The 72089-nt window shown below is 38.0% G+C and overlaps 2 protein-coding genes, 1 long non-coding RNA gene and 1 other non-coding gene across 4 annotated transcripts; 3 read left to right on the top strand and 1 right to left on the bottom strand.

The window, feature by feature from the left end:
* Positions 1-18993: 18993 nt before the first annotated feature.
* Positions 18994-32346, bottom strand: LOC112715559 (2-hydroxyisoflavanone dehydratase). Its single transcript, XM_025767329.3, has 2 exons — positions 31261-32346; positions 18994-19291 (listed from the first exon to the last, which is right to left on the bottom strand). Exon 1 carries the CDS (start codon positions 32344-32346, stop codon positions 31282-31284), a length of 1065 nt encoding a protein of 354 aa, XP_025623114.1. The 3' UTR covers positions 18994-19291; positions 31261-31281.
* LOC140175635 (uncharacterized) lies at positions 31151-34771 on the top strand. The gene is made up of 2 exons (XM_072204162.1): positions 31151-32878; positions 33155-34771. Exon 2 carries the CDS (start codon positions 33155-33157, stop codon positions 34769-34771), a length of 1617 nt encoding a protein of 538 aa, XP_072060263.1. The 5' UTR covers positions 31151-32878.
* A 1102-nt stretch (positions 34772-35873) lies between these two features.
* Positions 35874-37557, top strand: LOC140175484 (uncharacterized). Its single transcript, XR_011866298.1, has 4 exons — positions 35874-36182; positions 36285-36724; positions 36838-36897; positions 36988-37557. It is a non-coding gene; the product is annotated as an uncharacterized lncRNA (long non-coding RNA).
* Positions 37558-58305: 20748 nt separating this feature from the next.
* LOC112719535 (small nucleolar RNA R71) lies at positions 58306-58413 on the top strand. Its single transcript, XR_003161834.1, has one exon. It is a non-coding gene; the product is annotated as a small nucleolar RNA R71 (small nucleolar RNA).
* Positions 58414-72089: the final 13676 nt, after the last annotated feature.

Raw genomic sequence — 72089 nt, forward strand, 5'->3', positions numbered from 1 at the left:
GGTTCTGAGCAAAAATCTGATCCAGAGACTGAAAAGGACTGCAGATGCTGTTGGATTCTGACCTCCCTGCACTCGAAGTGGATTTTCTGGAGCTACAGAAGCCCAATTGGCGCGCTCTCAACGGCATTGGAAAGTAGACATCCAGGGCTTTCCAGCAATATATAATAGTCCATACTTTGTCCAAGATTTGATGGCCCAAACCCGCGTTGCAATCCGGCCTCAGAAATTCCAGCGTTAAACGCCGGAACAGGAATAAAAGTTGGAGTTAAACGCCCAAACTGGCATGAGAACTGGCGTTTAACTCCAGAAAAGGTCTCTACACGAATTTCCTTCATTGCTCAGCCCAAGCACACACCAAGTGGGCCCGGAAGTGGATTTTTCTGTCATTTACTCATTTCTGTAAACCTTAGGATACTAGTTTACTACTTATAGGACCTTTTGACATTGTAATCAGTACCGAATGCGACCTTATGACATTGTACACGTTTTCCACAGTATGAGTCTCTAAACCCCATGGTTGGGGGTGAGGAGCTCTGCTGTGTCTTGATGGATTAATGCAATTACTACTGTTTCTTATTCAATCATGCTTGCTTCCATTCTAAGATGATACTTGTTCTTAATCCGGATGAATGTGATGATCCGTGACAATCATCATCATTCTCAACCATGAACGTGTGATTGACAACCACCTCCGTTCTACCTTAGATTAAGTAGTTATCTCTTGGGTTCTTTAATCGGAATCTTCGTGGTATAGGCAGGACCTGATGGCAGCATTCAAGAGAATCCGGAAGGTCTAAACCTTGTCTGTGGTATTCTGAGTAGGATTCAATGATTGAATGGTTGTGATGTGCTTCAAACCTGTAACCTACTGGGCGTTGGTGACAGACGCAAAAGAATCACTGGATTCTATTCCAGTAGGGGAGGGAACTATACCGGTGATTGGCCGCACTGTGACAGAGTGCCTGGGCATTAGCTTTCACTGCGAGGATGGGAGGTAGCTGCTGACAACAGTGAGACCCTACACGAGCTTGCCATGGAAGGAGACTTGCGTGACTGAAGAAGAAGACGGAAGGAAAGCAGAGATTCAGAAGATGGAGCATCTCCAAACCTCAACCTATTCTCCATTACTGCAAAACAAGTAACCATTTCATGTTCTTTTGCTTTTCACAATCAATCCTGATAATTTCTGATATCCTGACTAAGATTTACAAGATAACCATAGCTTGCTTCAAGCCGACAATCTCCGTGGGATCGACCCTTGCTCACGCAAGGTATTACTTGGACGACCCAGTGCACTTGCTGGTTAGTTGTGCGGGATTGCAAAAAGTGTTATTGCAATTTCGTGCACCAAGTTTTTGGCGCCGTTGCCGGGGATTGTTCGAGTTTGGACAACTGACGGTTTATTTTGTTGCTTAGATTAGGACTTTTTGTTTTTGTTGGTTTAGAGTCTTTTTAGTTGAGTCTAGTTTTATATTCTAAGTTTGGTGTCATTTGCATGCTTTTGTTTTTCTTTTAAATTTTCGATTTTTTTCTTGCATGTTCTTAGTCCCTTTTTGATTCATAAAAGTTCTAAGTTTGGTGTCCTCTTTGTGTTTTTCTCTTTAAAATTTTCGAAAAAAATAGTGTTTGATTTTCTAAAATTTTAAGTTTGGTGTCATTTTGTGTTTTTCTCTTTCCTCCTTTTAAAAATCAAATCTTTTTCATAAAAACTTTTCAATCATATCTTTTTAATTGCTGTTTTCAAAATCTTTTTAATTACTTGATTGATTTAGTTCTCAATTTGCTTTGATCTTATTTTCTCTCTAATTTTCGAAATTCTCTTTTAATTTCCTTTTGATTTTCAAATTTTTATTTTATTTTCCTTTTTGTTTTATTTTATTTTCGGTTAATTCAAAAAAAAAACACAAAATTTATCTCTTTGCAATTATCATCATTTCCCTTTTGTCCATGATGGACTTAAGTGGAATTAATCAGTCCAGAAGGACTCTGGGGTCCTATGCCAACCCCAGTACAGCTGCATATGGGAGTAGCATCTGTATACCTCCCATCAAGGCAAGCAGCTTTGAGCTAAACCCTCAACTCATTATCATAGTGCAGCAAAATTGCCAGTATTCCGGTCTTCCAGAGGAAGAACCTACTGAGTTTCTGGCACAGTTCTTACAAATTGCTGACACAGTACATGATAAAGAGGTAGATCAGGATGTCTACAGACTGTTACTGTTTCCATTTGCTGTAAAAGATCAAGCAAAAAGGTGGTTGAACAACCAACCTACAGCAAGCATAAAGACATGGAAACAGTTATCAGACAAATTCCTGAATCACTTTTACCCTCCAAAAAGGATGACACAGCTAAGGCTGGACATCCAAGGCTTTAAACAAGAGGATAATGAATCCCTTTATAATGCCTGGGAGAGGTATAGAGGTATGCTTAGAAAATGCCCCTCTGAAATGTTTTCAGAGTGGGTACAGTTAGACATTTTCTACTATGGGCTTACAGAAAAAGCTCAGATGTCTTTAGACCACTCAGCTGGTGGATCTATACACATGAGGAAGACAATTGAAGAAGCTCAAGAGCTTATAGACACTGTTGCTAGAAACCAATATTTATACTCTAGCAATGAGTTCTCTCCAAAAGAGGAGGTCATGACAGTAGTCACTGACCCTAGTCCTCAAGAACAGATAACAGAGCTTAATCAACAATTGCTCCTGATAACAGAACAGTTAGCAGATTTTAAAGAGATGCTCAATGAAACTAAAGTTGCTAACAAGAGCATAGAACTGCAGTTAAATCAAGCAAAACAGCAATTATCCAAACAGATAACAGAGGAATGTCAAGCAGTTCAATTGAGGAGTGGGAAGACCCTGAATAACACTGCTCAGAAGAGTAAAAAGCCAAACAAGGAACAATTGACAGAGGACAACCAAACCACTGTGCAAAATCCCTCTGAGGATAGTAAGAGCCCAGAGAGGAATATTGTTGGCGTTCAAACGCCAGAAAGGGAAGGAAAGCTGGCGTTAAACGCCCATTCCTTGCCCAGTTCTGGCGTTCAAACGCAAGAAAGGGGAGAGAAGTTGGCGTTTAACGCCCAAACTTCACCCATTCCTGGCGTTCAAACGCCAAGGGAGACTCAGACACCTGAGAGTGCTGACAGTAATCCCTCTAACAAGGCTTCTTCAACCACTTCTGTAAGGAATAAACCTGCAGCATCTAAGGTTGAAGAATATAAAGCCAAGATGCCTTATCCTCAAAAACTCCGCCAAGCGGAACAGGATAAGCAATTTGCCCGCTTTGCAGACTATCTAAGGACTCTTGAAATAAAGATTCCGTTTGCAGAGGCACTTGAGCAAATACCTTCTTATGCTAAGTTCATGAAAGAGATCTTAAGTCATAAGAAGGATTGGAGAGAAACTGAAAAAGTGTTTCTCACTGAAGAATGCAGTGCAGTCATATTAAAAAGCTTACCAGAAAAGCTTCAAGATCCAGGAAGCTTTATCATACCATGCACATTAGAAGGTGCTTGCACTAAGACAGCTCTATGTGATCTTGGAGCAAGCATCAATCTAATACATGCATCCACTATCAGAAAGCTTGGGTTGACTGGAGAAGTCAAACCAACCCGGATATGCCTCCAACTTGCTGATGGCTCCATTAAATACCCATCAGGCATAATTGAGGACATGATTGTCAAGGTTGGGCCATTTGCCTTTCCCACTGACTTTGTAGTGCTGGAAATGGAGGAGCACAAGAGTGCAACTCTCATTCTAGGAAGACCCTTCCTAGCAACTGGACGAACTCTCATTGATGTACAAAAAGGGGAAGTAACCTTGAGGGTCAATGAGGATGAGTTCAAGTTGAATGCTGTGAAAGCTATGCAGCATTCAGACACACCAATTGACTGCATGGGCGCTGACATCATTGACTCTCTGGTAGAAGAGATCAATATGGCTGAGAGCCTAGAATCAGAGCTTGAGGACATTTTCAAGGATGCCCAACCTGATCAAGAAGAACTAGAGGAGGCAAAGGAATTTTCGAAAATTCCTCAGGAGGAGGACAAGCCTCCCAAGCCTGAACTCAAACCATTACCATCATCCTTGAAATATGCATTTCTGGGAGAGGGTGACACTTTTCCAGTAATTATAAGCTCTGCTTTAAATTCACAGGAAGAGGAAGCACTGATTCAAGTGCTAAGGACACACAAGACAGCTCTTGGGTGGTCCATAAGTGATCTTAAGGGTATTAGCCCAGCTAGATGCATGCACAAGATCCTATTGGAGGATAATGCCAAACCAGTGGTCCAACCACAGAGAAGGCTAAATCCTGCCATGAAGGAGGTGGTGCAGAAAGAGGTCACTAAATTACTAGAGGCTGGGATAATTTATCCTATTTCTGATAGCCCCTGGGTGAGCCCTGTCCAAGTTGTTCCCAAAAAGGGAGGCATGACAGTGGTTCATAATGAAAAAAATGAACTGGTTCCTACTAGGACAGTCACAGGGTGGCGCATGTGTATTGACTACAAAAGGCTCAATACAGCCACCAGAAAGGATCATTTCCCTTTACCATTCATAGACCAAATGCTAGAAAGACTAGCTGGTCATGATTATTACTGCTTTTTGGATGGCTATTCAGGCTACAACCAAATTGCAGTAGACCCTCAGGACCAAGAGAAAACAGCATTCACCTGCCCTTCAGGCGTGTTTGCCTACAGAAGAATGCCTTTTGGTCTGTGCAATGCACCTGCAACCTTTCAGAGGTGCATGCTCTCTATCTTCTCAGATATGGTAGAGAAATTTCTGGAAGTCTTCATGGATGACTTTTCAGTATATGGAGACTCATTCAGCTCCTGTCTTAACCATCTATCACTTGTCCTGAAAAGATGCCAAGAGACTAACCTAGTTTTAAACTGGGAGAAATGTCACTTTATGGTGACTGAAGGAATTGTCCTTGGGCACAAAATTTCAAGCAAGGGAATAGAGGTGGATAGGGCAAAGGTAGAGGTAATTGAAAAATTACCACCACCTGCCAATGTTAAGGCAATCAGAAGCTTTCTGGGGCATGCAGGATTTTACAGAAGGTTTATCAAGGATTTTTCGAAAATTGCCAAACCTCTGAGTAATCTGCTAGCTGCTGACACTCCATTTATCTTTGATAATGAGTGTCTGCAGGCATTTGAGACCCTGAAAGCTAAGTTGGTCACAGCACCAGTTATCTCTGCACCAGATTGGGCATTACCATTTGAATTAATGTGTGATGCCAGTGATCATGCCATTGGTGCAGTGTTGGGACAAAGGCATAATAAACTTCTGCACGTCATTTATTATGCTAGTCGTGTTCTAAATGATGCACAGAAGAATTACACTACCACAGAAAAAGAATTACTTGCAGTGGTGTATGCCATTGACAAGTTTAGATCCTACCTAGTAGGATCCAAAGTGATTGTGTACACTGACCATGCTGCTCTTAAATACTTACTCACAAAGCAGGATTCAAAACCCAGGCTTATCAGATGGGTGTTGCTTCTGCAAGAGTTTGATATAGAAATAAGAGACAGAAAAGGGACAGAGAATCAAGTAGCTGATCATCTGTCCAGAATAGAGCCAGTAGTTGGGGCGTCCCTCCCTTCTACTGAGATTTCTGAGACTTTCCCAGATGAGCAACTATTTGCCATTCAGGAAGCTCCATGGTTTGCAGACATTGCAAACTATAAAGCTGTGAGGTTCATACCCAAAGAGTACGGTTACATGCAGAGAAAGAAATTAATTTCAGATGCCAAGTAATATCTCTGGGATGAACCATATCTCTTTAAGAGATGTGCTGACGGAGTGATCCGCAGGTGTGTACCCAGAGAAGAAGCACAGAGGATCCTATGGCACTGCCATGGATCACAGTATGGAGGACATTTTGGAAGTGAGCGAACAGCCACTAAAGTCCTCCAATGTGGCTTCTACTGGCCTACTCTCTATAAAGATTCCCGAGAGTTTGTGCGTAACTGTGACAGTTGCCAAAGAGCTGGTAACCTGCCTCATGGATATGCCATGCCTCAACAAGGGATATTAGAGATAGAGCTGTTTGATGTATGGGGAATTGACTTCATGGGGCCATTCCCACCATCATACTCAAACACTTACATTCTGGTAGCAGTGGATTATGTATCTAAGTGGGTAGAAGCAATTGCTACACCCACCAATGATACTAAGACCGTACTGAAATTCCTCCAGAAGAACATTTTCAGCAGATTTGGCGTTCCCAGAGTGCTAATTAGTGATGGGGGAACTCATTTCTGCAATAAACAGCTACACCTTGCTATGGTCAGATATGGAATTAGCCACAAAGTGGCAACTCCGTATCATCCACAGACAAATGGGCAAGCAGAAGTCTCTAACAGAGAGCTAAAAAGAATCCTAGAACGGACTGTAATGTCCCGAAGAAAGGATTGGGCAAAGAGCTTGGATGATGCTCTGTGGGCATACAGAACAGCATTCAAGACTCCTATAGGTACCTCTCCATACCAATTGGTGTATGGGAAGGCCTGTCATTTGCCTGTGGAACTGGAACATAAAGCCTACTGGGCAACCAGATTCCTAAACATGGATGCACAGTTAGCTGGTGAGAAAAGACTGCTCCAGCTAAATGAGCTAGAAGAGTTCAGACTCAATGCCTTTGAAAATGCAAAAATTTATAAGGAAAAGGCAAAGAAGTGGCATGACAAGAAATTGTCAACCAGAGTCTTTGAGCCAGGACAAAAGGTTCTGCTCTTCAACTCTAGGCTCAAACTGTTTCCAGGAAAACTCAAATCCCGTTGGAGGGGTCCATATGTGATTACAGGAGTGTCACCATATGGATATGTTGAGCTTCAGGATATTGATTCTGATAAGAAGTTCATTGTTAATGGACAGAGAATCAAGCATTATCTTGAAGGGAATTTTGAGCAGGAATGCTCAGAACTGAGACTTGAGTGATTCTCAGTGAAAGTCCAGCTAAAGACAGTAAAGAAGCGCTTGCTGGGAGGAAACCCAGTCATTAGTAGGTTGTATGATTAGTTCTTACAGAGGCAAATATCAAAAATGAAGGAATTCACAGAGTTACAGAAGGATTCAGCTCAAAGAGCAGAGAAAATGAGCTTACTGGCGAAAAAACGCCAGTAAGGGGCATTTTGGGCGTTAAACGCCAGAATGGATACCATTCTGGGCGTTTAACGCCAGGAATGGTGCCATTTTGGGCGTTAAACGCCAGAATGGGCACCATTCTGGGCGTTTAACGCCAGGTGTGCAGCATCACTGGGCGTTCAGAAAAACGCCCAGTGAGGAAGGCTTTCTGGCGTTTAACGCCAGCCAGGGTACCTGGCTGGGCGTTAAACGCCCAAAAGGGGTGCCAAGTGGGCGTTAAACGCCAGAATGGGTGCCATTCTGGGCGTTTAACGCCAGAAAGGTGGGGGGGACCACACTTTTGTTTTCAACTCAATTTTTTTTCAAACTATCCTCTTTTTACCCATACTCTTCTACATAAATGCACTTCAACCTTTCATCATTCACTTTCAAATCTTCACAAATCAAAACCACTCTTCAAATCTATTTCAAAATAATCCCAAATCTTCTTCAAAAACTCACCCTTTTCTCAAATTCTTTCCATATCTTTTCAAATTTCCTTTCAAATCTCTCTTTTGTTTTCGAATTTCTCCTCCCCCCACTCTATAAATGCACGTTTCTCACCCCTCCTTCCTCACACCATTCGAATTTCCTCTTCCTCTCTCTCTCTTCTCTTCTTTCTTTTCTTTTTGCTTGAGGACAAGCAAAACCTCTAAGTTTGGTGTGCTTTTCCATGATCACTAAGCCAAGATTTATCAAGATCATGGCTCCCAAGGGAAAACAAACCAACTCAAGAGGAAAGAAAGAGACTAATCCAAAGAATCTTTGGAATCAAGAGAAGTTCTTAACCAAAGAACATGAAGACCATTATCACAAAATAATGGGTCTGAGGTCAGTGATCCCGGAAGTTAAATTTGATCTGAAAGAAGATGAATATCCGGAGATCCAAGAGCAAATTCGAAACAGAGGTTGGGAAGTTCTGACCAATCCTGAGACAAAGGTTGGAAGGAACATGGTTCAGGAATTCTACTCTAATCTGTGGCTGACAGATAAGCAGAGAATGACTGGAACTGCTTACCATACCTACAGAACCATGGTCAGAGGGAAAGTTATGTACTTTCATCTGGACAAAATAAGAGAAATCTTCAAACTACCTCAACTACAAGATGATCCCGACTCCTTCAATAGGAGGATGGTGAGAGTAGATAAAGGGTTGGATCAAGTTCTAGAGGACATTTGCCTCCCTGGGACTAAGTGGATAACCAATTCAAAGGGTGTCCCAAACCAACTCAAGAGGGGAGACCTCAAGCCAATTGCAAGAGGTTGGCTAGACTTTATTGGGCGTTCCATATTGCCCACTAGCAACCGTTCTGAGGTCACCATCAAGAGAGCAGTGATGATTCATTGCATTATGCTTGGAAAAGAAGTGGAGGTTCATCATGTGATTGCTTGTGAGATCTACACAATTGCAAATAAGAAAGTGCAAGGCCATTGATATAGTCAATATGGCCGAATGCAGAGAGGGAGGAAAGGACGAAAATCCTAGTGAGGAAGACCTTTTGGGACGTCCTCTGAGCAAGAAGGAGTCCCTTATTGAGGACCTAAAGGAATCTGAGGCTCATATAAAGACCATAGAGATTCTATTAAATCTCCATCTGCCATTCATGAGATCTGAAGATTATTCTTCCTCTGAAGAGGATGAAGATGTAACTGGAGAGCAAGTTGCTCAATATCTAGGAGCCATCACGAAGCTGGATGCCAAGTTATTTGGTAATGAGACTTGGGAAGGTGAACCTCCCTTGCTCATTAGTGAACTTGATACATGGGTTCAGCAAACTTTACCTCAAAAGAAACAAGATCCTGGGAAATTCTTAATACCCTGTACCATAGGCACCATGACCTTTGAAAAAGCTCTGTGTGACCTAGAGTCAGGCATAAATCTTATACCACTCTCTGTAATGGAGAAGCTGGGGATCATTGAGGTACAGCCTACCTTATTCGCATTACAATTGGTAGACAAGTCAGTAAGACAAGTGATGAGCGGATAATTTGTATACTTTTTGGCATTGTTTTTGGTATGTTTTTGATATGATCTAGTTAGTTTTTAGTATATTTTTATTAGTTTTTAGTTAAAATTCACTTTTCTGGACTTTACTATGAGTTTGTGTGTTTTTCTGTGATTTCAGGTATTTTCTGACTGAAATTGAAGGTTCTGAGCAAAAATCTGATCCAGAGACTGAAAAGGACTGCAGATGCTGTTGGATTCTGACCTCCCTGCACTCGAAGTGGATTTTCTGGAGCTACAGAAGCCCAATTGGCGCGCTCTCAACGGCATTGGAAAGTAGACATCCAGGGCTTTCCAGCAATATATAATAGTCCATACTTTGTCCAAGATTTGATGGCCCAAACCCGCGTTGCAATCCGGCCTCAGAAATTCCAGCGTTAAACGCCGGAACAGGAATAAAAGTTGGAGTTAAACGCCCAAACTGGCATGAGAACTGGCGTTTAACTCCAGAAAAGGTCTCTACACGAATTTCCTTCATTGCTCAGCCCAAGCACACACCAAGTGGGCCCGGAAGTGGATTTTTCTGTCATTTACTCATTTCTGTAAACCTTAGGATACTAGTTTACTACTTATAGGACCTTTTGACATTGTAATCAGTACCGAATGCGACCTTATGACATTGTACACGTTTTCCACAGTATGAGTCTCTAAACCCCATGGTTGGGGGTGAGGAGCTCTGCTGTGTCTTGATGGATTAATGCAATTACTACTGTTTCTTATTCAATCATGCTTGCTTCCATTCTAAGATGATACTTGTTCTTAATCCGGATGAATGTGATGATCCGTGACAATCATCATCATTCTCAACCATGAACGTGTGATTGACAACCACCTCCGTTCTACCTTATATTAAGTAGTTATCTCTTGGGTTCTTTAATCGGAATCTTTGTGGTATAGGCAGGACCTGATGGCAGCATTCAAGAGAATCCGGAAGGTCTAAACCTTGTCTGTGGTATTCTGAGTAGGATTCAATGATTGAATGGTTGTGATGTGCTTCAAACCTGTAACCTACTGGGCGTTGGTGACAGACGCAAAAGAATCACTGGATTCTATTCCAGTAGGGGAGGGAACCATACCGGTGATTGGCCGCACTGTGACAGAGTGCCTGGGCATTAGCTTTCACTGCGAGGATGGGAGGTAGCTGCTGACAACAGTGAGACCCTACACGAGCTTGCCATGGAAGGAGACTTGCGTGACTGAAGAAGAAGACGGAAGGAAAGCAGAGATTCAGAAGATGGAGCATCTCCAAACCTCAACCTATTCTCCATTACTGCAAAACAAGTAACCATTTCATGTTCTTTTGCTTTTCACAATCAATCCTGATAATTTCTGATATCCTGACTAAGATTTACAAGATAACCATAGCTTGCTTCAAGCCGACAATCTCCGTGGGATCGACCCTTGCTCACGCAAGGTATTACTTGGACGACCCAGTGCACTTGCTGGTTAGTTGTGCGGGATTGCAAAAAGTGTTATTGCAATTTCGTGCACCAACAAGCTTATGGATTAGTAGAGGACGTGTTGGTAAAGGTTAAAGGCCTTTACATCCCTGCTGATTTCATAATCTTAGATACTAGGAAGGAGGACGATGAATGCATCATCCTTGGAAGACCTTTCCTAGCCACAGCAGAAGCTGTGATAGATGTTAACAAAGGAGAATTAGTTCTTCAATTGAATGGGGACTACCTTGTGTTTAAGGCACACGACTATCCTTCTGTAATAAGGGAGAGTAAGCATGCAGAGCTTCTCTCAGTACAGAGTCAAATAGAGCCCCCATAACCAAACTCTAAGTTTGGTGTTGGGAGGCCACAACCAAACTCTAAGTTTGGTGTTGAATCCCCACAACCAAACTCTAAGTTTGGTGTTGGGAGTCTACAACATTGACCTGATCACCTGTGAGGCTCCATGAGAGCCCAATGTCAAGCTATTGACATTAAAGAAGCGCTTATTGGGAGGCAACCCAATTTTTATTTATCTAATTTTATTTTATTTTCATTGTTCTTTTATGTTTTATTAGGTTCATGATCATGTGGAGTCACGAAAAAAAATATTAAAATTAAAAACAGAATCAAAAATAGCAGAAGAAAAATCACACCCTAGAGGAAGGACCTACTGGCGTTTAAACGCCAGTAAGGAGCATCAGGCTGGCGTTCAACGCCAGAACAGAGCATGGAGCTGGCGCTGAATGCCAGAAACAAGCATGGAACTGGCGTTCAACGCCAGAAACATGCTGCAGTTGGGCGTTGAACGCCCAGAACATGCATCACCTCGACGTTTAAACGCCAGAATTGCATGCAAAGGCATTGTACATGCCTAATTGGTGCAGGGATGTAAAACCTTGACACCTCAGGATCTGTGGACCCCACAGGATCATCTCAAGATCTGTGGACCTCACAGAATCCCCACCTACCTCACCCTCTTTCTCTCCATTCACGGTCATCCCTTCTGTTTTTCACCACTCACATCCATCCATCTCTTCCCCACCCAAACCCACCCTACATAGCCGAATACACATCTCTCTCCCTCTCCTCCATATCTTCTTCTTCTTCTTCTTCTTTTATTCTTTCTTCTTTTGCTTGAGGGCGAGCAACATTCTAAGTTTGGTGTGGTAAAAGCATAGCTTTTTGCTTTTCCATAACCATTGATGGCACCTAAGGCCAGAGAAACCTCAAAAAAAAGAGAAGAAGAAAAAGGGAAGACAATTGCTTCCACCTCTGAGTCATGGGAGATGGAGAGATTCATCTCAAAGGTCTATAGCTCAATGGTAGAACATTTGACTGCAAATCAAGAGATCCCTGAGATACCTCAGGGGATACATTTTCCTCCACACAATTATTAGGAGCAACTAAAGGGTAGGAGCACCAAAATCACTAGGGATCATGCAACAGAAGCAAGGAAGAGACATAGAGAAGCTCAAAGAGCACCATTGGTTCTTCAAGAGGAGGACGCCACCCTCACTAAGGTGGACTCATTCCTTAATCTCCTTGTTCTTATCTCTGTTTTTCGATTTTTATGCTATATGTGTGTTTATGTTTTGTGTCTCTACCTCATTATCATTAGTATTCAGTAACTATGTCTTAAGGCTATAAATAATTCCATACATCCTTCACCTCTCTTAAATGAAAAATGTTTCTAATTCAAAAGAACAAGAAGTACATGAATTTCAAAATTATCCTTGAATTTGGTTTAATTACATTGATGTGGTGACAATACTTTTTATTTTCTGAATGAATGCTTAAACAGTGCATATATTTTATCTTGTTGTTTATGAATGTTAAAGTTGTTGGCTCTTGAAAGAATGATGAACAAAGAGAAATGTTATTGATGATCTGAAAAATCATGAAATTGATTCTTGAAGTAAGAAAAAGCAGTGAAAAACTAAAGCTTGCAGAAAAAAAAAAAGAAGAGAAAGAAAAAGAAAAAGCAAGTAGAAAAAGCCAATAGCCCTTAAAACCAAAAGGCAAGGGTAAAAAGGATCCAAGGCTTTGAGCATCAGTGGAAAGGAGGGCCCAAGGAAATAAAATCATGGCCTAAGCGGCTAAATCAAGTTGTCCCTAACCATGTACTTGTGGCATGCAGGTCCAAGTGAGAAGCTTGAGACTGAGTGGTTAAAGTCGTAATCTAAAGCAAAAAGAGTGTGCTTAAGAGCTCTAGACACCTCTAACTGGGAACTCTAGCAAAGCTGAGTCACAATCTGAAAAGGTTCACCCAGTCATGTGTCTGTGGCATTTATGTATCCGGTGGTAATACTGGAAAACAAAATGCTTAGGGCCACGGCCAATACTCATAAAAGTAGCTGTGTTCAAGAATCAACAAACATAACTAGGAGAATAAATAACACTATCTGAAATTCTAAGTTCCTATAGAAACCAATCATTCTAAACTTCAAAGGAAAAAGTGAGATGCCAAAACTGTTCAGAAGCAAAAAGCTACAAGTCCCGCTCATCTAATTAGAATTAATATTCACTGATGTTTTGGGATTTATAGTATATTCTCTTCTTTTTATCCTAATTAATTTTCAGTTGCTTAGGGACAAGCAACAATTTAAGTTTGGTGTTGTGATGAGCGGATAATTTATACGCTTTTTGGCATTGTTTTTAGGTAGTTTTTAGTATGATCTAGTTACTTTTAGGGATGTTTTCATTATTTTTTATGCTAAGTTCACATTTCTTGACTTTACTATGAGTTTGTGTGTTTTTCTGTGATTTTAGGTATTTTCTGGCTGAAATTGAGGGACCTGAGCAAAACTCTGATAGGAGGCTGACAAAGGACTGCTGATGGTGTTGGAATCTGACCTCCCTGCACTCAAAATGGCTTTTCTGGAGCTACTGAACTCTAAATGGCGCGCTCTGAATGGCGTTGGAAAGTAGACATCCAGAGCTTTCCAGAAATATATAATAGTCCATATTTTGTTTGTAATTAGACGACGTAAACTAGCGCTCAACGCCAGTTCCATGCTGCATTCTGGAGTCAAACGCCAGAAACACGTCACGAACCAGAGTTGAACGCCCAAAACACGTTACAACTTGGGGTTCAACTCCAAGAGAAGCCTCAGCTCGTGGATAGATCAAGCTCAGCCCAAGCACACTCCAAGTGGGCCCCGGAAGTGGATTTATACATCAATTACTTACTTTTGTAAATCCTAGTAGCTAGTTTAGTATAAATATGACATTTTACTATTGTACTAGTTGTCTTTTGATCACATTACATCTTTGGTCTCAGTTTCATTTTATTATTCATCTTAGGAGACTATTGATCACGTTTGGGGGCTGGCCATTCGGCCATGCCTGAACCTTCATCACTTATGTATTTTCAACAGTGGAGTTTCTACACACCATAGATTAAGGGTGTGGAGCTCTGCTGTACCTCAAGTTTCAATGCAATTACTACTATTTTCTATTCAATTCCGCTTGTTCTTATTCTAAGATATTCGTTGCACTTCAACATGATGAATGTGATGATTCGTGACACTCATCATCATTCTCACCTTTGAACGCGTGACTGACAACCACTTCCGTTCTACCTTAGACCGGGCGCATATCTCTTGGATTCCTTAATCAGAATCTTCGTGGTATAAGCTAGATTGATGGCGGCATTCATGAGAATTCGGAAAGTCTAAACCTTGTCTGTGGTATTCCGAGTAGGATTCAGGGATTGAATGACTGTGACGAGCTTCAAACTCGCGATTGTTGGGCGTGATGACAAACGCAAAAGAATCAAGGGATTCTATTCCAACATGATCGAGAACCGACAGATGATTATTCGTGCTGTGATAGAGCATTTGGACCTTTTTCACTGAGAGGATGGGATGTAGCCATTGACAACGGTGATGCCCTACATACAGCTTGCCATGGAAAGGAATAAGAAGGATTGAAGGAAGGCAGTAGGAAATTCGAGATCCAACATGGACAAGCATCTCCAGACATTTATCTGAAATTCCATTCATTGAATTACATGAGTAACTCTGTCTTTATTTTCTGCTTTATTTACTATTTGAGGACGAGCAAAACTCTTAAGTTTGGTGTTGCAAAAGCCTTGCTTTGTGACTTCTACCACTCTTATGTATAGAAGAAGAGGATGGAGCAAACCAGAAAGCATGCACACGAGCCTATGCAGCATCCTTAACAAAGACAAAGGAGTGACATTAAAGATATCAGGCACTACAGGGATCCTCAAGGAGGAGCACTAGCCACCATCATTCAGGTGCATTCGTTCTCTTTTACTACTTTTCTGTTATTTTTCTGTTTTCTTTCTATTTATTTATATGTTCTCTTGTTCTAGTTGCATGATCATTTGCATTGATGTCTTAAAGTTGTAAAATGCTCCATATATCTCTCACCTTGCTTAAATAACAAATTTTATTGAAAAGAATTGAGAGATGCATGAATTTCAAATTTAAGATTAGTTTAATTATGTTGATGTGGTGTCATTTTCTTTTTCTTTCTGAATGCATGATTAAACAATGCATATTTGAAGTTGGAATTTTAGAATGTTGGATCTTGAAAGAATAAGGAAAAAGGAAAAATATTATTGATAATCTGAAAAATCTAAAAATTGATTCTTGAAGCAAGAAAAAGTAGCAAAAAAAAAGAAAATGCATGTTGCAAAAGAAAAAAATGATTATCCATGCGAAAAAAATAAAAAATGGTGAAAAGGAAAAAGAAAAAATGAAAAGTAGAAAAATCCATTACTGCCCAAAAATGTAAGAAAAGGAGGGCAGATTGAAAAAGCCATTAACCCATTAAACCAAAAGGCAAGGGTAAAAGGGCCCAAAACTTTGAGCATCAGTGGTTAGGAAGGCCCAAAGGAATAAAATCCTGGCCTAAGCGGCTTAAACAAAGTTGTCCCTAACCATGTGCTTGTGGCGTGAAGGTGTCAAGTGAAAAGCTTGAGACTGAGCGGTTAAAGTCGTGGTCCAAAGCAAAAAGAGTGTTCTTAAGAACTCTGTACATCTCTATCTAGAGACTCTAGCAAAGCTGAGTCATAATCTGAAAAGGTTTACCCAGTTAAAGTGTCTTTGGCATGAATATATCCGGTGGTAATACTGGAAAACAGAGTGCTTAGGGTCACGGCCAAGACTCTGAAAGTTGTGTTCAAGAATCAAAATAAGCTTAACTAGGAGATTCAATAATATCATCTGGATTCTAAATTCCTAAGGATGCCAACATCTCTGAGTTTCAATGGATAGTGAGATGCCAAAACTATTCAGAAGCAAAAGGCTACTAACTCCGGCTCATCTAATTGTAACTAAGCTTCATTTGAAACTTAGAAATTTATTGTATCTTAATTTTCTTTTTATCCTACTGTGTTTTTAGTTGCTTGGGGACAACCAACGGTTTAAGTTTGGTGTTGTGATGAGCGGATATTTTATACACTTTTTGGCATCACTTTCATATAGTTTTTATTAGTTTTTATTTAGTTTTTATTGAGTTTTTATAGGTTTTAGTGTTAAATTCACATTTTTGGATTCTACTATGAGTTTTTGTGTTTTTGTACAATTTCAGGTATTTTCTAGTTGAAATTGAGGAGCTGGAGCAGAAGTCTGATTTAGAGACAGAGAAAGCACTGCAGATGCTGTCCATATTTGACCTACCTACATTCGGAAGAGATTTTCTGGAGCTACAGAAGTCTTAATGGAGCGCTCTTCATGTCTATGGAAAGCTTACTTCCAGAGCTTTCCAGCAATATATAATAGTTTATACTTTACTTCGGAGTAGAAGGCCCAAACCTGGCGTCCAACACTAGCTTCCTGCCCCCTTCCAGGCATCCAGTGCTCAAAGACCAGAGATCAATGTACAAACACCCAAAGGAGACCCCCTATCTGGTGTTTCACACCCAAGAGACCTCATAGCACGTGGATCTCATCAAAGCTTAGCCCAAACACTCACCAAGTGGGCCCCCAGAAATGGATTTTAGCACTAAATAGACTATTTTACCCTTACTAGTCATCTGTTTAGTATTTAAAGTTATTTTAACATAATCATTAGACATCACTCATATCATTCAGCCCTATTTTCGTTTTACCTTGTATTTTACTTTCATTATGAGTTTCTAAACCTCCTAGGTTGAGGGGAGGAGCCCTGCTGAGTCCTATGAGTTAATAAAAGTACTAATATTTCTTCTTCGATCCGTATTTTGTAAGAACCAAACTTAATTAATCGTTTAATTAAGTAATTAATATTGTCCAAAATAGAGTCCAAAAATTTAGAATGATAAGTTGAGTATTTAAATGTGATTTTTGGACTCAATAGGTTTTTCTGAGTCAGAAAATGTGTTTTCTGCGAAAAACCGAGAAAAATCGCAAACTGACAGTTGAATCAGTTCAACCGGTTCAAGTCTGCTCAGTACTACGCAAGAAAAAGTGAAAACAGTCAAAAACCTTAGAAAAATATTAGAAGTCGAAAACAGGGCATTAATTTTAAAGGTTTGGTCCCCATTTGGGCCGAACGGACTAAAAACGCTAACGGGTTGGACTGGGCCCAAGCCCAACATATAAGAGGTTCATTAATGAACCCATTAGCCATTAAAACACACACCACCAGCTGAGAAGCGAAGGAGAACAGAAACCCCATGAACACTATTCACCATCTTCTTCTCAAGCTCATATCTTAAGCTATAGAGCTCCAATCGCCGCTCTGTTTGTGGCTATGTGTTCCTCATGAAGAGCTCTACAGGACCCATACAAGAAACTGTGGAGGTAACCACAAAATTTTTTCTATTCTTCTCTCCAAAATTTCGAATCCTAGGGTTTTTGGTTAAGTGAGATTTTGTGATTTTAGGTGTTTAGGTTCACTCTAACTCTTGCTTAGCCTTGGATATTGGCTACCAAAATTGTTGGACAAGGTAAGAGCTCTTGAAACCCTTGTGAGATTTTGTTTAAATTGAGCCCTAGGTTGATTTGTGATGGTTTATGTATATATAGCTTGATTATTGTGAGTTTGGAGGCCTTTGGTGATTATTGGTGCATGTTGGAGTTACATTGGAGGCTTGGATTGTGGTTGAAAGCTTGCTTGTGCTCAATTTTTGAGTTTTGGCATATTGGGAATCGGCCAAGGTATCGTTTTGGTTTTCTCAATGTAGTATATAATATTCATGGACACTTAGGCTAGTGACCTATAGGATAGGTTGGATTTATGTGGTTGTTGATGATGGTTGATTGATGATGTATGTTGAATAGGTATTGTTATGTTGAGGAATATTGATGTTAAGGTATGATATTTGATTACTAGAATGTTTGTATATTGTGCATATTGATATAAAGCATGAATGAGATTGATGAAAAGAATTAATAGTGATAAAATGAGGATTGATGAATATGTTGGCAGAGAATTGACTTTAGTGTCATATAATTGATGTTTGATGGATGAAAATGGTGAATTATGACCCAAGAGGGTAGATTGTGTTGTAAATGGGAGTTTGGTATTGTTTTGGTCATAACTTATGCCTCAAGTTTCAAAATTGATTCAAATTTTTTTGAAATTAAAGTGTAAACCCTTCAAATTGATATAAAGTTTGTAAGAATTGGGTTTTTGTAAAGGAAGTTATGATCATTCAAAGATTGGTGTAAAAATCTAAAATTCTGCAAAGTTGCAGAATTTTGTGATTTCTGGTATGTACGTACGCACACACAGAGGCAGGCAATCTGTTTACAGTGCTAGCACAGCTTGTGCGCGCACATACCCAATGAGGATTTACAACCTATGCGTACGCACATCCCTATGCGCACGCACACGTTGGGAAGGTCAGTCTGTTGAGGGCGCTAGCACAGGTTGTGCGAGCAAACAGACATTGAGAACTTTTGTACCTATGCGTACACACACTTTTAAAAATTTCATCTGGGCATGCGCACGCACACCCCTGTGCGTATGCACACGCCCTGTTTCTCAAATTTCAATTTTGTTTTCAACTATCTCACCTTCCCAACAAGATTGTAAGCTTTTATAACACCATTTTAAGACTTTTGGGCTTAAATTTGAGTATGAAGACATGGGAAATAACCTAAGGGTTTCAGTTGATATTATACTATGATATTTTGTTATATTGTATTTGTTTCTTGTGCTTTAAGTTAGAAGCTTCGTTAGTACATTTTTGCGCTTTTCAAATCCTGTTTTTGAGCTATAATTTGTGTAACACCCTATTCCCCTAAGCCTTACCCCTATCTATGAAGTGAAGGATAACAAAGTGCCATGATAGTTCTAAAGCTCATACCATACTATATATATAGAAAGAAATAATAATCCTAGAAGCCCGATGAAAGAGTAAAAGCTCAAAGTCGCATGAAGCACAATTACAAAACTCGAAACGTTCACACACAATAACTACAGGCGTAAAAACACAATATGACGTAGTACAATAATAATCAAGATAGATACATACACATATATATATATAAGTATGATAGTCAAAAGGATACCAACTGTAGACCACGGAGTTTAGGCCGAATAGTTAAATACAAACATGACAGAGTTTTTGATTTAAAACAGAATATGTATCCTGTCTCTCAAGTTTAGCCTCTAAGGCAACAAAGTATAAAGTACAAAAGTGAGAGTACTATAACAAAGTATCCAAAAGTACAAAAGATGATAAAAGATCCTCCGCTCCGTCCCCATCTCGCAACTCACCGAGGTGGATTACGACCTGCAACTGAAAAACAACAATAATATATGGTATGATAATCGGAGGTTCTTAGTATGGTAACAATACCCAAAATATAAGATATAAGGTTCCGGGACGCCAAAGGCAATCCAAGAACTTCACATCAATACATAATATCAAGCTTAAAACAAATAATTAACTTAAACCGCAAACAGGGTAATCTAAACTTAGGGGATTTCTAACTAATACCAAATCACATTGCTATATCCCACAACCTTCACCAACCTACCCTTCACGCGATCCCATCGCCACCGCCTACCTAACCTCCTCAGCACCAGTCAATCACAGATGATGCAAGCAAGTAAAACACAAGTAGTATACATATATGGCAGGTAAATCAACTAGCATTTAGGCATGTTATTCAAATAGGCATAACTGAAGTAATCAAAGCAAGCAAGCATGTAGAAGATGCACATGATGAATGTCTATCATATTTGGCTCATGATATCACTTGTCGGTTATAGTGCCAATCCTGACACAAAATTCGGTCGGCAACTACTGGATTAGTCTCTCCGTTGCGCATACTCAGGACGAATAATTCTGAGGGATGAGTGTCATACCACCTTCTCCATCAGAGGGTAACATTTTGCGGGAGAGTGCCCAACCACCTTCCTCTAGATGCTGTATGATTCTGTGGGATAGTGCCCTACCACCTTACAACCAGAGAGAAATGTGAGTGGTGAGCCCAGCTTTGACCCTTACATCTCAACGAAGGCGGGAAACTACCTCATCCCTTACGCCGGCACCGCTACCTCGACAAGTGGGAGATTGTCACAGCCCTTGCCCGAGACGCATAGAGACTTACCAATTCAATGCATCTCACATGAGCGGGAGACTACTACAGTCCCCACATCTGAATGTAAGTGGGAGATTGTCACAGCCCTTGTGACAGAGAATAATTCATATCACAATCATATACTCAATCTCAGATATCATTGCTCATAGCACAAATCTGCTTATACTCATCTTATTAGACATAATCATTCATGTTTCTCAAGTCATGGTCACCTCAACACTCTGCCCAGACACTCCAGCTATTCCATCCACATAACTTCTCAAGCCTAAATCACCGTCTTCTAAACCCATATATAAATTCACTAATCTCAAATCATAAACCCATCTATATTAGTCTTAGGGCCTAATTACTAGGCACAAGTCTTAATGAGAAGTTAAAGAAGTTTGAAAAGCTAAAGAATCCTTCAAAGTGAAGAAAAACACATTTTTAGCAAAACAGGGGTCTCGCATACACGAAACCTTGTACCATGTAAGCATGCCTTGAAATTTTGGGTGTCCACGTATGCGGCACCCTGCTCATGTGTGCAAGTGTTCCAACCCGAATGGAATGCTCGTGTCGCGTGTAAAAATTTGCATACGCAAAGGTAAAATTTGGACTTCCATGTACGCGTGCAGTGCTGCGTACGCGAGACTTCCATATAGTGAAGAATGCCCGCGTCGCGTGCACTGTGTCGTGTACACAACCCTTACCAAACTTAGAAAAGTTTAAAGCTGCAGAATATTCAGATTTTTGCACCGAAGTTCAAACGTTCATAACTTCCTCTACAAAACTCCATTTTCCTCAAAATTTATATCATTTTAAAGCTCTTAAAATTATATTTAAGTTAAAATAAAGATCACTAAATTTCAAGGTTTAAGGCTCAAGTTATGATCCACCAAAGTTCAGTAAAAGTAAGATTTTACAAATTATCTAGTTTCCAAAACTTCCAAAACCAAACCAACTCATATGCATTCTAAATCATGTCAATACTCACCATTCAACACCCACAATCACATCCATATATTTCATCACTTACCATTCTATTTTTTTCTATCATTTCCACACCTAATTTATCATTCAATTCACCAATTCCTCAATCAAACGTCAACAACCTTATTCATCAATAATATTCCATACATACAATCATCATTTATCATCATCATATTAACATTCTACCATAATCATATCTCAACCATGCCATTTATTCAACTTACCATTTATTCAATCCTATCCTATGGTCCAATATACACAAATTTACCAAATCTTGAATCCAATAAGCTTGTAACCACCAACACCACTTCCAATGCTCCCAATCAACTCCAAAAACACAATTTCAAGCTATACATACCAATATTACCACAATTAACACCTAGAGTTCATCAAATTCACAAATCCACAAGGGTAAAGAGAAATCTTATCTTTTCCAATGGTGTTTGGGCCACAAACCAACAATAACCCACTATTGGATGGCACCTAAACAACCAAAACATAAAAATCTACTCAAAATCACAACCTATATTTTTGAAATTATTAGGGCTGAGGAATGGAGTGGAAATTTCAATTTCTTACCTACAATTACTATCTATAATTGAGAGGCTCAGCGAGAGCTTTGCGTAACCGCAAATGGGACGCAAATTGGAGCACCATAGCTCAAGTTATAAGCAAAAGAGTGTGTTACACTTTAAAAGATAATATTTAATTCTAATTCCTAGGAGTGTAACTAATTCTAGCGTTCTGTTCTTGATTCTTGCATTTAACACAAATTAATTAAACTAGATTATGAAAAATTACCAAATGTGGCTTATATCTCATTCTAACATTATTTACATCAAAGGTAACAACTAGCAAGGTTTATTTAAATTATTTTCATCTCTATTCAATATTTACTCATTAAGTTAAATTAAAAATTGTTCTTGATTCTTGTTTCTCACATTGTCTTAATTCTTCATTCATTAAGTTTGATTTGTTTTTATAGTTTTTTAGTTTAGTTTCTTCCTTTCTAATCTAGTTGTTCGGGATTAAAATATATTCAATTAATTTTAATTATTTTCTTTACATTGAGATTTGTTTCTTTGCAGGGTGATGTGACCAATTAATCTCCTATCCATGCTTGTGATTTTTCATTGTAGATAACTGATTGCTCCATTGTAAGTGATAATTTCATTTTCTCGTGTAGAGTTAGAACCGTAAGGTAAAAGACTCAATTGCTGAAGATACTCCTTCTTGCCAAGGATACAGAGCTTGTGTGTGAACCTAAAGACACCAAACTACCTCACGCTAAGTTGCTTGATCTCAAGTGAAAAGATTGGCACTGCTGTGTATGATTGTCTTTTGTTGTATTTTGAGATTCTTCTTTATTTTAAACTAGCTATAATGATTAATGATGAGTATAATGATTAATGAGTGATTTTTTACAACATTGAAATGATGAGTATAATGATTAATGAGTGATTTTTTAGCATTGTAAGACTTATATTTGTATTGAGACTTATTTCTTGTTGTTAAAATTGTTATTTGAAATTTGATCGGATTAAATCAAATTATTTTTTTAAAAAAACTAAAATTTAAGTTTACTAGAAGATTTACTGAGGGACAAATCCGACAGTAAAATTATTGACAGAAAATTTTCGACGGTAATTAATGGCAAACGATAAAATCTGCCACCAGTGAGGTTTATATCGATGCTAAATCTGATGGTATCTAGCAACTTTCTTGTATTGTATGATTCCTTATCTTAGAATGTACGCATCTTGTTTGATTCACATGTGTTTAGGGGTGGCAAAACTGGTTAAACCCGTCGGGCCGACCCATCGAACCCACTAAAAAAGGCAGGTCGGACTAGAATTTGAAACCCGTCAAATTAAAAAAATCGTCAAACCCACACCGCCAAATTTATGGGTTTTGTCAGGGCGGGCCGGGCCGGCCCGCCGGTCCAAAAATTTTTATTTTTCTTTTTTTATTAAATAAAAAAGTGATTACTACTACAAAATTAATAATTATATAATTTTCGAATACTTTTTTATTTTTTATTTTTCTTTTAGTTATTAACTTTATTTATTTTATTTTACAATTTCGTATATATGTTCAAATTATGTGACTTATTTTTTAAAATAAAGATGGTTCTATTGACAAATATTATTTTGAACAATTTTATTGATGTTAAAAATTAAAAAAATAGTAAAACAAATTATATTATAATTTGATTATTGTTTATTTGTATTTAATTTTTTAATTATTATTTTTTGGTTAATTTTAATTAATTTTATTTAAAAAAACAGAGTCAAACAGATTAGTCCGCCGGTCCACCAATCTGCCATAAAGCGGGATGGGTTAGAATTTTGAATCCGCTTTAGTTGGTGAGACGGGACAGCCTGCTCCGTTTATGGCATATCCGGTGTCAATTACTTAATTCTATGTTACATCTATCATGAAAATCTTATCTTGCATGTTTGTAATCTTTTAGAACTTAAATTGATTTTTGGCATTAAATTGATTGACATATTACTTTTGGCTTTCTATGCTCACATATATTCTTAAAAATTGATTCATTTTGACTAAATAGATAGAAGCTGGTCGGATTAGATAGAGTAATTGATTAGTGTTATGTAGCTTACACTTAATAAGTGTTGTCATCTCTTAATCTTGTCTTTCTTAATGTTTTGCATGAAGATATATTTTTGTCCAAGTGTGGGGGAGTTGATAAATTCATATTTTATAATTTTGAATTGGAAAGAGTGAAATTTATCAACTTAACTTGTACTTATTTCTTAAACATACATACTTTTGTGAATTTTCTCCTAATTATACTTAATTGATTGAAACATGATTTTTAGACCTTTAAAATTATCAAATTAATTTTACTTTTAGTCCATTCAATGTCTTGATATGTTTGTTTAAGTTGTTTAAGGTTTAGAAGGCAAGAATGACTTGAAAGGATAGAAGAAAAGCATATAAAAGTGAAGATTTCATGAAAAAATGAAGAATTGAAAAAATTACAAAGATGTGTAGCACCAAACCCAACATGTGCCATTGTGCCTCACTTAAAATGGCACGTAACTTGGGATTTTTAGCTCATTTTGGATGCAATCCAACTCATTTCTGAAGCATTTGAAGCAAAGATTGGGGGGAGAAGACACCAAATAGTCTTAAGTTTAGTTTTTAGCATGTTTCAGTGAATTATAGAGAGAGAAGCTCCATCTTCTCTATAGAATTTTTAGGATTTTTATTTTAATTCTCTCTTGTTTTAGTTTTTAATCTTATTTTAACTTAGTTTTATTTATATTTTTTTGTTCATATTATCTTAGTTTGTTAGGATTTTCTTGTTAGTTTTTTTATTTTTGCTATATTTTAGTTTATGAACCATTGTTGAATTTTTAATTTTTTATTAATGCAATTTGATGTTTTATATTTTGTTGTTGTTTATTTGAGATGTTGTTTTTGCTTTCTTGCATTTGATAGTAGTAGTTTTTACTAATTCTTACAATTTATATACTTTATGTTTATGCATACCAAATGTTTGATGAAATGTTTCTCTTAGTCGTAGAATATATTTTTTCATTCTTGGCTTGGGTTGAAAATTTGGGCGATCTTGAGTTGCTAATGTCCAAGTTGATTGATAATTTAGAGATACTAACTAATCTTGTTTCAATTGACACTAATCTTTTACTAATTCAATTAGTAAGTTAGTTAGGACTTATAGATTAGGATTAATTAAGCCTAATTGGCTTTCTTTAATTCGTAGAAATTGACAAATTAAATTTGTTTTTTGTAATTATCATATTGTGATTAGTAATAAGGATAGTGATCTTTAACTCTTAATCCTTGCCAAAATCTTTTTTATTCTTAGTTATTTCTTACTTGCTCCTAGTTTAATTCCTTTTTGATATTTACTTATTGTTTGCTCTTTTAAGTTCTTACTATTTAAATTTTTGTTTATTACGATCAAACTCATTTTCATAGGCAATAATATACACTTGATTGTGATTTTTAAGAAGAATGCTTTGGAATTAAACTTCGGATTATTATTTTGTAACACTTTTACTAAACTTTGAAGAACACTGAATTTTAATTAAAAATTATATCTACAACGAATCTTAAATTTTAAATTTGTGAATATTTTAAATTAGTGTTTAGCTCTCGTCATACATCAAGTAGTCCCAGCCAAGCACCAGCTTGCACTTGAGAGCCCCGACCTACCCCCAAGTGACCTTAGTCAACTACGATTTATTGGTGGTATTCATAAAAACTTAAAAAGTGTGTTAAATAAATAGTCAAAATATAAAATTAAAATATTATAACAATTTTTTATATCAATTCTTGTTTTACATAATTAATTTTAAATAAATTTATTTTTAACTTAATTCATTTCAAATCAAATCAATTGAAAAATATTTTATTCCAAATATACTTTTATAAATATTAGACTTTTAATTTTTTTTGAAAATTCATCCATACACGTTTTTAATCGTACTCTTTCAGGAGTTCATATGTACTGTTGGAGAACAGGTTCTGTAACTTGTCTTTTGGGTTTCTTTTATATATATATATATATATATATATATATATATATATACTCGGATCGGTTATCTTTGCAAATTGGGTCTTGAGTTTTGATATTCGTATTTTTGGCACTCTCTTGTATATATACTCATGTTGGCTTATTCTTTATCTGTTTCGTTACGTTATCGATCGAAGTGTTGTACTTTTCAATTTACGATTTTGTGTTACTCCTTTTTCGTCAAAGACTCCTAATTATAAATATTTTTCGTACTACTATATATACTAAATTTTATTTTTAGATGTCGTAATACCTCATCACCTCTATTTTATGACTTAAGCATAAGGTTTTGTGTGGTAGGGTGTTACACTATGTTAGCCAAAATTACATTGGAATGCAAAATTTTTTAAATTGACATAATTTCTATTATTCTTTATATAACTTTTGTAATTTACCTTTCAGAATAAAATGAAATATGTTAAAAAATAAATATTATTTTATGGTTTAAAAAATAAAAAATTTTATATTATGTAATTTCCAAAAAGTATACAATTAATAATCATATTTACTTTAAGTAAAATTATATTATTTTTCAATTTATGTAAAGCAGTATTAATACCATTTAAAAAATTATATAAATTTAATAAAAAATTATTTTTATTAAAAAATTTTAGAATAAGTATTTAGTATTGGTATTATAAAATAATTACAATAAAATACAAAATCTACTTGATTGAAGAGTATTTAAATTTAAATTTTAACAATAAGATTGCTAAATATATGTTTTAATAATAAATTTATTTGAAAATCAAAATTAAATTATACTTACGCACATACTAAATTTAAGAATACAAAAAGTATACAAACAACAAAGTAAAATTACAGAAATAATACGTTTGTTTAAATTTAATAATAATTTCTTAAATGTGCAAAATAATATTTTAAAAATTAATTAAAATAAGTTATTGATATATTATTTAATTTAATATCTCAAAATATAAGAACGTAAAAGTCAATGTCTAAATTGGTTTGGCAACAAAAAAAAAAGGTGTACATGATCTGATCCGATACAAAGACTTGGTCTGAATTTAAAGAATTTAGAGAAGTTTTGTTTCCGTTCAAAACAATCCGATTAAATCCCAAAACAAAAATTCCATCTCAGTAAACCAATTTAGTGTGTGTTTGAATTTCAGTTTATAAACAGGAGTTTGTATAAAATTAATTTTGTAAATTTGATTTTGATAAAAAATGAGTTTGTGTTAAAATGATTTATGTTTGGTAATCTTCTATCAAAATGGATTATAGTAAAGTAAATATTGTTTGGATTACACTACTCAAAATTACTTTTAGATAAAAAATTATTAAAATAGACATCAAATTAAATAAATTTTTTATATTATTCTATCATTTTAATTTATTTATTTAAATAAATATTATTAATTAATTTTATAATAAAATTAATATTTAGTTACTAAAATAAAAATAATATATAAAAATTGACAAAATATATTTTTATATCAAAAGCAAAAATAATATATGAAAAATATATATCAAAATATACTTTATTAAATTATATTACTTATAATTTTTTTAATACTCTCAATACTCTTTTATTTAATACTATTTTAAACTATAAATTTTAATTATTCATGACTTGATTCTTAGTTATAATTAATTTTTTATTTATTTTATTCTTTTTAATGAGATCAATAATTTATATTATAACAAAATTATAATAATAAATTAATATACAAGAATTACACTTACAAATTTTAACAAAGTCAAACAAAAATATTTTTTTATACAAAATCAAAAGTAAAAATTTAATAAAAAAATATAATTATATATTTAAAATATTTGAATACTAAAAGGACTACAAACAAAAAAGTAAAGGTTAGAATTGATAAAACAAAATAAATCCAATCCTAACGTGTTTATCTAAACGCAGAAGTTACAATTTCTAGCTTCTTATAAATACACATTAAAAACCTAAAATCACGTGTTGGCGTTTAAAGAAAAAAAAGTATCTAAACAAAAAGAGGAAGCGTTCAATGCACTCAAACATACTTTTTTTTCCTTTTAACGCAAAATCACACACACCCTTAATCAGATTTAGAACAGAGATTGAACTACCTAGACCCGACCAGGTATAAGAATCCTAGGTTATTTTGTTCCTTCTTCTCTTTTTTGTTAAGTTTATATCTTCGAATTGTTGTTACGTATTTTTCATGGTTTTAAGAATCCAATTTTTTTTTTATTGTTTACGACTAACCTGCTCACTTTTCTATATTTTGGAGTGCTAATGAATTGTGCTATGAGTATATGACAATACAATATGTATTTTCTTGGATTTTTATTAGTGTTGTTATTTTTTATTACAGTTATAGATTCTTATTAGTGTTTAGATTCTGGAGTTTTCACTCTTAAATGTGTTTTATATTTGTTTATTTTAGGTTAGATGTTGTCATTTATACTGTTTATTTTAAAATTTTATTTTATTTTGTATTATAAATTTTAATAATTTTAGATTTAATTTTTATTTAATTTAAATCTGATATAATTGTTATCCGAATATGATAAAATTTTATCTACTCTAAAGTTGAATTCAAATATAAAATTAAATCCAATAAATATTTAAGGTCAATCTAAATTAGAATAAATCCAATTTCATTGGATCCATCCACACATCTGCCAAAAGCCACGTCACGTTCGAGGAGCAAAAGATTCTCTAAACAACTTGGCTCTTCCTTCAAGAAATGCAAATTTGAATTTTAAGGATGTAACAGAAAGCCAAGCACCCATTGAAAGCCAGTAGAGTTGTAGAAAAGTTAGATTTATGAGTCCGAAGATTTCTTGAGGCAATTTAAAACTTGGCTCTTCTTTCTAGAAATGCAAATATGAATTTTAAGGATACAACGGTAAGGATACGCTGAAAGCCCAATTGAACAGTTAGATTTGCGAATCCAAAAGTTCTTGAGGCAATTGATTCCAAGACACTTGGCAATTTATAATTGGCTACAAATGTTTGGTGGATGGGGTGGTTGGTGCGGCCCTCTTTGAACACGTGATATAAATAGCATAAAATTTTGAGTAATGCTTTGTATTAACATCAGTCACTAACAAGGAAATTTGATGGAAAAGAAAATAAAAAAATAGATGAAAAAATAAAATTTTTATTGTTTGAATAAGAAAAAAATTAAAAAAAATAAAATTAGTGTGAAATTTATTAAATTATTTTTTTTTCTACAAATGAGATAAAAATAAAGAGAAATGTGATAAATATGAATAAAATTACATATTTACTCTTATCATTAATAAATTATAATTTATATATAATAAAGATAAGAATATTAATGTAATTTTATACTATTATGATTTTTTTTCTTACTTTTTTTTCTATCCAAATAAAAAAAAAATTCTCTTTATTTTCTTTTTATCTATTTTCTCTTCATCTAAATAATATAAAAATAACTCTAATTTTTCTTCTATCTTCTTTCCTCTTATTTTCTTTCTTTTTATTTTCTTTTCTATATCAAACAAAGCCTAAAGTCAGATATCAGTATAAAATACATATTAAAATATAAATATATATTGAAAATAAATTAAACCACATATATATTTATATATAAATATATTAATAATTAATTTTAATAGCTGATTTTAGTATACAAATAATATTTTTGTAAAAATTTACCAAGAGTTTATAGAAAGATTTTGCTATCCTATGTTATTAGGTTTAGATTAAAAAATATTAATTATATCTATTAATTATGAATTTTTATATTAATTAATAATTTTTTGGTTTACTTAATTAATAAGATTTTTTCTTATTTTTTATGGTTAAATTAACTCTTAAAATTCTAGTTACATTATTAAAAAAATTTTCCAAAAAATTATTAATACAATTTAATTTTTAACTCAAACATATGTATAAACTTTCTTTTAAAATTATCGTCTAAAATATTAGTGCCAAATTAGATACCTTTTCATATTTTTCAACCCCTCAAAAAAAAAAAAATCACTCCAAAAGATATTAATTTAAATTCAATACTCTATTTGAAAGATCAAGTAATATTTCTAATTATTGTTATTTTATATTTTTCTAACTAAATTACATTTAGCTCTAATCTTATTTGTTATCATGTTGCACTGACTTTATTTATTTTTATGTAATATTAAGAATTTGGTCAATTATAGTATAAAGATGTAAATTTATACAAAAAAATACAGATATTCATTTTAAACCATACAAATTATTATTTAATAATATTAGTGACACTTATTGATAAATGATACATACGTATAGCTATTTTCAACCACAAAAATATAATCTGTACAAAATAAATCTTTATAGTAATGTTTTTCAAAAGATTTTTCCTAGATGATAATTTAATATATTTATATCAATTTTTGTAAAATTATTATTTTTAATTACTCTATTATAGATATTACGTTGTAGTACGTCGTAAGAGAAAGATTAAAAAAAATACTTATGCTTGAATCAAAAATTAAATTATACTCATAATATATAGATATTATGTTGTAGTGATAAAAGAAAAATAAAAAATAAAAAATTTATATATTTGAGTCAAAAATTAAATTGTACTCATAACAATTTTGAAAAAAAAATTAATAATTTAATTAAAATTTTAAGAATTAATTTAGTCATAAAAATATGAAAAAAGTGATATTAATTAAGTCAATTACTTACTAAATGACACAAATTTATAATTAGTGGATACAAATTAATACAATTAATGTTTCTTAACTTATGTTCTAAGGGGCATACGATAGCAAAACCTATTTTATAATTAAAACTATTTCTCAATTATTTATAATAAAAAGTTTATCAATATCTAATCCTTGCCCTATTATTTAATCAGAGAACAAGTTTTCTTCTTCCATTATATCATTGCGATGATCATGTGTTTTAGTTTAATGCTGTAAGATTTCAGTTTTTATTTTGTTTTATTTAGTTATCCTATAAAACATTTCTTTTATGATTATGATATGTGCTTAATCTATATCTTTAGGACACAAGTTAGCAAAACTCTTATAAAATATATGTAAACACAATTAAATAAACGATGAAATAATTTAACAAAATTATTTGAGAAATTACTCATTTTAAATATATTTTAAATATAATAATTAATTTTTAAATCGATAAATTTACTTTTATAATTTATTTAAAAAATTGGTGCATGAAATAACGCTTAAATTATCACTTAAAAATTTCAGGTTCTAGTTTCACTCTTTTAAATTAAAAAAAAAAAGAAATAACACTTAAATTAGTTCTTTAGATCCATCTAATTATCAACTTAGTCTTACAATTTTAAATCACAAAATCGAATTAATGTCTTAGTTACTAGTAAAGTTAATACTGTTGAGCAACTGAATCCTCACTTTTATATTTTCTCCACTAGATCTACACACTCATTTTTTACCATGTAATTCATACGATACACATTTTTACAATGACTTAATATAGGTAAAATTAAAGAATGAGATATACCAGGTAACATATGAATGAAAATTATATAGCTTTTTATAGATTCTTGATAGACAAACCATCAATTTTAGTCATTTTAGTGAGTAGTCTCCTATTGGCCTTATACTCACTTAGAGAAAAAAGATAAAAAGAAAGGAAGGATACGCATCAAGAGTAATTTAGTAGCAGCATACCAAGAATTTGTTTCATGACCTTCATGGTTGTTGATGGATGAAAGAAGCAAACTTTCGCAAAACTTCACGAGAATTCCCTTGATCTGGGAAGTGAACGTGTTGACTATGTGTCATACCCCAATGAATAACAAGCTCAATACTCCCACCCCAACCACTCTTCTTCAACGCCTCAACGTAGTTCTTTCCGGCAACCATCAACGAATCCTTCTCCGCCACACACACCAACACCCTCTCACACCCAAGCCTCCTTAAATCCTCCTCCGCCGGCTTCAGCCTCGGATCCTCCGGCCCCTTGTTATCCTTACACATGAACAGCCACTGCGCATCGTCCCCTAGTCCACCAAAGAAAGGGTGGACCATAATCGCACCCTCTACCCTCACTCCCGGCGGAGATCCTGTTTTTCCGATTTGGCTAATCAGCGTGTGGGTGATATTCCCGCCGGCGCTGCTTCCGGCGACGAAGAGACGCTGGAAGTCGCCGTGGTCGTTCAGCCAGGGCTCCGTCCCTGTTCCGTCCGCGTGCGACGTGACCCACTGGAAGGATCTCCAGGCGTCTTCGTAGCACGCGGGCAGTGGTCGGGCTGGAAACTTGCCATACTCGACGGAAACCGCGAGGACTTTGGCTTCGTTGGCGACGGCGGCGACGTGGTTGCTGTATTCTGGAGAGAAGGCGGACCTGGCACAGAAGCCGCTGCCATGGAAGAAGAGGTAGACAGGGAGTTTGTTATTGTTGGTTATTTTGGGGAGGAAGAGACGAGCGGAGACGGGAGGGTCGGATGAAATGACGGTGTCTTTGATGCGGAGACCGGTGGCGGGGTCGTCGGAGGGAGGAAGGAATTTCGGTGGAGGACGGAGGACCTCCACCGTGCCGTCTTTGAAGACACGGAAGAAGGGGAACTCGTGTGTTACCTCCTTCTCTTGTGGGGCGGTGGTGACCATTTTTGTGTGTTGTGTGTGAGCAGAGAAGATTAGTGTTTGGTTTTTAGGAAGGAGGGTAGGTGGAGGAAGCGTCGGTTTATAACAAACAAAAGTTGCCAGTGGTGCATACTTAATGAAGCGGAGGAAAATGCCTTTTGAAAGAAGCATCGTGTGACCCAGCAACAACCAACAAGCTAAGCAACCAGAAAATGGACTTTTTATTTTGAGAAAAGGACAAATAAGTCCCTGACCTTTTGTCCCGCGAACATTTTGGTTCATGAGCATTTAAAAATACTTTTAAATCCTAACTTTCACAAATCTTGGACGGATGAGTCCCTCCATCGAATTGCCTCCACCAGACCTGCCGGAGAAGTCTGACGTGGCTCCTGTACGAATGACGTGGCATGACTGGTTGACACCTGGACTGCTGATTGGAAAGCTACATTTCAAAATTGGACAAATAAGTCCCTGTACTACTAAACTACGTCGTTTTGCTTTCATCCCTTACAAAGTTCCTTATAATACCCATTACACCCATATCACCCTTTCTGAATTACATAAAACCCTAAGGATACCAACGATCATCATACTCTGTTTCTCCCTCCAAAAAGATCACTACCAAGGCTGAGACGTTTGCCGTGTGCAGTGACCGTTGAATAGGCCTCCATTATTGTCTAAGTTGCTGTCTTCGTCACCGAAGGTAAGAAGTTTGTTCTGTTGCTTAGTTAGCGGATTGTGAGGTTAAATACTTATGCAAGTATGAACTATGTTGTGAAAGGACTGATCGTGCATGTTGATAGAAGTTGTCAAAAAAGTATTGGGATTTTTCAATTGAAATTGAATTACCATTAGGGCAAAGAAAGCTTCTGGAGTGATTTTTCGTTTCTGTATGTTGAAGGTCATTGCTTGTTAATATGTGAAAAGAGTAATTCTTTATCATTGTTTACAGTTTTTTGTTTTTCTTTTTTTTTTTCAGATGGTTGATGTGTTTGTGGTGCCTATGTTCCACCATGGAGGTAATTTTGTAAGAGAAAGTAATCGCTCTCTGGTTTACAAAAATGGGAAGGTGAAGAAGTTTCCAAAAATGGACCTGGACTTCGTTGATTTCGGAGACTTGATCACACTATTCAAGGGGTTGGGGTACCCATCATACAAGACAGTTTATTGGTATGATCCAAGGAGTCCTGATATTGAGTCTGGGCTGCATATTTTGATAGGGGATGCAAGGATTAACGCAATGCGAGAGAACAAAATGAAGAATACAGAGACAGACAAGTTTTACGTATACTTTGACCACCCTGTTGATAAACCTAAGATTGTGGAGGATGCTAGAAAGCAATGTAACAATCCTGATGAGGGAGAGGTTTTGGTAGATGATGAGAGTTCGTCGTCTGATGATGGGTACGAGAGTACGGAGGATGAGCCCTACAAACCTCAACCTCCCGGGTTTGAAAGTAATAATGATGATGATGATACCAGTGCTGATGAGAAAGGTAGCAAAAGACAGAGAGTAATGAAGAGAAAGAAGAAAGTTGTGTCTCCAAAGAAGACAAATGCAAAGAAGATAGGTACTAAAAGAAACAGGAAGACGTGGAAGAAGATGGGACAGAGTAATGGACCCAATGAGGAGCAGACCAGAAAGAATGTTGGGCCTGATCCTAATGTGCAGCCCAACAAAGGCCCAGAACCGAACAGGGACCAACATGTTAGGTTCTATGTGAGCCTGATCCAAGATGATGATGATGACCCGGTATATGATTATGAATCTGAGAATTTACATACACTTATTTCATCAGATGATGAATCTAACAAGCATAAATTTCCTGAGTTTAATGATGATTATGAGCATGGAGAGGAGAGGTTTGAGTTAGGGACTAGGTTTGCCACCATAGAGAGATTTAAGGAAGTTGTAAAAGACTCATTCATTGCTGAGGGTAGGGAGCTTAGGTGGATTAAGAATGACAAAGAGATAGTGAGGGTGGGATGCATGGATGATGAGTGTCCGTGGCTGGTTCATTTATCATACAACAAATCTCTGCAATGTTACCAGGTGAAGACTTACAAAAATGACCATACATGTGCAAGGGACATGGGAAGTAATGAGGCTGATCAACATTGGATTAGCTTGAAGGTTGAGAAGAGAATGAGTACACAGCCTCATATGAGGACAAGTGAGGTTATTGACTTTCTCAGAGAAGAATTCTCACTCACTGCACATCCAAAAATGGTTTACAGAGCAGTTAGAGAGGCAAGAGAGAGAATCATGGGTAATGAGAGGGAGCAGTATAGTAATGTTAGAGATTACTTGTTTGAGATATTAAGAAGCAATCCAGGGTCTAGGGCAAAGTTGTGTGTCACTCCTATACCTCAATCTTCCCTTGTTTTTGATAAGCTATATATATGCTTAGAAGCATGCAAACAGGGATTCAAGAGTGGGTGTAGGCCATTGATACATCTTGATGGCTGTTTTCTGAAGACTTATTATGGTAGACAACTCCTCACAGTAGTAGCTCAGGATGCAAATAACCAATTTTACGTGGTTGCTTACGGAGTAGCTAGTCTAAAACTAAGGAGTCCTGGAAGTGATTTTTGACTCTGCTCCAAAAAGATTTGGGAGATGTGCAGACTCATAGTTGAAACTTTATGTCCGACCAACAAAAGATAAACTTGATAACTATTTTATGTCCTGCTATAGTGTTATGTAATTCTTTAATGATGAGTGTTGTGAATACTAGGTTATTTCTTAGTAGCTGTATAACTAATATGAGTTATTGTTGTTTTACTTACTATGAATCTATTACTGCTGCATAACTTGATATGAATTAGTACTGGTTTATTTACTATATATGTACTACTGCTGCATAAGTATAAAAATTTATAAAGATATGAGTTAAAGTTATAATCAAAGCAAGTTAATGTTGCATAACTTGTAAAAATGTACTTACTATAAATGTACTACTGCTGCATAACTTGTTATACTCGTAATGAAGATTATAGAGATAAGAGTTAAAGTTATAATCAAAGCAAATTAATTAGCTAGTTACCAATCATAATATGCTATATATGTTGACTTCTTGATGAGTTCAGTTATATATATATACATATATATATATATATATATATATATATATATAGCAGCATGTACTTCCATTCATGTAACTTATACAATAATTTAATCTATGCAATCTTTATTAGTATATTCCTTTCTTTTACAAACTCTCTGAACTCGTATCAAATAAATTTGTATCGATTATTTTAGATATTTATGAAAATTTTTAATTAATTATATATTATAATTAATTAAAATCTAAATTAGGTTTCATAAAAATTCAAATTTTAATACTATGTTCCTGGGTAGCAAATGTATGATGACTGATGTGTTACTTAATATGATTATACAATTGCTATGTAGGGATTGTTACCTGCATTGAAGTTAGTTATGCTAAATGCCCATCACCAAAATTGTGTGATGCACATTTGAAAAAAATTTATCAACTATTTTAAAGACCTCTATATTCGGGAGGTGGTTTGGAATTGTGCTAAATGCACCACCATACCAGAATTTAAGGAACAAATGGAAAAGCTCAAGCGAATTAACCGGGGAGAATGGGAGTATCTATTGAAATTTGAGCCACCAACTTAGATAAAGGCCTATTTCTCACATGGACCAAAAGTGGACAACCTCACAAATAACATGTGTGAGGTGTTCAACACGAAGATAGTAAACTATAGAAGCAAGCCTATTCTCACAATGTGTGAAGAAATTAGGTTCTATCTGATGAGGAGGATGATCAAGCATAAGCAGTTACTAGAAAGTTATTCTGGAAAGCTCGCACCTGTTCAGCAGAAGAGGCTGGATCGTCTTATAATGTCCAGCAACAAGTGGCTTGCAGAGTGGACAGGTGATGAGGAACGTAAGAGATTTGAAGTGAGTCGTAAGAATACAAAGGTGGATGTGGATCTCATCAAGCAAACCTGCTCATGCAACAAGTGGCAGCTGATTGGTTAGTTCTAATTAATTGTTAAATCTGTTTTGAATTATATGATTTATTGTTCTGAATTATCTAGTTTACTGTTAACTAGTGCATGATGTTGGTCTGTTTTAGGCATGCCTTGTATCCATGCAGTAGCAGCAATCAGGAAAAGACATGATCAACTGGAAGTATATGTACATCCATGGTTATGCATGGAGTCAATCCATAAGACATATGCACATTCTATTCAACCGGTGACTAGTCAGGAATTCTAGACACGGAGTGAGTATTCAAGACCAGATCTTCCCATCATAAAGAGACCAATAGACAGATCAAAGGTATACAACAGACAAAAAGATACGGCTGAACCAATGATGCAGCAAGGTGCCAAGCTGAAGAGATCCTTTAAGGTAACTTGCAGTAAATGTGGCTCAAAGGGACATAATTACAAGACATGCAAGGGTACTCCATCTAACCCCAACTGAAAACCTAAGACCAAAAAGTCCAAAAAAGGTGGGACAAGTCAGTCACTAGTTGTCCTTCCACTATCACAGTCAGCACCAAAAGATGATGTTAGTATTGTATTTATTCTTAGTAATCTGGATATTTGGTGTATGTCTCTATTTAGTTCAATATTTGAGGATTTATATAGTAATGATCAACATTGGTTAACTTAATTGGACAGGATGCCCCTAACACCCAAACTGCTCCATCTAGCTAGGCTGCATCTAGCCAGGCTCCAGATGTAAGTTTTATATATTATTGTGAAATGTTGACCCTTTAAACTGTTATTTATTCTAAGTCTCATGAATACTGTCTTATGTATCACAACCAGGATCCAAGTGCTGTAACAGCAACACCAAGCCCTGTAACACCAGCTCCCGTGGCAGACCAACTCTAGCCAGGTCGTGTAACCAAAGGTACACCATTTAGGCCTCCACTTTAAGTTCTATCTATAGCTCACCAAACAGTTCAACCAAAAACTTCAAAAATCAGGTCCAAACGGAAGATATTCAGGCCACCTACCCCACTTTGTCCCAGTTTACTCCCACCTCCAAGTTAGCCTGCACTACCACAGCTTCAACCACAAGGTGCTCCACATGGCCCACAACCATCTCAAGTCAGGCCAAGACCGAGTACAGCAGCTTCCAAGGAGACATTGGCAGCAGCAAGCACAGTAACAACAAGACTGTTCAAATTCATTCCTAATCCACCATCCATCAATCCAGACATGAAGAAATATGACACCTTGGATATCCCACTATGCCTTGTAATAGCATTTAGGAAACTTGACTGTGACAACAATATTTTTTTTGGGAGAATTAGGTTTTTTGGAGAAGCTCTTAGGATTTTATAAACTGTTGCAAACTTGTTAGGTGTTTGAGGCTTACTTTTGTGATGTTAAGTTTCATAATACTATACAATTGAACAGATTTGTTCTTTTTGGACAGCTTTTAAAAAATTTGACTGTCACAAACATGTTTACATAACTTTCCATATATGTTATGTGTTCATATGTACAACTTTCATGCCTACTTTCCTCAATCATTCAATGCTTCTTTAGATATTGACAACATAATTTCAACAACCTACTAATATCATAACTTTAATTGCATTTAGATACATAATATAATACATAAATTGTCTAAACAGCATGTTTCAATACACAACAAAAACTTGGATCAACACATTTTTCTACTCTACTTTCTAAAATTCATTTCTCAGTCACTAAATACATAAAAGGCAGCCACAACAGCACATACAATTATAACAACACAACAAGCTAATGTGTTTTTTTCTTCTCTAGCACAGTAACCTTCTCCTCAAGTACAGCCATCCTATGACGAAATCCCTCTTCCTTTTCAACAACTTCTGCCTCTTTCTCAACCAGAGGTCTTTTATTAAAGATGCAACCACTACTTCCAATTCTAGCAAGATGCTCATCGACCCAAAGAAAAAACTTGCAATGCGGTTGGTTTCCTTATCAAAATTCCTAAAATAATGTACTATATCACACCATTCAAATAGAACAAAATTCCTAGGTTTTTTTTATCTTACCTTATAGAATGGACAACCCAAGAAGACTCTGTTTGGGTTGCTGATCGTCCTCGACATATACATTATCGCATAAACTCCACAGAAGCATCTCGGGGCGACATCGTCCTTCAGGTCTCCGTCGTGCACAACACAAGGGTCTGAGCTTGAAGTAGAATTTTTTTCTCTTACTCCCCTGCGGCTTCTTCTCGACGTTGCTGATGCTCCATTAGCAGCCATGGTTGATGCAGGTTGAGCTCCTCACCACTGGCCTCCAGAAAGAAACACAATCAATTTAAGGATTAGGGATGAAAGCAAAACGACGTAGTTTAGTGGTGCAGGGACTTATTTGTCCAATTTTGAAAAGTAGTTTTTCAGTTAACAGTCCAGGTGTCAACTAGTCATTCCACGTCATCCGCACGGGAGCCACGTCAAACTTCTCCGGCGGGTCTAGCAGAGGCAATTCGACGGAGGGACTCATCCATCCAAGATTTATGAAGGTCGGGAATTTAAAAATATTTTCAAATGCTCAGGGACAAAAATGTCCGTGGGGCAAAAGGTCAGGGACCTTTTTTATTTTTTCTGAACTTTCATTGATTAAGCTATTGTATTGGTTTAACCATTTCTGCTTTTTGGTTAAGGACTAATAAAAGTTTAGTTACATCTGATCTTTCTATTGTTTGGTTTTAATATTTTATTCAAAAATATTTTCTATGCTTTTATTTGAGAATTCTCCGACATTTATTTATATACTTAAATATAAAATAGTTAAAGTTTAATTTAACTTTTAATTTTTTTGATATTGTAATTTTGAATAAGTCATTCAAATTTAATAATTTTATTAACTAAAATAATTTTTAATTTAAATAATATTATACTATTATATTTTACTTTTTTATTTATTTTTCTTATTTTATATATTTACAATTATTTTGTTTTATTTTTGTCAATTTTGACATGGTATCAAATTAAATTTATACCAAAATCTCAATTCGTAGAATAAATACCACTTTGTTTAAAACTCGGAACTCGGTCCAAAGTTTACTAAGTGTTTATATTAAAAAGTTAATTGAATTGAAAAGATATGAAACATTACTAATACTAGATTATATCAAATATTGTAAATAATTGTAACAAAGAGAAATACACAAAATAAATGAAATCTTTAAAGAAATGTGAAAGTCAAATAGAAATTAAAAGAATGCAAAATATTTAAAGAAAATAAAATAAAAAAATAAATAAAAAATTGACTCTATACACTCATATATATTTAGATTCTGTAATTTTTCTTAACGTCAATGTGACTTACATTTTATAAAATTTTAGTGTAATTATGAAGTGTTTCGATTTAAAATTTTTTATTTTTCAAAACGTCTTCTATTTATTCGTAATGATGTTAATTTGTTGATGTTTTTTCCTCTTTCCCATGATCTAGTTCCCTTAACTTTTTGTGACCCATGATCTCATTTTGATGACCAATATAAACCTTGTTCTCCAAGCCGAAAATCCCACATCTTCTACTTTATCTTGGTCGCTATGCTTTTACCCTAATAAACTTCAACCTCTGTACTTTTCGACTTGACTCGTCACGCATAGTGTAATTGGCGCTTTTCTTATCATGGTCGAATCACAGTATGACGAATTGTTGTACTAACAACAATATATGATTTTAAAAATGTTTTTATTTTTAGGGCTCAAACCAAAAGTCGGCGAAGCTTTATCCCTTCAGCTTAAGTCTCAAGACACTCTCTCACTATTGATAACACAACTATTAAAAATAAAATTTGGTAAATTGTTTTTAATATGATGCATAAATAAATATATTATAGCAGCATAATAGGAGTTGTGTGAAATATTTTAATATAGGTATCAAAAATTGTAACACTCTACCACATAGAGCTTTATGCTTAAGTCGTAAAACAGAAGTGGTTTGATATTACGACATCTAAAATAAAATATAATACGTTAATAATTGAAATAATGTAGTATTCTAGGAGTCTTGAAGAATAAGTAAAGCGAAATCACAAAATTAAAAAGTAACGCTCAGAAATAAGGATTACTTGCGTGAGAAGAAAGCTAAAGTTCACTAACGTATTGTACAAGAGATAACAGCAGAGGATCAAAGGTACAAAATAACAAGTTCCTAACTCTACCTGCGAAGCTAAGGCTGGCCGGAGGATATTTACATGCGTACATACATATATACATGTCCCAAAATGTCCAAAATATAGAGATAAAACCTGTTCCGAGGGTTACCTGAAACTGTAGGTCGATCTTGGACGAGATCTTCTGTGCTGGTCGGAGCCGACGTGTCCGGCAGGTGTATAGCGGCCGGAGCTGGTGTGTCTGACCCGTGAAATTGAGAATACTACTGATCCCTTGTCATCGAAAGGTGGGGGGTACCTATAAGGGACACCGATGCTTAAGTTAGCAAGGGTATTAAACAGGTATTGAGTAGAATTAGAGTATGAGTTATACCAGGGTGCTCCAATGTATTTATAATGGTGAGGAGTGACCTTCTGTGGATAAGATAAGTTAGTTATCTTATCTTATCTTTATCTTCAAGTGAGGTCATCTTATCTTCAAGGGAACCGCCCTTCTCTCTGTAGGCTTGGGCTGCCTTAGGATTTGGGGCGTGTTCCTCTATTTGTGCCCTTCTTTGGGCTTTCCTGGTGACTTAGCCGAGCTCTTAAGAAAGAGGTCGGGTTGTCCTGACCTGAAGAGGTCGGTCACTTTGTCTGTCGAACATCCCGGGTCGGACAGCTCGACCCAGGGTATGAACAAAACCTTAGCTCTCCTTAACCTCAAAGAGGAAACAAAATAAGCAAGATATGCAGAGAGAAAATTAAGTACATATATATATATATATATATATATATATATATATATATATATATATATATAACTGTACACCAAAATCAAACCCAGAGACTACTTCGCTTCAGAAGTCCAAACGCCAAACGAGGAACTGCTCGACTTGCATCTGAAAAACACAACATTGTATGGAATGAGAATCAGAGGTTCTCAGCATGGTAATGGTGCCACACACATAATATATAAGGTCCTGGGAATGCTAGAGGCAATCCTAGAACGCCGACACTCTGATTATAAAGCTTAAAAGGATTAAACGCAAGCCATAAAAGGTGGTCTTCTAGGACATCTAAGTCTAACTTAACTTAACCATAACTCTAAGTCTTTCCTCCTTTCCTTCATACCTCCATCTCCAATAATTCGCATAGACAAACAAACACACAAGGCAAGCACAGGTAGGAGACAAGTAGTGCAAGTAGCAATTATCACAAGTATCATAACATATTCAGTTAGGCAATCCCAAATAAGACATAGCAAACAAACAAACAAAATGCATATGATGAATGTCTATCCTACTGGCCGTGAGCTCACGTGTCGGTTACTTTGTCAGAACCCGACACATCTGGTAGCTAACCAAAACATTAGTCTCTAGGTTGCGCATCTCCAGTAGGATCATAACGAAGGAGAGTGCCTTTCCACATCGAAGGAGTGTGCCTTTCCACTTTCTCCTGAAGGAACAAATCGAAGGAGTGTGCCTTTCCACCTTGCACGCAGAGAAGAATGCGGCGAAAATAATATGAAGGAGAGTGCTGATAAACCCTAATTTTGTCGTTTATCTTGTGTTGATTTGAGGAGATTTTATCAACTTTTCTCACATTTATTCAATGAAATAGCATGGTTTTGTAAATTCTCCTTTATTTGTGCTTAAGTGTGAAAACATGCTTTTTAGGTCTTAAAATAGCTAAATTTAATTCACCTTGATTCCATTCGATGCCTTGATATGTTTGTTAAGTGATTTCAGGTTTAGAAGACAAAGATTGGATTGAGGGAATGAAGAAAAAGCATGTAAAAATGGAGAACTCATGAAGAAATGAAGGAATCGCAAAGTTGTCAATCCTGACCTCTTCGCACTTAATCAATCATAACTTAAGCTACAGAGGTCCAAATGAGGCAGTTTTAGTTGCGTTGGAAAGCTAACATTCGGGGCTTAAAAATGATATACAATTTGTCATAGTTACTGTTCCGAGGGTTACTTGAAACTGTAGGCCAATCTTGGATGAGATCGTCTGTGTTGGTCGGAACCGGCGTGTCCGGTAAGTGTACGGTGGCCGGAGCTGATGTGTCCGACTTGTTGGACTTGGTAGTGGTGCTGATCCTTCGTTCCCGGAGGGTGGGGGGTACCTGCAAGGGACTCCGATGCTTACGTTAGCAAGGGTATTAAGCAGGTATTGAGTAGAATCAGAGTATGAGTTATACCTGGGTGCTCCAGTGTATTTATAATGGTGAGATGTGACCTTCTGTGGATAAGATAAGTTAGTTATCTTATCTTATCTTTTGAGTGAGGTCATCTTTAAGGGAACCGCCTTTATCTCTATGGGCTTGGGCTGCCCTTTGGATTTGGAACATGTTCCTCTATTTGGGCCCTTTGTTTGGGCTTTCCTGTGACTTGGTCGAGATCTTTGAGAAGAGGTCGGGTTGTCCTGACCTGAAGAGGTCAGTCGCTTTGTCTGTAGAACATCCCGGGTCGGACAGCTCGACCCAGGGTATGAACAGTGCCCCTGCTTGAGCTCGATCTTCTTTTTTGAGGCCGAGTTCTTGACTTCGGTCCTTCTTTGGTGAAGCCGAACTCAAGCATTTTGTCGATTCCTTTGTATCAGCTTTGAATGTAGAACGTTTCCTCTAGAAGACGCGCGCTTTTACACCGGCACTTTTTTTTGGGAACGTGCGAGGTTTTAATGCTTTTAATTTTGAGCATTAATTGCCCCGTTTTCTCCTAGGCTCTTTACTTTGGATTTTGAAAAACCTGAAAACGGTTTCTCTCCTTTGCTCTTTCGTAACTTCTTTCCTCAGTTCTCTCCACTCTCTGCTTCTGTACTTCTGTTTTCCTTTCGTTGCGGCGTTATTTGGTGTTCTCTGGGGCTTGGATCTTGCATTGGTTCCTGCGACATTTACTTTTGTTCGCATTCTTCGTGAGAAGGCATTTTCAGATTTCGTCTTCCCTCTTTGAAGCTTGCTGCTCTTTTCCAGGTTGGTACTAGCTTTTCTTGCTTTTTCCGTGGCTTCGTCTTTAATTTTGGTGAATGTTCTGGTTTTGCATGTTCGAAAGTTTGGATCTTTTTGTGATCTTTTACTTGCTGCTGTGATATGCTTTTCTTATCTTCTTTCTTGTGGTTTTTCTGGAATTTCTGTTGAGGCTTTCTGGTTGCTTTTGGTATTGGTAGAAGATTTGTATCTATTTCTTACTTTTTGGAGATTGTTTCCTGTCTGATCCTTTTTCGAAAAAGGTTGCGTCTTTAATGGTCCCATGCTTTGCTTTGGGAATGTTTTGTTTGGTAGGCTCTGTAATGATTTGCCGTGTTTTTTCTTTGATGAAAAGTGCTTGTTGTTTTGAATCCTTTTTTAAGAAATGCTTGGGATGTGATCCGAAAACCTTGCAATGTTGCTGCCTCCAAAGGATTCCCCGAGACTTTTGGTTTGAGTCTTGGGGTTTTTCCTTTTCTTGCTTTTCATTACCTCAGAAGTATTGACCGAGTTGTTTTCCCCTTTGTCCGAGATGTTTGTAGTAACCTCATTTTCTTTTCTTACTTGTAGGATTTAGTTGGCCTCATGTCTTCTCGCAATAACATTGTAGAGATGTCTTCCAGAGTTTCCGAGGGGATGTCCGATTGGCTGGACTCCCTTGTTTTGTTGTGTGTTTCCGTTGTGGATGCTGAATTTTGCACAGAGCTGAGGAAGCGTCATAGGATTTGTGGTAACAATGCTTGCGAGGGGATTATGAGCTTGTTGCTCCTGATTCTGATGAGAGGGTTTGCTTTCCGACTTCCATTGAGGGGGAGCGTCCCTTCTTTTATGCTTATGAATACTTTTTCAGCCAGTTGAATGTTACTTTTCCTTTTACTGCTTTTGAAACCGACCTGTTGTGGTCGTGTAATATTGCTCCATCCCAGCTTCACCCCAATTCCTGGGGTTTTATTAAAATTTTTCAACTTCTCTGCCGTGAAATAGATGTAACACCTTCCCAGACTCTGTTTCTTTACTTGTTTGTTTCCGCCAAGCCTGGCGGTTCTTCAAAAAAGAAGGCTTCTTGGGTTTCCTTCAGGTCCGCCCAGGGCCACAAAGTTTTTGCTATGTATGATGAGTCCTTTAAGGATTTCAAGAATTACTTCTTTAAGGTTCGTGCTGTCGAGGGGGCCCGCCCCTTTTTTCTTGACGAAAATGATGAGCCTTCTTTCCCTCTAGAGTGGCAGAGGGATGTGAGAGTGTCTCGTTATACTTGGGAGATGCTTGCTGATGTTGAGCGTGCTTTTGTTGTTGTTCTTGAGGATCTATGGGGGAAGCCGCCCCATCTTGATACAAAAAGGTTTTTGAATGACCCATCCTTGGTTCGGACTATTTTGGGTATTTGTCTGACTTGTTTCTGTACTTATTTCCTTTTTCTTCCTCTTTTGTAACTCTTTGTCGTGACTGTTTTTGTGTTTTGTAGAGATGTCAAAGAATAACGACTCTATGAAGGCCTTCAAAAGGGCAAAGAAGGCAACTGCTGCTCTGAACATCTCGGCCAAGGTGGCCGGCGAGGGATCTTCACAGGTCCCCCTGAAGCCCCCTGTGCCGAGTTCCCTTGGGCCGAGGAAAGTAATTCCTACTCCCCCGTTTCATCAAGTCGATCCTCCTCAAACTTCTGCTGCTGCTTCTGGTGCCCCACCTTTGAAAAAGCAAAAAACATCCGAACCCTTTAACTTGGATGCTCCAGACTTTGATGCCATTGAATTTGTTGACCAGCAAATTGCCCGCTATGGTGGGCTTTCTATGGACGACGTGTCTCTTTTAAAGCATTTGTATTTTATTACCCAAAATAGTGTGAAGATGGCCCACATGGGTGCGGCTATTTTTCGAACAATTCAGGGGATTCCAGTTCATGCTACCAAATCTTTTATGGAGGAGGCCAAGTCAGAGTTTGATCGAATCAAGGGTCTGAAGGAGGAGTTGGAGGTGAAGTTGGCCAAGGCGGAGAAGGAACTGGAGGGTGAGAAGGCCAGCTCTATTGCCCTTGCCGCTTCTCTGAAGCTGGCTGAAGACATGGCTTTGAAACATAAGGATAGCTATGTCTCGGCTTATAGGGAATTGATGCGTCTTCGGGAGGAGTTGGAAACAGCTCGGGTTAATTATGGTGAGCTTCAGGGTCACCTTGTGGGTAGCGTAACTGCTGCCTCCGAGAACCTGATGGAGCAGTTCCGGGTTGTTGCTCCTGATGCCGACTTGACTCTCATCAGCCTGGATAATGTCGTGAGAGATGGTAAGATTGTCCCTGATGACCAGGATGATGAAGAGACTGATCCTTCTCCAGTGCCTCCTCTTAAGGTATCGACCTCCTCTGTTCCTCCTGTTACATCTGATCCGGATTGCCAGATTCTGAACCGGGATGATGGAACCGTAGATGCCGTGCCCCTTCAGACTCGTTCGCCCTCTCCTCAAACTGATGTTGCCGGGAAAGCTCCTGATCTTTAGCTGATCTTTTTCTGGATATTTTGTGTAAATAGCCTGGTTTGTGGGCTTTTGAACTTTGTTTTGATTGATGCTTCTAGTTGTCTGTCTTGAAACTCTTTTTGAAAACAAAAGTAGCTTCTGAGGTTGGTTTTGTGGTGACCTCTTGAAGCTTTTGTCGTATTATGCATGATATCTGTTGAAATTTTGCTGTTCTGTCCTCTTTAGGTTGTTTGCGTGCTTTATCGTTTGTAGCTTGGATCCTTTTGAGGCCGTGCCTGTGGGGGGTCCGACTTGTTTCTTGGTTTCCTCGCTCTTTGTTTGTATTTTTAGCGCCTTATGACTGGTTTCTTTATGTAGGTCCCCCTCAAAAAGTTATTTTTATGATCCCCTTTTCTGGGCCTTTACTCGGTCTTTTTCAGGGATTATGTTGATAACTTTTTAGTGGTAGGAGTCCGACTTGATTATGTTGGTCTCCTTTAAGTTATTTTTCGTAGTCCTCTTTTTTTGGATCTTTGTCAGATCTCTTTCAGGGACTATGATGAGCGGATAATTTATACGCTTTTTGGCATTGTTTTTAGGTAGTTTTTAGTAAGTTCAAGCTACTTTTAGGGATGTTTTCATTAGTTTTTATGTTAAATTCACATTTTTGGACTTTACTATGAGTTTTTGTGTTTTTCTATGATTTCAGGTAATTTCTGGCTGAAATTGAGGGACTTGAGCAAAACTCTGAAAAAGGCTGACAAAAGGACTGCTGATGCTGTTGGAATCTGACCTCCCTGCACTCGAAATGGATTTTCTGGAGCTACAGAACTCCAAATGGCGCGCTCTCAACGGCGTTAGAAATTAGACATCCATAGCTTTCCAGAAATATATAATAGTCCATACTTTATTCGGAAATTGACGACGTAACTTGGCATTGAACGCCAAGTACATGCTGCTGTCTGGAGTTAAACGCCAGAAACACGTCATGATCCGGAGTTGAACGCCCAAAATACGTTATAACTTGGAGTTCAACTCCAAGAAAAGCCTCAGCTCGTTGATAGATCAAGCTCAGCCCAAGCATACACCAAGTGGGCCCCGGAAGTGGATTTATACATCAATTACTTACTCATGTAAACCCTAGTAGCTAGTCTAGTATAAATAGGATAAGTTACTATTGTATTAGACATCTTTTGACAGTTTAATCTTTTGACTTTGTAGTCTTTGATCATTCGGTCTCTTGATCATTCAGGGGGGCTGGCCATTTGGCCATGCCTGAACCTTTCACTTATGTATTTTCAACGGTGGAGTTTCTACACACCATAGATTGAGGGTGTGGAGCTCTGCTGTACCTCAAGTTTCAATACAATTACTATTACTTTCTATTCAATTCTCTTTTATTCTTATTCCAAGATATACGTTGCACTTCAACTTGATGAATGTGATGATCCATGACACTCATCATCATTCTCACCTATGAACGCGCGTGATTGACAACCACTTCCGTTCTACCTTAGGCCGGGCGCATATCGCTTAGATTCCCCAACAGTATCTTCGTGGTATAAGCTAGATAGATGGCGGCATTCATGAGGATCCGGAAAGTCTAAACCTTGTCTATGGTATTCCGAGTAGGATTCTGGGATTGAATGACTATGACGAGCTTCAAACTCCTGAAGGCTGGGCATGATGACAAACGCAAAAGAATCAAGGGATTCTATTCCAACCTGATTGAGAACTGACAGATGATTAGCCGTGCTGTGACAGAGCATAGGAACGTTTTCACTGAGAGGATGGGATGTAGCCATTGACAACGGTGATGCCCTACATACAGCTTGCCATGGAAAGGAGTAAGAAGGATTGGATGAATGTAATAAAAAAGTAGAGATACGAGAGAAGCACAGCATCTCCATACGCCTATCTGAAATTTTCACTATTGATTTACATAAGTATTTCTATCCTTTTTATTTTCTATTTATTATTAATTTTCGAACTCATCATAAACCAATTTAATCTGCCTAACTGAGATTTACAAGGTGACCATAGCTTGCTTCATACCAACAATCTCTGTGGGATCGACCCTTACTCACGTAAGGTATTACTTGGATGACCCAGTACACTTGCTGGTTTAGTTGAACGGAGTTGTGGAAAGAAAAAGCTTCTCTAACAGTGCCTAGAACTCTTGTATCACAATTTCGTCCACCAAGTTTTGGTGCCGTTGCCGGGGATTGTTCGAGTATGGACAACTGACGGTTCATCTTGTTGCTCAGATTAGGTAATTTTCTTTTCAAAAGTTTTTTAAAAATCTTTTTCAAAATTTTTCTTTTCTTTTTCATTTTTCCAAACTTTATTTTCGAAAAATATAATAAAAATACAAAAAAATCATAAAATCATAAAAATCAAAAATATTTTTTGTTTCTTGTTTGAGTCTTGAGTCAATTTTTAAGTTTGGTGTCAATTGCATGTTTTTAAAATTTATGCATTATTTTCGAAAATTACATGCATTCATAGTGTTCTTCATGATCTTCAAGTTGTTCTTGACAAGTCTTCTTGTTTGATCTTGATGATTTCTTGTTTTGTGTTGTTTGTTTTTTTACATATGCATTTTTCGTTTGTTAGCGTCCATGCATTAAAGATTTGTAAGTTTGGTGTCTTGCATGTTTTCTTTGCATCAAAAATTTTTCAAAATTATGTTCTTGATGTTCATCATGATCTTCAAAGTGTTCTTGGTGTTCATCTTGACATTCATAGTGTTCTTGCATGCATCTTGTGTTTTGATCCAAAATTTTCATGTTTTGGGTCATTTTTGTGTTTTTCTCTCTCATCAAAAAAAAAAAAAAATTCAAAAATCAAAAAAATATCTTTTCCTTTTTTATCTCCTAATTTTCGAAAATTTGAGTTGACTTAGTCAAAAATTTTCAAAATTAGTTGTTTCTTACAAGTCAAGTCAAATTTTCAATTTTAAAAATCTTATCTTTTCAAAATCTTTTTCAAAAATTATATCTTTTTCATTTTTTTCTATTTTTCGAAAATTTCAAAAATCTTTTTCAAAATTTTTTCAAAATCTTTTTCTCATCTTTATATCATATTTTTGAAAATTCACTAATAATTAATGTGATTGATTCAAAAATTTGAAGTTTGCTACTTTCTTGTTAAGAAAGGTTCAATCTTTAAGTTCTAGAATCTTATCTTGAAGTTTCTTGTTAGTGAAGTAAGTAATTTTAAATCTTTTTATCTTTTATCATATCTTTTTCAAAAATTTTATCTTTTTCAAAATTTGATTTCAAAATATCTTATCTAACTTCTTATCTTCTTATCTTTTTCAAATTTGATTTTAATATCTTTTTCAATCAACTAACTAACTTTTTGTTTGTTTCTTATCTTTTTCAAAACCACCTAACTACTTTTCCCTCTCTAATTTTCGAAAATATATCATCTCTTTTTCAAAAATTCTTTTGTTTTAAATTTTAATTTTAATCTTATCTTATCTCTAATTTTCGAAAATTACTAACCCCTTTTTAAAATTATTTTCGAAATTCTCCATCTCCTTTCTTATTCTATTTAATTATTTATTTGCTAACACCTCTCTTCACCTCTCTTCATCTCAAGATCCGAACCCAATCTATCCCTTGAGTTTGGATTCTTCTTCACTCTTCTCCCCTTTCTTCTTCTACTAACATAAAGGAATCTCTATACTGTGACATAGAGGATTCCTCTTCTTTTCTTGTTTTCTTCTCTTTCATATGAGCAGGAATAAGGAAAAAGGCACTCTTGTTGAAATTGATCCAGAACCTGAAAGGACTCTGAAGAGAAAATTAAGAGAAGCTAAATTACAACAATCTAAAGGTAACCTTTCAGAAATATTAGAACAAGAGAAGGAGATGGCAGCCGAAAATAATAATAATGCAAGGAGAATGCTTGGTGACTTCACAAAGCCAACGTCCAAGTTCGATGGAAGAAGCATCTCCATTCCTGCCATTGGAGCCAACAACTTTGAGCTGAAACCTCAGTTAGTTGCCTTAATGCAACAAAACTGCAAGTTTTATGGACTTCCATCTGAAGATCCTTATCAGTTTTTAACTGAGTTCTTGCAGATCTGTGAGACTGTAAAGACGAATGGAGTTGATCCTGAAGTCTACAGACTCATGCTTTTCCCTTTTACTGTAAGAGACAGAGCTAGAATATGGTTGGATTCACAACCCAAGAGATAGCCTGGACTCCTGGGATAAGCTAGTCACTGCCTTCTTGGATAAATTCTTTCCTCCTCAGAAGCTGAGCAAGCTAAGAGTGGATGTTCAAACCTTCAAACAAAAAGATGGTGAATCCCTCTATGAAGCTTGGGAAAGATACAAGCAGCTGACCAAAAGATGTCCATCTGACATGTTTTCAGAATGGACCATATTAGATATATTCTATTATGGCCTATCTGAATTTTCGAAAATGTCATTGGACCATTCTGCAAGTGGATCAATTCACCTAAAGAAAACACCTGCAGAAGCTCAAGAACTCATTGACATGGTTGCAAACAACCAATTCATGTACACTTCTGAGAGGAATTCCGTGAATAATGGGATACCTCAAAAGAAAGGAGTTCTTGAAATTGATGCTCTGAATGCCATATTGGCTCAGAACAAAGTGTTGACTCAACAAGTCAACATGATCTCTCAAAGTCTGAATGGATGGCAAAATGCATCCAACAGTACTAAAGAGACATCTTCTGAAGAAGCTTATGATCCTGAGAACCCTGCCATGGCAGAGGTTAATTACATGGGTGAACCCTATGGAAACACCTATAACTCATCATGGAGAAATCATCCAAATTTCTCATGGAAGGATCAACAAAAGCCTCAACAAGGCTTTAACAATGGTGGACGCAATAGGCTGAGCAATGGCAAGCCTTTTCCATCATCTTCTCAGCAACAGACAGAGAATTCTGAACAAAACGCTTCTAATTTAGCCAATCTAGTCTCTGATCTGTCAAAGGCCACCTTCAGTTTCATGAGTGGAACAAGATCCTCCATCAGAAATTTGGAGGCACAAGTGGGCCAGCTGAGTAAGAAAATCATTGAAACTCCTCCCAGTATTCTCCCAAGCAATCCAGAAGAAAATCCAAAAGGAGAGTGTAAGGCCATTAATATAATCAATATGGCCGAATGCACAAGGAAGGAGGAGGACGAAAATCCTAGTGAGGATGACCTCCTGGGACGTCCTTCAAGCAAGAAGGAGTTTCCTATTAAAGATCCAAAGGAATCTGAGGCTCATACAGAGACCATAGAGATTCCATTAAATCTCCTTCTGCCATTCATGAGCTCTGAAGACTATTCTTCCTCTGAACAGGATGAAGATGTGACTGGAGAGCAAGTTGCTCAATATTTAGGAGCTATCATGAAGCTGAATGCCAAGTTGTTTGGTAATGAGACTTGGGAAAGTGAACCTCCCCTGCTCATTAATGAACTAGATACCTGGATTCAGCAAACTCTACCTCAAAAGAAACAAGATCCTGGCAAGTTCTTAATACCTTGTACCATAGGCACCATGACCTTTGAAAAGGCTCTATGTGATCTGGGGTCAGGGATAAATCTTATGCCACTCTCTGTAATGGAGAAGCTGGGGATCATTGAGGTACAACCTGCCTTGTTCTCATTACAATTGGTAGACAAGTCATTGAGACAATCTTATGAAATAGTGGAGGACGTGTTAGTAAAGGTTGAAGGCCTTTACATCCCTGCTGATTTCATAATCTTAGATATTAGGAAGGAAGAGGATGAATGCATCATCCTTGGAAGACCTTTCCTAGCCACAGCAGAAGCTGTGATAGATGTCAACAGAGGTGAATTAGTCCTTCAATTGAATGGGGACTACCTTATGTTTAAGGCACATGGCCATCCCTCTGTGACAAAAGAGAGTAAGCATGAAGAGCTTCTCTCAGTTCAGAGTCAAGAAGAGCCCCCACAACCAAACTCTAAATTTGGTGTTAAGACCCCATATCCAAACTCTAAGTTTGGTGTTGGGACTATACAACATTGACCTGATCACCTTGTGGCTCCATGAGAGCCACTGTCAAGCTATTGACATTAAAGAAGCGCTTGTTGGGAGGCAACCCAATTTTATTTATCTAATTTTTATTTTATTGTTATTTTGTGTTTTATTAGGTACATGATCATGAGGAGTCACGAAAAAAAATATAAAAATTAAAAACAGAAGCAAAAACAGCAGAAAAAAATTCGCACCCTGGAGGAAGCACAGGCTGGCGTTCAACGCCAGTAAGATGCATCTGGCTGGCGTTCAACGCCAGAACAGAGCATGAATATGGCGCTGAACGCCAGAAACAAGCAACATTCTGGCGCTGTGGTGTGCGAAATTGTGAACAATACTTTTCACAACTCTCATAATCCCCGGTCATGAACCCCAAAAACTTGGTAGCTCAGTACCATGGCATTACACAACTTCGCACAACTAACCAGCAAGTGCACTGGGTCGTCCAAGTAATAAACCTTACGCGAGTAAGGGTCGATCCCTCGGAGATTGTTAGTATGAAGCAAGCTATGGTCATCTTGTAAATCTTAGTCAGGCAAACTCAATTGATATGATGATGAACGAAAATAACAATAATATAAAGATAGAGATACTTATGTAATTCATTGGTAGGAACTTCAGATAAGCGCATGAAGATGCCTTCCCTTCCGTCTCTCTGCTTTCCTACTGTCTTCATCCAATCCTTCTTACTCCTTTCCATGGCAAGCTTATGTAGGGTTTCACCGTTGTCAATGGCTACCTCCCATCCTCTCAGTGAAAACGATTGCATATGCTCTGTCACAGCACGCGGAATTCAGCTGTCGGTTCTCGGTCAGGCCGGAATAGAATCCATCGATTCTTTTGCGTCTGTCACTAACGCCCCGCCTGCTAGGAGTTTGAAGCACGTCACAGTCATTCAATCATTGAATCCTACTCAGAATACCACAGACAAGGTTAGACCTTCCGGATTCTCTTGAATGCCGCCATCAGTTCCAGCCTATACCACAAAGATTCCGATTAAAGAATCCAAGAGATATTCACCCAATCGAAGGTAGAACAGAGGTGGTTGTCAGTCACATGTTCATAGGTGAGAATGATGATGAGTGTCACGGATCATCACATTCATCAAGTTGAAGAACAAGTGATATCTTAGAACAAGAACAAGCGGAATTGAATGGAAGAACAATAGTAATTGCATTAATACTCGAGGTACAACAGAGCTTCACACCTTAATCTATGGTGTGTAGAAGCTCCACCGTTGAAAGTACATAAGAACAGGGTCTAGGCATGGCCGAATGGCCAGCCTCGCAATGATCTAAGATAGCATAAAATGAAGATAGCTACCCCTAGATCATGATCTAAGAACTAGATGTCCAAAGATGAAAATACAATAGTAAAAGGTCCTACTTATAGAAAACTAGTAGCCTAAGGTTTACAGAAATGAGTAAATGACATAAAAATCCACTTCCGGGCCCACTTGGTGTGTGCTTGGGCTGAGCAATGAAGCATTTTCGTGTAGAGACTCTTCTTGGAGTTAAACGCCAGCTTTAGTGCCAGTTTGGGCGTTTAACTCCCATTTGGGTGCCAGTTCCAGCGTTTAACGCTGGGATTTCTGAGGGTGACTTTGAATGCCGGTTTGGGCCATCAAATCTTGGGCAAAGTATAAACTATCATATATTGCTGGAAAGCCCAGGATGTCTACTTTCCAATGCCGTTGAGAGCGCGCCAATTGGGCTTCTGTAGCTCCAGAAAATCCACTTCGAGTGCAGGGAGGTCAGAATCCAACAGCATCTGCAGTCCTTTTTAGTCTCTGAATCAGATTTTTGCTCAGGTCCCTCAATTTCAGCCAGAAAATACCTGAAATCACAGAAAAACCCACAAACTCATAGTAAAGTCCAGAAAAGTGAATTTTAACTAAAAACTAATAAAAATATACTAAAAACTAACTAGATCATACTAAAAACACACTAAAAACAATGCCAAAAAGCATACAAATTATCCGCTCATCACAACACCAAACTTAAATTGTTGCTTGTCCTCAAGCAACTGAAAATCAAATAAGATAAAAAAAAGAGAATATGCAATGAATTCCAAAAACATCTATGAAGATCAGTATTAATCAGATGAGCGGGGCTTTTAGCTTTTTGCCTCTGAACAGTTTTGGCATCTCACTCTATCCTTTGAAATTCAGAATGATTGGCTTCTTTAGGAACTTAGAATCCAGATAGTGTTAATGATTCTCCTAGTAGAGTATGATGATTCTTGAACTTAGCTATTTATTGAGTCTTGGCTGTGGCCCAAAGCACTCTGTCTTCCAGTATTACCACCGGATACATACATGCCACAGACACAGAATTGGGTGAACCTTTTCAGATTGTGACTCAGCTTTGCTAGAGTCCCCAACTAGAGGTGTCCAGGGTTCTTAAGCACACTCTTATTGCCTTGGATCACAACTTTATTTCTTTCTTTTTCTTTCTTTTCTCTTTTTTTTTTTTTTCGTTTTCTCTTTTTTTTTTTTGAATAGTAATGCTTTTTCTTGCTTCAAGAATCATTGTAATGATTTTTCAGATCCTCAGTAACATGTCTCCTTTTTCATCATTCTTTCAAGAGCCAACATTCATGAACCACAAATTCAAGATACATATGCACTGTTTAAGCATACATTCAGAGAACAAAAATATCGCCACCACATCAAAATAATTAAACTGTTATAAAATTCAAAATTCATGCAATTCTTTCCTTTTCAATTTAAGCACGTTTTTATTCAAGAAAGGTGATGGATTCATAGGACATTCATAACTTTAAGGCATAAACACTAAGACACTAATGATCACAAGACACAAACATAGATAAACATAAGCACTAGAATTCGAAAAACAGAAGAATAAAGAACAAGGAAATCAAGGAACGGGTCCACCTTAGTGATGGCGGCTCTTTCTTCCTCTTGAAGATCCTATGGAGTGCTTGAGCTCCTCAATGTCTCTTCCTTGTCTTTGTTGCTCCTCCCTCATGATTCTTTGGTCTTCTCTAATTTCATGAAGGATGATGGAGTGTTCTTGATGCTCCACCCTTAGTTGTCCCATGTTGGAACTTAATTCTCCTAGGGAGGTGTTTAATTGCTCCCAATAGTTTTGTGGAGGAAAGTGCATCCCTTGAGGAATCTCAGGGATTTCATGATGAGTGGGGTCTCTTGTGTGCTCCATCCTCTTCTTAGTGATGGGCTTGTCCTCATCAATGGGGATGTCTCCCTTTATGTCAACTCCCACTGAATAACAGAGGTGACAAATGAGATGAGGGAAGGCTAACCTTGCCAAGGTAGAGGACTTGTCCGCCACCTTATAGAGTTCTTGGGCTATAACCTCATGAACTTCTATTTCTTCTCCAATCATGATGCTATGGATCATGATAGCCCGGTCTATGGTAACTTCGGACCGGTTGCTAGTGGGAATGATTGAGCGTTGTATAAACTCTAACCATCCTCTAGCCACGGGCTTGAGGTCATGCCTTCTCAATTGAACCGGCCTTCCTCTTGAATCTCTCTTCCATTGGGCGCCCTCTTCACATATAACTGTGAGGACTTGGTCCAACCTTTAATCAAAGTTGACCCTTCTAGTGTAAGGATGTTCATCTCCTTGCATCATGGGCAAGTTGAACGCCACCCTCACACTTTCCGGACTAAAATCCAAGTATTTTCCCCGAACCATAGTAAGATAATTCTTTGGATCCGGGTTCACACTTTGGTCATGGTTCTTGGTGATCCATGCATTGGCATAGAACTCTTGAACCATCAAGATTCCGACTTGTTGAATGGGGTTGGTAAGAACTTCCCAACCTCTTCTTCGGATCTCATGTCGGATCTCCGGATATTCACCCTTTTTGAGTGAAAAAGGGACCTCGGGGATCACCTTTTTCAAGGCCACAACTTCATAGAAGTGGTCTTGATGCACCCTTGAGATGAATCTTTCCATCTCCCATGACTCGGAGGTGGAAGCTTTTGCCTTCCCTTTCCTCTTTCTAGAGGTTTCTCTGGCCTTGGATGCCATAAATGGTTATGGAAAAACAAAAAGCAATGCTTTTACCACACCAAACTTAAAAGGTTTGCTCGTCCTCGAGCAAAAGAAGAAAGAAGAGAGTAGAAGAAGAAGAGATGAGGGGAAAGGGAATGGCTTTGTATTCGGCCAAAGGGGAGAGAAATGGTGTGTATGTTGTGTGAAAATGAAGGAGGGAAGATGGGTTTATATAGGAGAGGGGGATGGGAGGGTTCGGCCATTTGAGGGTGGGTTTGGGTGGGAAAGTGGTTTGAATTTGAATGGTTAGGTAGGTGGGGTTTTATGAAGGATGGATGTGAGTGGTGAAGAGAAAGATGGGATTTGATAGGTGAAGGGTTTTTGGGGAAGAGGTGTTGAGGTGATTGGTGAATGGGTGAAGAAGAAGAGAGAGAGTGGTAGGGTAGGTGGGGATCCTGTGGGGTCCACAGATCCTGAGGTGTCAAGGAAAAGTCATCCCTGCACCATATGGCATTCAAAATCACGTTTTGAGCCATTTCTGGCGTTAAACGCCGGGCTGGTGCCCATTTCTGGCGTTTAACGCCAGCTTCTTGCCCCTTTCTGGCGTTTAACGCCAGTCTGGTGCCCCTTTCTGGCGTTAAACGCCCAGAATGGTGCCAGACTGGGCGTTAAACGCCCAACAGCTAACCTCACTGGCGTTTAAACGCCAGTAGGTGCGTCCTCCAGGGTGTGCTGTTTTTCTTCCTGTTTTTCATTCTGTTTTTGCTTTTTTCATTGATTTTGTGACTTCTCATGATCATCAACCTACAAAAAAAAATAAAATAACAAAAGAAAATAGTTAATTATAAAACATTGGGTTGCCTCCCAACAAGTGCTTCTTTAATGTCAGTAGCTTGACAGAGGACTCTCATGGAGCCTCACAGATATTCAGAGCCATGTTGGAACCTCCCAACACCAAACTTAGAGTTTGAATGTGGGGGTTCAACACCAAACTTAGTGTTTGGTTGTGGCCTCCCAACACCAAACTTAGAGTTTGACTGTGGGGGCTCTGTTTGGCTCTGTTTTGAGAGAAGCTCTTCATGCTTCCTCTCCATGATGATAGAGGGATATCCTTGAGCCTTAAACATAAGGGATTCTTCATTCACTTGAATGATCAACTCTCCTCTATCAACATCAATCACAGCCTTTGCAGTGGCTAGGAAGGGTCTGCCAAGGATGATGGATTCATCCATGCACTTCCCAGTCTTTAGGACTATGAAATCAGTAGGGATGTAATGGTCTTCAACTTTAACCAGAACATCCTCTACAAGTCCATGGGCTTGTTTTCTTGAGTTGTCTGCCATCTCTAGTGAGATTCTTGCAGCTTGCACCTCAAAGATCCCTAGCTTCTCCATTACAGAGAGAGGCATGAGGTTTACACTTGACCCTAAGTCACACAAGGCCTTCTTGAAGGTCATGGTGCCTATGGTACAAGGTATTGAAAACTTCCCAGGATCCTATCTCTTTTGAGGCAGTTTCTGCCTAGACAAGTCATCCAGTTCTTTGGTGAGCAAAGGAGGTTCATCCTCCCAAGTCTCATTTCCAAATAACTTGTCATTCAGCTTCATGATTGCTCCAAGGTATTTAGCAACTTGCTCCTCAGTGACATACTCATCCTCTTCAGAGGAAGAATACTCATCAGAGCTCATGAATGGTAGAAGTAAGTCCAATGGAATCTCTATGGTCTCAGTTTGAGCCTCAGATTCCCATGGTTCCTCATTAGGGAACTCATTGGAGGCCAGTGGACGCCCAGTGAGGCCTTCCTCAGTGGCGTTCACTGCCTCTTCTTCCTCCCAAAATTCGGCCATGTTGATGACCTTGCACTCTCCTTTTGGATTCTCTTCTGTATTGCTTGGAAGAGTACTAGGAGGGAGCTCAGTAATTTTCTTGCTCAGTTGACCCACTTGTCCTTCCAAATTTCTAATGGAGGACCTTGTTTCAGTCATGAAACTTTGAGTGGTTTTGATTAGATCAGAGACCATGGTTGCTAGGTCAGAGGTATTCTGCTTAGAACTCTCTGTCTGTTGCTGAGAAGATGATGGAAAAGGCTTGCTATTGCTAAACCTGTTTCTTCCACCATTATTGTTATTGAAACCTTGTTGAGGTCTCTGTTGATCCTTCCATGAGAAATTTGGATGATTTCTCCATGAAGGATTATAGGTGTTTCCATAGGGTTCTCCCATGTAATTCACCTCTTCCATTGAAGGATTCTGAGGATCATAGGCTTCTTCCTTAGATGAAGCTTCCTTAGTACTGCTTGGTGCATTTTGCATTCCAGACAGACTTTGAGAAATCATATTGACTTGTTGAGTCAATATTTTATTCTGAGCCAATATGGCATTCAGAGTGTCAATCTCAAGAACCCCTTTCTTCTGACTAGTCCCATTGTTCACAGGATTTCTTTCAGAAGTGTACATGAATTGGTTATTTGCAACCATTTCAATTAGTTCTTGAGCTTCAGTAGGCGTCTTCTTCAGATGAAGAGATCCTCCTGCAGAGCTATCCAAAGACATCTTGGATAGTTCAGAGAGACCATCATAGAAAATACATATGATGCTCCATTCAGAAAGCATATCAGAAGGACACTTTCTGATTAATTGTTTGTATCTTTCCCAAGCTTCATAGAGGGATTCTCCTTCCTTCTGTCTGAAGGTTTGGACTTCCACTCTGAGCTTACTCAATTTTTGAGGTGGAAAGAACTTTGCCAAGAAGGCATTGACTAGCTTTTCCCAAGAGTCCAGGCTTTCTTTAGGTTGTGAATCCAACCATGTTCTAGCTCTGTCTCTCACAGCAAAAGGGAATAGCATAAGTCTGTAGACCTCAGGGTCAACCCCATTAGTCTTGACAGTGTCACAGATTTGCAAGAACTCAGCTAAGAACTGATGAGGATCTTCCAATGGAAGTCCATGGAACTTGTAATTCTGTTGCATTAGAGAAACTAATTGAGGCTTAAGCTCAAAGTTGTTTGCTCCAATGGCAGGGATAGAGATGCTTCTCCCATAGAAATCGGGAGTAGGTACAGTAAAGTCACCCAGCACCTTCCTTGCATTGTTGGCATTGTTGTTTTCGGCTGCCATGAGTTCTTCTTCTTTGGAGAATTCGGTCAGGTACTTTAAAGAGAGTTGTGCTTTGGCTTCTCTTAGCTTTCTCTTCAAGGTCCTTTCAGGTTCAGGATCCGCCTCAACAAGAATGCCCTTGTCTTTGCTCCTGCTCATAAGAAAGAGAAGAGAACAAGAAAATGTGGAATCCTTTATGTCACAGTATAGAGATTCCTTGAAGTGTCAGAGGAAAAGAAGAGTAGAAGACAGAAGTAGAAAATTCGAACTTATCACAGGATATGGAGTTCGAATTTTGCATTAAGGAATACTGTTAGTCCATAAATAGAAGGATGTGAGAAGAAGGGAAGTAATTTTCGAAAATTAAGTGAAAATTTTGAAAACATTTTTGAAAAACATTACTTAATTTTCGAAAATGAAAGTGGGAAAGAAGTGAAGTGTTTTTTGAAAAAGATTTTGAAATTAGAAATCAAAGAGATTTGATTGAAAATTATTTTGAAAAAGATATGGTGAAGAAAATATGATTGGTTTTAAAAAGATGTGATTGAGAAGATATGATTTGAAAAACATTTTAAAAAGATTTGATTTTGAAAATTAAAAACTTGACTAACAAGAAAAGATATGATTCAAACATTAAACCTTTCTCAACAGAAAAGGCAACATACTTGAATTGTTGAATCAAATCATTAATTGGTAGCAAGTATCTTTAAAGATAGAAAGAAATCAATTTTGAAAACATATGATTGAAAAGATATGATTTGAAAAAGATTTGATTTTGAAAAACTTTGAAGACCTGAAAAAAATTGCATTGAAAAACAGAATCTTCCCCCTTGTGCCATCCTGGTGTTAAACGCCCAGAATGGTGCACATTCTGGCGTTTAACGCCCAAAACTATACCTTTTTGGGCATTAAACGCCCAACCAGGTACCCTGGCTGGCGTTTAAACGCCAGTCTGTCCTTCTTCACTGGGCGTTTTGAACGCCCAGCTTTTTCTGTATAATTCCTCTGCTGTATGTTCTGAATTTTCAATTCTCTGTATAATTGACTTGAGAAGACACAAATTAAAAAAATATTTTTGGATTTTTAATAATAAGGAAAAATCGAAATGCAACAAGAATCAAATAACAATGCATGCAAGACACCAAACTTAGCAGTTTGTATACTACTGACACTAATGAGAATGCATATGAGACACATAAACACTCAAGTCAAGAGAATTCAAAGATTAGAGTAAGAAATCATCAAGAATTATTTGAAGATCCTTACGACACATGAATGAATGCATGTAATTGACACCAAACTTAAAATGACACATTAGACTCAAACAAGAAATTTTTGGGTTTTATGATTTTGTAATTTTTTTGTGATTTTCGAAAATTAAGTGGAAAAAGGTATCAAAATTCTCAATGAGAATTTCCAGGAATCAGTGCAATGCTAGTCTAAGACTCCGGTCCAGGAATTAGACATGGCTTCACAGCCAGCCAAGCTCTCAAAGAAAGCTTCGGTCCAAAACACTAGACATGGCCAAAGGCCAGCCAAGCCTTAGCAGATCACTGCTCCAAAAGCAAGATTGATAAAAATCAACAAGCTCTTGTGATGATAAGTTGAAACCTCGGTCCAATGAGATTAGACATGGCTTCTCAGCCAGCCAGACTTCAACAAATCATCATGAAACTCTAGAATTCATCTTCAAGAATTTCGAAAAAAATAAATACCTAATCTAAGCAACAAGATGAACCTTCAGTTGTCCAAACGTAACAATCCCCGGCAACGGCGCCAAAAACTTGGTGCGCGAAATTGTGAACAATACTTTTCACAACTCTCATAATCCCCGGTCATGAACCCCAAAAACTTGGTAGCTCAGTACCATGGCATTACACAACTTCGCACAACTAACCAGCAAGTGCACTGGGTCGTCCAAGTAATAAACCTTACGCGAGTAAGGGTCGATCCCACGGAGATTGTTAGTATGAAGCAAGCTATGGTCATCTTGTAAATCTTAGTCAGGCAAACTCAATTGATATGATGATGAACGAAAATAACAATAATATAAAGATAGAGATACTTATGTAATTCATTGGTAGGAACTTCAGATAAGCGCATGAAGATGCCTTCCCTTCCGTCTCTCTGCTTTCCTACTGTCTTCATCCAATCCTTCTTACTCCTTTCCATGGCAAGCTTATGTAGGGTTTCACCGTTGTCAATGGCTACCTCCCATCCACTCAGTGAAAATGATTGCATATGCTCTGTCACAGCACGCGGAATTCAGCTGTCGGTTCTCGGTCAGGCCGGAATAGAATCCATCGATTCTTTTGCGTCTGTCACTAACGCCCCGCCTGCTAGGAGTTTGAAGCACGTCACAGTCATTCAATCATTGAATCCTACTCAGAATACCACAGACAAGGTTAGACCTTCCGGATTCTCTTGAATGCCGCCATCAGTTCCAGCCTATACCACAAAGATTCCGATTAAAGAATCCAAGAGATATTCACCCAATCGAAGGTAGAACAGAGGTGGTTGTCAGTCACATGTTCATAGGTGAGAATGATGATGAGTGTCACGGATCATCACATTCATCAAGTTGAAGAACAAGTGATATCTTAGAACAAGAACAAGCGGAATTGAATGGAAGAACAATAGTAATTGCATTAATACTCGAGGTACAGCAGAGCTTCACACCTTAATCTATGGTGTGTAGAAGCTCCACCGTTGAAAGTACATAAGAACAGGGTCTAGGCATGGCCGAATGGCCAGCCTCTCAATGATCTAAGATAGCATAAAATGAAGATAGCTACCCCTAGATCATGATCTAAGAACTAGATGTCCAAAGATGAAAATACAATAGTAAAAGGTCCTACTTATAGAAAACTAGTAGCCTAAGGTTTACAGAAATGAGTAAATGACATAAAAATCCACTTCCGGGCCCACTTGGTGTGTGCTTGGGCTGAGCAATGAAGCATTTTCGTGTAGAGACGCTTCTTGGAGTTAAACGCCAGCTTTAGTGCCAGTTTGGGCGTTTAACTCCCATTTGGGTGCCAGTTCCAGCGTTTAACGCTGGGATTTCTGAGGGTGACTTTGAACGCCGGTTTGGGTCATCAAATCTTGGGCAAAGTATGAACTATCATATATTGCTGGAAAGCCCAGGATGTCTACTTTCCAACGCCGTTGAGAGCGCGCCAATTGGGCTTCTGTAGCTCCAGAAAATCCACTTCGAGTTCAGGGAGGTCAGAATCCAACAGCATCTGCAGTCCTTTTTAGTCTTTGAATCAGATTTTTGCTCAGGTCCCTCAATTTCAGCCAGAAAATACCTGAAATCACAGAAAAACACACAAACTCATAGTAAAGTCCAGAAAAGTGAATTTTAACTAAAAACTAATAAAAATATACTAAAAACGAACTAGATCATACTAAAAACACACTAAAAACAATGCCAAAAAGCATACAAATTATCCGCTCATCACGCTGAACGCCAGGAATGTGCCTAGAGAAGAAAAGCTGGCGCTGAACGCCAGTAACAAGCATGAAATTGGCGTTCAACGCCAGAAACATGCTTTACATGGGCGTTGAACACCCAGAATGTGCACCACACGGCGTTTAAACGCCAGAATGGTGTGCAAAGGCATTTTACATGCCTATTTGGTGCAGGGATGGAATTCCTTGACACCTCAGGATCTGTGGACCCCACAGGATCTCCACCTACTATATTCCTACCTTACCTCCTAATCCTATTTTTGTGATGACTATTCCCCATGTCACACTTCCCAACACTCTTCACCAATCACCTCAATTCCTCTTCCCAATCACCCCCTTCACCACTCACATCCATCCACTCTTCCCCATAAACCCCACCTACCTTCAAAAATTCAAAACCATTTTTCCCACCCATTCCCACCCTAAATGGCCGAACATACACCCCCTTCTCCCTATATATACCCTTCCATTCTACTTCATTTTCACACAACACAACCCCCTCTTCTTCACCTAGGCCGAACCTACATCTCTCCCTCTCTACCATATTTTCTTCTTCTTCTTCTTCTCTTCTTTCTTCTATTGCTCGAGGACGAGCAATATTTTAAGTTTGGTGTGGTCAAAGCACAATCTTTTTTTTTCCACTACCATCAATGGCACCTAAGGCCGGAGAATCCTCTAGAAAAGGAAAAAGGAAGACAAAAGCTTCCACCTCCGAGTCATGGGAGATGGAAAGATTTTCTCCAAGAGCCATCAAGACCACTTCTATGATGTTGTGGCAAAGAAGAAGGTGATCCCTGAGGTCCCTTTCAAGCTCAAAAAAAATGAGTATCCGGAGATCCGACATGAGGTCCGAAGAAGAGGTTAGGAAGTCTTAACCAACCCCATGCAACAAGTCGGAATCTTAATGGTTCAAGAGTTCTATGCCAATGCATGGATCACTAGGAACCATGATCAAAGTATGAACCTGAATCCAAAGAATTATCTCACAATGGTTCGGGGGAAATACTTAGATTTTAGTCCGGAAAATGTGAGGTTGGCGTTTCACTTGCCTATGATGCAAGGAGATGAACGCCCCTACACTAGAAGGGTCAACTTTAATCAAAGGTTGGACCAAGTCCTAATGGACATATGTGTGGAAGGAGCTCAATGGAAGAGAGACTCCAAAGGCAAGCCAGTTCAACTAAGAAGACTGGACCTCAAGCCTGTGGCTAGAGGATGGTTGGAGTTCATTCAACGCTCCATCATTCCCACTAGCAACCGATCTGAAGTTACTGTGGATCGGGCCATCATGATTCATAGCATCATGATTGGAGAGGAAGTAGAAGTTCATGAGGTCATCTCCAATGAAATCTACAAAATAGCCGACAAGTCCTCCACCATGGCAAGGCTAGCTTTTCCTCACCTTATTTGCCATCTATGTTACTCAGCTGGAGTTATCATAGAAGGAGACATCCCCATTGAGGAGGATAAGCCCATCACCAAGAAGAGGATGGAGCAAGCAAGAGAGACCCTTCACGGTTCTCAAGAGATGCATGAGGAAGCTCATCATCAAGAAATCCCTGAGATGCCTCAAGGGATGCACTTTCCACCCAATAACTATTGGGAAAAACTCAACACTTCCTTAGAAGATTTGAGCTACAATGTGGAACAATTAAGGGTGGAACATCAAGAGCACTCCATCATTCTCCATGAAATAAGAGAAGATCAAAGAGCAATGAGGGAGGAGCAACAAAGGCAAGGAAGGGACATAGAAGAGCTTAAGGACATTGTTGGGCCTTCAAGAAGAAGATGCCACTAAAGGTGGATTCATTCCTTGTTCTTATTTCTTTCTGTTTTTCGGTTTTTAATGTTGTGTTTATCTATGTTTTGTGTCTCTACTTCATGATCATTAGTATGTAGTAACCATGTCTTAAAGCTATGAATAAAATCCATTAATCCTTCACCTCTCTTAAATGAAAAATATTTTAATTCAAAAGAACAAGAAGTACATAAATTTCGAAAATTGTCCTTGAATTTAATTTAATTATATTGATGTGGTGACAATACTTTTTGTTTTTTGAATGAATGCTTGAACAGTGCATATTTTTTGATCTTGCTGTTTATGAATGTTAAAATTGTTGGCTCTTGAAAGAATGATGAACAAAGAGAAATGTTATTGAGGATCTGAAAAATCATAAAATTGATTCTTGAAGCAAGAAAAAGCAGTGAAAAATCAAAAGCTTGGGAAAAAAATGGCGAAAAAAAATAGAAAGAAAAAGAAAAAGCAAGCAGAAAAAGCCAATAGCCCTTAAAACCAAAAGGCAAGGGTAAAAAGGATCCAAGGCTTTGAGCATCAATGGATAGGAGGGCCCAAGGAAATCAAATCCAGGCCTAAGCGGCTAAATCAAGCTGTCCCTAACCATGTGCTTGTGTCATGAAGGTCCAAGTGAAAAGCTTGAGACTGAGTGGTTAAAGTCGTGATCCAAAGCAAAAAAGAGTGTGCTTAAGAGCTCTGGACACCTCTAACTGGGGACTCTAGCAAAGCTGAGTCACAATCTGAAAAGGTTCACCCAGTCATGTGTCTGTGGCATTTATGTATCCGGTGGTAATATTGGAAAACAAAGTGCTTAGGGCCACGGCCAAGACTCATACGTAGCTGTGTTCAAGAATCAACATACGTAACTAGGAGAATCAATAACACTATCCGAAATTCTAAGTTCCTAGAGAAGCCAATCATTCTAAACTTCAAGGGAAAAAGTGAGATGCCAAAACTGTTCAGAAGCAAAAAGCTACAAGTCCCGCTCATCTAATTATAATTAATATTCATTGATATTCTGAAATTTATAGTATATTCTCTTCTTTTTATCCTAATCGATTTTCAGTTGCTTGAGGACAAGCAACAATTTAAGTTTGGTGTTGTGATGAGCGGATAATTTATACGCTTTTTGGCATTGTTTTTAGGTAGTTTTTAGTAAGTTCAAGCTTCTTTTAGGGATGTTTTCATTAGTTTTTATGTTAAATTCACATTTCTGGACTTTACTATGAGTTTGTATGTTTTTCTGTGATTTCAGGTAATTTCTGGCTGAAATTGAGGGACTTGAGCAAAACTCTGAAAAAGGCTGACAAAAGGACTGCTGATGCTGTTGGAATCTGACCTCTCTACACTCAAAATGGATTTTCTGGAGCTACAGAACTCCAAATGGCGCACTCTCAACGGCGTTGGAAATTAGACATCCAGAGCTTTCCAGCAATATATAATAGTCCATACTTTATTCGGAAATTGACGACGTAACTTGGCGTTGAACGCCAAGTACATGCTGCTGTCTGGAGTTAAACGCCAGAAACACGTCATGATCCGGAGTTGAACGCCCAAAACACGTTATAGCTTGGAGTTCAACTCCAAGAAAAGCCTCAGCTCGTGGATAGATCAAGCTCAGCCCAAGCATTCACCAAGTGGGCTCCGGATGTGGATTTATACATTAATTACTTACTCATGTAAACCCTAGTAGCTAGTCTAGTATAAATAGGATAAGTTACTATTGTATTAGACATCTTTTGACAGTTTAATCTTTTGACTTTGTAGTCTTTGATCATTCGGTCTCTTGATCATTCAGGGGGCTGGCCATTCGGTCATGCCTGAACCTTTCACTTATGTATTTTCAACGGTGGAGTTTCTACACACCATAGATTGAGGGTGTGGAGCTCTGCTGTACCTCAAGTTTCAATATAATTACTATTACTTTCTATTCAATTTTCTTTTATTCTTATTCCAAGATATACGTTGCACTTCAACTTGATGAATGTGATGATCCGTGACACTAATCATCATTCTCACCTATGAACGCGCGTGAACCACTTCCGTTCTACCTTAGGCCGGGCGCATATCTCTTAGATTCCCCAACAGTATCTTCGTGGTATAAGCTAGATAGATGGCGGCATTCATGAGAATCCGGAAAGTCTAAACCTTGTCTATGGTATTCCGAGTAGGATTCTGGGATTGAATGACTGTGACGAGCTTCAAACTCCTGAAGGTTGGGCGTGATGACAAACGCAAAAGAATCAAGGGATTCTATTCCAACCTGATTGAGAACCGACAGATGATTAGCCGTGCTGTGACAGAGCATAGGAACATTTTCACTGAGAGGATGGGATGTAGCCATTGACAACGGTGATGCCCTACATACAGCTTGCCATGGAAAGGAGTAAGAAGGATTGGATGAATGTAATAAAAAAGTAGAGATACGAGAGAAGCACAGCATCTCCATATGCCTATCTGAAATTCCCACTATTGATTTACATAAGTATTTCTATCCTTTTTATTTTTTATTTATTATTAATTTTCGAACTCATCATAAACCAATTTAATCTGCCTAACTGAGATTTACAAGGTGACCATAGCTTGCTTTATACCAACAATCTCTGTGGGATCGACCCTTACTCACGTAAGGTATTACTTGGATGACCCAGTACACTTGCTGGTTTAGTTGAACGGAGTTGTGGAAAGAAAAAGCTTCTCTAACAGTGCCTAGAACTCTTGTATCACAATTTCGTCCACCAGACTACTTGTATAACTTTTTTAGTGGTAGGAGTCCGACTTGGTTACGTCGGTCTCCTTTAAGTTATTTTTCGTAATCCTCTTTTTTGGATCTTTGTCAGATCTCTTTCAGGGACTACTTGTATAACTTTTTTAATGGTCGGAGTCCGACTTGGTTATGTTGGTCTCCTTTAAGTTATTTTTCGTAGTCCTCTTTTTTAGATCTTTGTCAGATCTCTTTCAGGGACTACTTGTATAACTTTTTTAGTGGTAGGAGTCCGACTTGGTTATGTCGGTCTCCTTTAAGTTATTTTTCGTAGTCCTCTTTTTTGGATCTTTGTCAGATCTCTTTCAGGGACTACTTGTATAACTTTTTAGTTTTGGGCTGACTTTGTTATGTCAGGCCCTTATAAGCTAAAGTAATCCTCTTTAATAGGGTTGGCCAAACCTCTTTCCAGGGTTTACTTATAACTTGGGTTGACTTGGTCCGATTTCTGAACGTCGGCCAGTCTTTTAATTATATTAGCTATCCGTAAGACCTCGTCAGGTTCTTTTTTTGGATTGCTTTCGATAACTTCTTACATTATTCTGTGTTCATCTTTGCCGATTTGTAGAAAATGGTTGGCGTCTTTAGATCGTCTTTTGGGTGAATCGCATTTTCACCTTTATCGGACGATTGTCTTTATCGTGGTCGCGCAGTGAATTTGTTTTTCACTTTCTGCCGACCTGTTGCTTTATAATCGGACGATGAATACTTCAGATTAATGTGTCTTGGAATCTTGTAGAATATCTAAATAAACTTTATTCAACAAAAAAATGCAAATATATACATGTGGGAATTTCCTTGTTCCTTTAAGTCGGGTATGATCTAGGTCTCGATATGGTGCCTCATTAAAAAACCTTTTCAGGAAAAAGAGCGCATCCATTTAGTGAGATCCTTTACCTTTTCTAACTGTAGTACCTTCTTAGGTTGCAGGCGTGCCATGATCGGGGAAGCTCTCGTCCATCAAGCTCGGACAGTCTGTAGTAGCCCTTCCCCAGTACTTCAATGATTCAGTAGGGTCCTTTCCAGTTTGCTGCCAGCTTTCCTTCTCCGGGTCGAGTTGTTCCAATGTCATTTCTGATTAGGATGAGATCATTCTCTGCAAAACTTCTCGACACTACCTTTTGATTATATCTGGAAGCCATTCGTCGCTTTAGGGCTTCTTCCCTGCTCCGAGCTCTTTCTTGGATTTCGGGTAACAAGTCGAGCACTTCTCTCTGAAGTTGGGAGTTTGCTCGTTCATTGTAGTAGACTACTCGGGGAGATCCTTCTTCGATTTCTATTGGAATCGTTGCCTCCGCTCCGTATGCTAGTCGGAATGGTGATTCGTTTGTAGTGAAATGGGGGGTTGTTCGATATGCCCATAGGACTTGTGGAAGTTCCTCGGCCCAAGCTCCCTTTGCTTCTTGTAGCCTCCGCTTTAACCCGTCCAATATGACTTTGTTGGCCGCTTCGGCTTGTCCATTGGCTTGGGGATGTTCGACGGAGGTGAACTGGTGTTTTATGTTCAAGTCGGCCACCAGTTTTCTGAAGCCTGCCTCTGTAAATTGGGTACCGTTGTCTGTGGTGATGGAATATGGTACCCCGAACCTCGTAATAATGTTCCTATATAGGAATTTTTGACTTTTTTTAGCGGTGGCGTTGGCTAGGGGTTCTGCCTCGATCCATTTTGTGAAATAGTCTACTCCTACTATGAGGAATTTTACTTGTCCCGATCCCTGTGGGAAGGGTCCGAGAAGGTCGAGTTGGCATGCTTTTCTGGTATGGTGGGCATGCCCTTACAAATTCTGTAGCCTCCTTTTGTAGAGTTGGCCAATAGAATCCCGCCCGGAGTACCTTTTTGGTGAGAGCTCGCGCTCCGAGATGATTACCACAAATGCCGCTGTGTACTTCCTCCAAGACTTCCTTTGTGTTGGAAGTTGGTACGCATTTTAGTAAAGGTGTTGATATCCCTTTTTTGTACTGCGTGTTGTTTATGATAGTGTAATACTGTGCCTCCCTTTTCAGCCTCTTTGCCTCCTTTTCATTTGTAGGGAGTTCTTCTGTTTTGAGGTAGTTTATTATGGGGGTCATCCATCCTTGATCCCGACCTATTATGGCTAGTATTCTTTCTTCTTCTACTATTGACGGGTTCTGGAATACCTCCTGAATGAGGCTTCTGTTGTTGCCCCCTGGTTTGGTGCTGGCTAATTTTGAAAGGGCGTCAGCTCGGGCATTTTGCTCACGAGGTATGTGGTGGATCCTATATTCCTCGAGTTGTCCGAGCTGTTCTTTGGTTTTATCCAAATATTTTTTCATGGTCGGATCTTTAGCTTGGTAGCTTCCTGTTATTTGTGAGGTGATGACTTGTGAGTCACTGTAAATGTTGAGTTTCCGAGCTCCAACTTCCCTAGCCAGCTTCAGACCAGCTAATAGTGCTTCGTATTCTGTCTGGTTGTTTGAGGCCGGGAATCCGAATTTAAGGGAGAGCTCAAGTTGAGTTCCTTGGTTGCTTTCAAGTATCACACCCGCACCACTTCCTGTTTTATTCGAGGATCCGTCTACGTATATGTTCCATTCTATGGGGATTTCCGGGATGTCTGTAAATTCTGCGATGAAGTCGGCCAGGTGTTGCGATTTGATTACTGTACGCGCCTCGTATTGGAGGTCGAATTCGGACAACTCGATTGCCCATTGTAGGATTCTTCCTGCTAGATCTATTTTCTGCAATATCCCTTTTATGGGTTGGTTGGTTCGAACTTTGATGGTATGCGCTTGGAAATATGGGCGAAGCCGCCGGGATGTGAGGATCAGGGAGTAGGCAAACTTTTCTATTTTCTGGTAGTTCAGCTCGGATCCCTGTAGTGCTTTGCTAATGAAGTAGACGGGTTTTTGCCCATGTTCGTCTTCTCTGACTAGTGCTGAGGCTATTGCCCGGCTCCCTACTGCGAGGTATAATATGAGCGGTTCTCCTTCTCGTGGCCGAGATAGGATAGGTGGCCGTCCTAAGAACTCCTTGAAGTCTAGGAAGGCTTGCTCACATTCTATCGTCCATTCGAACTGTTTTCCCTTTCTTAAAGTAGCATAGAAGGGAAGAGATCTTATCGCAGCTCCTGCTAAGAATCGGGATAGAGCGGCCAACCTCCCGTTGAGTTGTTGTACTTCTTTGATACAGGTTGGGCTCTTCATGTTGAGTATGGCTCGACACTTGTCTGGATTTGCTTCAATCCCCCTTTGTGTGAGCATGAAGCCCAAGAATTTGCCGGCTTCTACTGCGAAGGTGCATTTTGCGGGATTGAGCCGCATGTTGTGTTTCCTGATAGTGTAAAACACTTGAGTCAGGTCGGATAACAATGTATCTTCGCTTTGTGTCTTTATCAACATATCGTCTACATAAACCTCCATAATTTTTCCGATGTGATCTGAGAAAACTTTATTTATTAGCCTTTGATAAGTAGCTCCTGCGTTCTTGAGACCAAAAGGCATCACTATGTAATAGTAGTTTGCTTTCGGTGTTAGGAACGAGGTTTTTTCTTGATCTGGTGGATACATGGGGATTTGATTGTACCCTGAATATGCGTCCATGAATGAGAGATACCTATATCCTGATGAAGCATCCACTAGGGCGTCGATGCTTGGGAGTGGGTAAGGGTCTTTTGGGCAGGCTTTGTTGAGGTCGGTGTAGTCGGTACACATTCGCCACTTCCCATTTGACTTTTTCACCAAGACGACATTTGCTAGCCATAGTGGATATTTGACTTCCCTTATGAACCCGGCCTCAAGTAGCGCTTGTACTTGTTCTTCTACAGCCTGAGCTCGTTCTGGTCCAAGTTTTTTTCGTCTTTGTTGTACCGGCCGGGATCCCGGATAGACTGCCAATTTCTGGCTCATTAGTTCGGGATCAATACCTGGCATGTCGGCGGCTTTCCATGCGAAGAGATCAACATTATCTCGTAGGAACCGTACTAGTGATTCCTTTATGTCTCCTTTTAGGATCGTGCCAATATTAGTTGTTTTATCCGAGGTGTCTCCGATCTGGATTCTTTCTACTTCTCCTTCGGGTTGTGGTCGGAGTTCTTCTCGCCTCTGAACTCCACCGAGCTCGATTGTGTGGAACTCTCCTCCTTCACCTCGGAGGTTGAGGCTTTCGTTATAACAACAACATGCCATCTTTTGATCTGCCTTTATTGTAGCTATCCCTTCCGCAGTTGGAAATTTCATACATAGATGTGGAGTTGAAACTATTGCACCGAGTTGATTTAACGTTGTCCGACCTATTAAGGCATTGTAGGCTGAGCTTACGTCGACCACGATGTAGTCTATCTTGAGTGTTCTGGATTGGTTCCCCTTTCCGAAGGTTGTATGTAGCGATATATATCCCAGCGGTTGAACTGGGGTATCTCCTAGTCCGAACAGGCTGTTCGGGTACGCTCTTAGCTCTTTTTCTTCTAGACCGAGTTTGTCGAAGGCAGTTTTGAATAAGATGTCGGCAGAGCTTCCCTGGTCAATTAGTGTACGGTGAAGGTTGGCGTTTGCCAGTATGATCGTAATGACCATGGGGTCGTCATGTCCCGAGATGATTCCGGATGCGTCTTCCTTGGTAAACGTGATTGCTGGGATGTCTGGGGCTTCCTTTTTTCCTTCGACATGGTATACCTCTTTGAGGTGTCATTTGCGAGATGATTTGGAGATTCCTCCCCCAGCAAATCCGCCGTGTATCACGTGGACATGTCTTTCTGGTGTGCGAGTCGATCGTTCAGATCGTCCGACGTCCTCATCCCTCCTTCTTTTCCTTGGTTCTTCGTCCCGGTTGGCCAAGAACCGATCTAATTTTCCTTCTCGTACTAATTTTTCTATGACGTTTTTCAAATCGAAGCATTCATTGGTAGAATGCCCTCGAAGTCGGTGATATTCACAGTATTCATTCCGATTTCCTCCTCCTCTTTTACCTTTAAGTGGCCGAGCTGGAGGGATTTTCTCTGTATGGCAGAATTCTTTGTAAACATCTACCAAGGATACCCTAAGAGGAGTATAGTTATGATATTTTTTGATTTTCTCTCCGGAGCGATCTTCCTTTTTCTTGGATTCTTTATCTCAGTAGGCAGAACCGAACCTTGAGGTTTCGCTAAGTCGAGAGTTTTCTTCCATGTTGATGTATTTTTGTGCCCGTTCTTGTACTTCGTCTAAGGATGTCGGGTATCTCTTTGATATAGATTGGCTAAATGGTCCTTCTCGTAGGCCATTTATGAGGCCCATAATGGCAGCTTCTGTTGGAAGATTTTGTATGTC

The sequence above is a fragment of the Arachis hypogaea genome, chromosome 10, assembly GCF_003086295.3.
Source record: "Arachis hypogaea cultivar Tifrunner chromosome 10, arahy.Tifrunner.gnm2.J5K5, whole genome shotgun sequence".
NCBI classification, from domain to species: Eukaryota; Viridiplantae; Streptophyta; class Magnoliopsida; order Fabales; family Fabaceae; genus Arachis; species Arachis hypogaea.

Excerpts from the sequence above, each read along its gene's own strand:
- LOC112715559 (XM_025767329.3), bottom strand. The coding sequence starts at position 32,346 with ATGCTTCTTTCAAAAGGCATTTTCCTCCGCTTCATTAAGTATGCACCA.
- LOC140175635 (XM_072204162.1), top strand. The coding sequence starts at position 33,155 with ATGGTTGATGTGTTTGTGGTGCCTATGTTCCACCATGGAGGTAATTTT.